The sequence below is a fragment of the Saimiri boliviensis genome, chromosome 2, assembly GCF_048565385.1.
Source record: "Saimiri boliviensis isolate mSaiBol1 chromosome 2, mSaiBol1.pri, whole genome shotgun sequence".
NCBI classification, from domain to species: domain Eukaryota; kingdom Metazoa; phylum Chordata; class Mammalia; order Primates; family Cebidae; genus Saimiri; species Saimiri boliviensis.
This window is the reverse complement of record NC_133450.1, coordinates 109,561,971-109,634,059: the sequence shown is the minus strand read 5'-3', so window position 1 is coordinate 109,634,059 and position 72,089 is coordinate 109,561,971. Positions and strand designations below refer to the sequence as shown.

Below are 72,089 nucleotides of genomic sequence, written 5' to 3'. Positions count from 1 at the left end.
AAATTTTCTTGGTGATGAGTGAGAGGTTGGTGACCAAAACCAGCTCATTTCCCATTGACCACTGAGGTCACATCTCTCAGGTGAGAAACAAAGTGAGAATTTGAACCAGGCACATTCTCCTTAGAGACAATGGGCCAAAGACAGGTCCGATGGAATCGAATGTCTTTTCATGTTGACATCCATCCCGTCAAGCCCTCGTTAAGCCATTGAAGTGTCACATTGGGCCTGGGGGAGGAGGTGCACCCTGTGAAATTACACGTCCGAAGATTTGGATTTGATTTCCAGCCCTCTGCCAGTCAGTCTGCCAGGCACTTTCATGTGACAAGCCTTAGGCGAGTCCCTTTCTGTCTCTGATTCCCGATTCCTTCACAGGTTTTTATGTGGGCCTTAACGCCCACTGGGAAAAGATCCCTCTGCCAGCTCAGTGCCTGCTTTCTTGGTTTGACTTGTCAATCTGGACTTGAATACACCTCTGGTTTTGGATTGACTCTATTACCTCTCCTAGAAATTAACACACAAAACTGACAGCTGATTGACAAGATGAGAAGCAGTTTTCCAAAATTCAAATTGAACTTAATCCTTTCTTACTAAAAGAATGCTCAAATCAAGGGGACACAGCTCACTCGTTTTGACTTCATGAGCTATGGCAGGTAGAGACAACTTTTTGAAAATACACAGCTAAAACTGTCCGTGCTTTGAATGCTAGACATGTTTTTCAGAATACACAGCTAAAACGGTCCCCGCTTTAAGTGCTAAAGCACTTAAAGTTGTGTGCTCTTCAAAGAGAAAGCTACTTTTGCTGTGTCTTTGGGTTCGAGGGGAAATGGGAGTCCTCTTCAGTCAGCAGGGACGACACCTGAGTCCTCTGCATTCCTCTTGTCTGCCTCTGAGGGTGAAATGAGAGTGGTCCCTGTCATCATGAGCCATGTCTGAAAGAATTACTCACATTCCCTACGAGAATAGACGGGTGAAATAGCAAAAGGTGTGTCTTCCTTTGGAGCATGGACGGGTTCAAAGCCCACCTCATACCACTAAGTATTTCGCTGAACACGAGCAGTTGTGTGTGCGGCCTGTGTTTGGGTGATTTTTGTGTCGTGTGTGTATGTGTGTGTGTGTGTGTGTGTGTGTCTGTGTGTGTGTGTCTGTATTTCTGTCTCCATTCCTGAGCAGCAAATCTCTTTTCCTCTTTTAGCATGTTACTCACAACTGTGGATGAAGCCCAGCACTCCCGAAAACACAATCCATGTATGGTTGAAGGAAATTTTCTTGGTGATGAGTGAGAGGTTCGTGACTGAAACCAGCTCATTTCCCATTGACCACTGAGGTCACATCTCTCAGGTGAGAAGCAAAGTGAGAATTTGAACCAGGCACATTCTCCTTAGAGACAATGGGCCAAAGACAGGTCCGATGGAATCGAATGTCTTTTCATGTTGACATCCATCCCGTCAAGCCCTCGTTAAGCCATTGAAGTGTCACATTGGGCCTGGGGGAGGCGGTGCACCCTGTGAAATTACACGTCCGAAGATTTGGATTTGATTTCCAGCCCTCTGCCAGTCAGTCTGCCAGGCACTTTCATGTGACAAGCCTTAGGCGAGTCCCTTTCTGTCTCTGATTCCCGATTCCTTCACAGGGATTTATGTGGGCCTTAACGCCCACTGGGAAAAGATCCCTCTGCCAGCTCAGTGCCTGCTTTCTTGGTTTGACTTGTCAATCTGGACTTGAATACACCTTTGGTTTTGGATTGACTCTATTACCTCTCCTAGAAATTAACACACAAAACTGACAGCTGATTGACAAGATGAGAAGCAGTTTTCCAAAATTCAAATTGACCTTAATCTTTTCTTACTAAAAGAATGCTCAAATCAAGGGGACACAGCTCACTCGTTTTGACTTCATGACCTATGGCAGGTAGAGACAACTTTTTGAAAATACACAGCTAAAACTGTCCGTGCTTTGAATGCTAGACATGTTTTTCAGAATACACAGCTAAAACGGTCCCCGCTTTAAGTGCTAAAGCACTTAAAGTTGTGTGCTCTTCAAAGAGAAAGCTACTTTTGCTGTGTCTTTGGGTTCGAGGGGAAATGGGAGTCCTCTTCAGTCAGCAGGGACGAAACCTGAGTCCTTTGCAGTCCTCCTGTCTGCCTCTGAGGGTGAAATGAGAGTGGTCCCTGTCATCATGAGCCATGTCTGAAAGAATTATTCACATTCCCTACGAGAATAGACGGGTGAAATAGCAAAAGGTGTGTCTTCCTTTGGAGCATGGACGGGTTCAAAGCCCACCTCATACCACTAAGTATTTTGCTGAACACGAGCAGTTGTGTGTGCGGCCTGTGTTTGGGTGATTTTTGTGTCATGGGTGTGTGTGTGTGTGTGTGTGTGTCTGTGTGTGTGTGTCTGTATTTCTGTCTCCATTCCTGAGCAGCAAATCTTTTTTCCTCTTTTAGCATGTTACTCACAACTGTGGATGAAGCCCAGCACTCCCGAAAACACAATCCATGTATGGTTGAAGGAAATTTTCTTGGTGATGAGTGAGAGGTTGGTGACCGAAACCAGCTCATTTCCCATTGACCACTGAGGTCACATCTCTCAGGTGAGAAGCAAAGTGAGAATTTGAACCAGGCACATTCTCCTTAGAGACAATGGGCCAAAGACAGGTCCGATGGAATCGAATGTCTTTTCATGTTGACATCCATCCCGTCAAGCCCTCGTTAAGCCATAGAAGTGTCACACTGGGCCTGGGGGAGGCGGTGCCCCCTGTGAAATTACAAGTCCGAAGATTTGGATTTGATTTCCAGCCCTCTGCCAGTCAGTCTGCCAGGCACTCTCATGTGACAAGCCTTAGGCGAGTCCCCCTCTGTCTCTGATTCCCGATTCCTTCACAGGGATTTATGTGGGCCTTAACGCCCACTGGGAAAAGATCCCTCTGCCAGCTCAGTGCCTGCTTTCTTGGTTTGACTTGTCAATCTGGACTTGAATGCACCTTTGGTTTTGGATTGACTCTATTAACTCTCCTAGAAATTAACACACAAATCTGACAGCTGATTGACAAGATGAGAAGCAGTTTTCCAAAATTCAAATTGAACTTAATCTTTTCTTACTAAAAGAATGCTCAAATCAAGGGGAAACTGCTCACTAGTTTTGACATCGTGAGCTATGGAAGGTAGAGACAACTTTTTGAAAATACACAGCTAAAACTGTCCGTGCTTTGAATGCTAGACATGTTTTTCAGAATACACAGCTAAAACGATCCCCGCTTTAAGTGCTAAAGCACTTAAAGTTGTGTGCTCTTCAAAGAGAAAGCTACTTTTGCTGTGTCTTTGGGTTCGAGGGGAAATGGGAGTCCTCTTCAGTCAGCAGGGACGACAGCTGAGTCCTTTGCAGTCCTCTTGTCTGCCTCTGAGGGTGAAATGAGAGTGGTCCCTGTCATCATGAGCCATGTCTGAAAGAATTATTCACATTCCCTACGAGAATAGACGGGTGAAATAGCAAAAGGTGTGTCTTCCTTTGGAGCATGGACGGGTTCAAAGCCCACCTCATACCACTAAGTATTTCACTGAACACGAGCAGTTGTGTGTGCGGCCTGTGTTTGGGTGATTTTTGTGTCGTGTGCGTATGTGTGTGTGTGTGTGTGTGTGTGTGTGTGTGTGTGTGTGTGTCTGTGTGTGTGTGTCTGTATTTCTGTCTCCATTCCTGAGCAGCAAATCTCTTTTCCTCTTTTAGCATGTTACTCACAACTGTGGATGAAGCCCAGCACTCCCGAAAACACAATCCATGTATGGTTGAAGGAAATTTTCTTGGTGATGAGTGAGAGGTTCGTGACTGAAACCAGCTCATTTCCCATTGACCACTGAGGTCACATCTCTCAGGTGAGAAGCAAAGTGAGAATTTGAACCAGGCACATTCTCCTTAGAGACAATGGGCCAAAGACAGGTCCGATGGAATCGAATGTCTTTTCATGTTGACATCCATCCCGTCAAGCCCTCGTTAAGCCATTGAAGTGTCACATTGGGCCTGGGGGAGGCGGTGCACCCTGTGAAATTACACGTCCGAAGATTTGGATTTGATTTCCAGCCCTCTGCCAGTCAGTCTGCCAGGCACTTTCATGTGACAAGCCTTAGGCGAGTCCCTTTCTGTCTCTGATTCCCGATTCCTTCACAGGGATTTATGTGGGCCTTAACGCCCACTGGGAAAAGATCCCTCTGCCAGCTCAGTGCCTGCTTTCTTGGTTTGACTTGTCAATCTGGACTTGAATGCACCTTTGGTTTTGGATTGACTCTATTAACTCTCCTAGAAATTAACACACAAAACTGACAGCTGATTGACAAGATGAGAAGCAGTTTTCCAAAATTCAAATTGAACTTAATCTTTTCTTACTAAAAGAATGCTCAAATCAAGGGGACACAGCTCACTACTTTTGACTTCATGAGCTATGGCAGGTAGAGACAACTTTTTGAAAATACACAGCTAAAACTGTCCGTGCTTTGAATGCTAGACATGTTTTTCAGAATACACAGCTAAAACGGTCCCCGCTTTAAGTGCTAAAGCACTTAAAGTTGTGTGCTCTTCAAAGAGAAAGCTACTTTTGCTGTGTCTTTGGGTTCGAGGGGAAATGGGAGTCCTCTTCAGTCAGCAGGGACGACACCTGAGTCCTCTGCAGTCCTCTTGTCTGCCTCTGAGGGTGAAATGAGAGTGGTCCCTGTCATCATGAGCCATGTCTGAAAGAATTATTCACATTCCCTACGAGAATAGACGGGTGAAATAGCAAAAGGTGTGTCTTCCTTTGGACCATGGACGGGTTCAAAGCCCACCTCATACCACTAAGTATTTTGCTGAAGATGAGCAGTTGTGTGCGCGGCCTGTGTTTGGGTGATTTTTGTGTCATGTGTGTGTGTGTGTGTGTGTGTGTGTGTGTGTGTGTGTGTGTGTGTCTGTGTGTGTGTGTCTGTATTTCTGTCTCCATTCCTGAGCAGCAAATCTTTTTTCCTCTTTTAGCATGTTACTCACAACTGTGGATGAAGCCCAGCACTCCTGAAAACACAATCCATGTGTGGTTGAAGGAAATTTTCTTGGTGATGAGTGAGAGGTTGGTGACCAAAACCAGCTCATTTCCCATTGACCACTGAGGTCACATCTCTCAGGTGAGAAACAAAGTGAGAATTTGAACCAGGCACATTCTCCTTAGAGACAATGGGCCAAAGACAGGTCCGATGGAATCGAATGTCTTTTCATGTTGACATCCATCCCGTCAAGCCCTCGTTAAGCCATTGAAGTGTCACATTGGGCCTGGGGGAGGCGGTGCACCCTGTGAAATTACACGTCCGAAGATTTGGATTTGATTTCCATCCCTCTGCCAGTCAGTCTGCCAGGCACTTTCATGTGACAAGCCTTAGGCGAGTCCCTTTCTGTCTCTGATTCCCGATTCCTTCACAGGGATTTATGTGGGCCTTAACGCCCACTGGGAAAAGATCCCTCTGCCAGCTCAGTGCCTGCTTTCTTGGTTTGACTTGTCAATCTGGACTTGAATACACCTTTGGTTTTGGATTGACTCTATTACCTCTCCTAGAAATGAACACACAAAACTGACAGCTGATTGACAAGATGAGACGCAGTTTTCCAAAATTCAAATTGAACTTAATCCTTTCTTCCTAAAAGAATGCTCAAATCAAGGGGACACAGCTCACTCGTTTTGACTTCATGAGCTATGGCAGGTAGAGACAACTTTTTGAAAATACACAGCTAAATCTGTCCGTGCTTTGAATGCTAGACATGTTTTTCAGAATACACAGCTAAAACGGTCCCCGCTTTAAGTGCTTTATTAGCTGTGTATTTTGAAAAAGTTGTGTGCTCTTCAAAGAGAAAGCTACTTTTGCTGTGTCTTTGGGTTCGAGGGGAAATGGGAGTCCTCTTCAGTCAGCAGGGACGACACCTGAGTCCTTTGCAGTCCTCTTGTCTGCCTCTGAGGGTGAAATGAGAGTGGTCCCTGTCATCATGAGCCATGTCTGAAAGAATTATTCACATTCCCTACGAGAATAGACGGGTGAAATAGCAAAAGGTGTGTCTTCCTTTGGAGCATGGACGGGTTCAAAGCCCACCTCATACCACTAAGTATTTTGCTGAACACGAGCAGTTGTGTGTGCGGCCTGTGTTTGGGTGATTTTTGTGTCATGTGTGTGTGTGTGTGTGTGTGTGTGTCTGTGTGTGTGTGTCTGTATTTCTGTCTCCATTCCTGAGCAGCAAATCTTTTTTCCTCTTTTAGCATGTTACTCACAACTGTGGATGAAGCCCAGCACTCCTGAAAACACAATCCATGTATGGTTGAAGGAAATTTTCTTGGTGATGAGTGAGAGGTTGGTGACTGAAACCAGCTCATTTCCCATTGACCACTTAGGTCACATCTCTGTGGTCAGAAGCAAAGTGAGAATTTGAACAGGCACATTCTCCATAGAGACAATGGGCCAAAGACAGGTCCGATGGAATCGAATGTCTTTTCATGTTGACGTCCATCCCGTCAAGCCCTCGTTAAGCCATTGAAGTGTCACATTGGGCCTGGGGGAGGCGGTGCACCCTGTGAAATTACACGTCCGAATATTTGGATTTGATTTCCAGCCCTCTGCCAGTCAGTCTGCCAGGCACTCTCATGTGACAAGCCTTAGGCGAGTCCCTTTCTGTCTCTGATTCCCGATTCCTTCACAGGGATTTATGTGGGCCTTAACGCCCACTGGGAAAAGATCCCTCTGCCAGCTCAGTGCCTGCTTTCTTGGTTTGACTTGTCAATCTGGACTTGAATACACCTTTGGTTTTGGATTGACTCTATTACCTCTCCTAGAAATTAACACACAAAACTGACAGCTGATTGACAAGATGAGAAGCAGTTTTCCAAAATTCAAATTGAACTTAATCCTTTCTTACTAAAAGAATGCTCAAATCAAGGGGACACAGCTCACTCGTTTTGACTTCATGAGCTATGGCAAGTAGAGACAACTTTTTGAAAATACACAGCTAAATCTGTCCGTGCTTTGAATGCTAGACATGTTTTTCAGAATACACAGCTAAAACGGTCCCCGCTTTAAGTGCTTTATTAGCTGTGTATTTTGAAAAAGTTGTGTGCTCTTCAAAGAGAAAGCTACTTTTGCTGTGTCTTTGGGTTCGAGGGGAAATGGGAGTCCTCTTCAGTCAGCAGGGACGACACCTGAGTCCTTTGCAGTCCTCTTGTCTGCCTCTGAGGGTGAAATGAGAGTGGTCCCTGTCATCATGAGCCATGTCTGAAAGAATTATTCACATTCCCTACGAGAATAGACGGGTGAAATAGCAAAAGGTGTGTCTTCCTTTGGAGCATGGACGGGTTCAAAGCCCACCTCATACAACTAAGTATTTTGCTGAACACGAGCAGTTGTGTGTGCGGCCTGTGTTTGGGTGATTTTTGTGTCATGTGTGTGTGTTTGTGTGTGTGTCTGTGTGTGTGTGTCTGTATTTCTGTCTCCATTCCTGAGCAGCAAATCTTTTTTCCTCTTTTAGCATGTTACTCACAACTGTGGATGAAGCCCAGCACTCCTGAAAACACAATCCATGTATGGTTGAAGGAAATTTTCTTGGTGATGAGTGAGAGGTTGGTGACTGAAACCAGCCCATTTCCCATTGACCACTGAGGTCACATCTCTCAGGTGAGAAGCAAAGTGAGAATTTGAACCAGGCACATTCTCCTTACAGACAATGGGCCAAAGACAGGTCCGATGGAATCGAATGTCTTTTCATGTTGACATCCATCCCGTCAAGGCCTCGTTAAGCCATTGAAGTGTCACATTGGGCCTGGGGGAGGGGGTACACCCTGTGAAATTACACGTCCGAAGATTTGGATTTGATTTCCATCCCTCTGCCAGTCAGTCTGCCAGGCACTTTCATGTGACAAGCCTTAGGCGAGTCCCTTTCTGTCTCTGATTCCCGATTCCTTCACAGGGATTTATGTGGGCCTTAACGCCCACTGGGAAAAGATCCCTCTGCCAGCTCAGTGCCTGCTTTCTTGGTTTGACTTGTCAATCTGGACTTGAATACACCTTTGGTTTTGGATTGACTCTATTACGTCTCCTAGAAATGAACACACAAAACTGACAGCTGATTGACAAGATGAGAAGCAGTTTTCCAAAATTCAAATTGAACTTAATCCTTTCTTCCTAAAAGAATGCTCAAATCAAGGGGACACAGCTCACTCGTTTTGACTTCATGAGCTATGGCAGGTAGAGACAACTTTTTGAAAATACACAGCTAAAACTGTCCGTGCTTTGAATGCTAGACATGTTTTTCAGAATACACAGCTAAAACGGTCCCCGCTTTAAGTGCTTTATTAGCTGTGTATTTTGAAAAAGTTGTGTGCTCTTCAAAGAGAAAGCTACTTTTGCTCTGTCTTTGGGTTCGAGGGGAAATGGGAGTCCTCTTCAGTCAGCAGGGACGACACCTGAGTCCTTTGCAGTCCTCTTGTCTGCCTCTGAGGGTGAAATGAGAATGGTCCCTGTCATCATGAGCCATGTCTGAAAGAATTATTCACATTCCCTACGAGAATAGACGGGTGAAATAGCAAAAGTTGTGTCTTCCTTTGGAGCATGGACGGGTTCAAGGCCCACCTCATACCACTAAGTATTTTGCTGAACACGAGCAGTTGTGTGTGCGGCCTGTGTTTGGGTGATTTTTGTGTCATGTGCGTGTGTGTGTGTGTGTGTTTGTGTGTGTGTGTGTCTGTGTGTGTGTGTCTGTATTTCTGTCTCCATTCCTGAGCAGCAAATCTTTTTTCCTCTTTTAGCATGTTACTCACAACTGTGGATGAATCCCAGCACTCCTGAAAACACAATCCATGTATGGTTGAAGGAAATTTTCTTGGTGATGACTGAGAGGTTGGTGACTGAAACCAGCTCATTTCCCATTGACCACTGAGGTCACTTCTCTCAGGTCAGAAGCAAAGTGAGAATTTGAACCAGGCACATTCTCCTTAGAGACAATGGGCCAAAGACAGGTCCGATGGAATCGAATGTCTTTTCATGTTGACATCCATCCCGTCAAGCCCTCGTTAAGCCATTGAAGTGTCACATTGGGCCTGGGGGAGGCGGTGCACCCTGTGAAATTACACGTCCGAAGATTTGGATTTGATTTCCAGCTCTCTGCCAGTCAGTCTGCCAGGCACTTTCATGTGACAAGCCTTAGGCGAGTCCCTTTCTGTCTCTGATTCCCGATTCCTTCACAGGGATTTATGTGGGCCTTAACGCCCACTGGGAAAAGATCCCTCTGCCAGCTCAGTGCCTGCTTTCTTGGTTTGACTTGTCAATCTGGACTTGAATACACCTTTGGATTTGGATTGACTCTATTACCTCTCCTAGAAATTAACACACAAAACTGACAGCTGATTGACAAGATGAGAAGCAGTTTTCCAAAGTTCAAATTGAACTTAATCCTTTCTTACTAAAAGAATGCTCAACTCAAGTGGACACAGCTCACTCGTTTTGACTTCATGAGCTATGGCAGGTAGAGACAACTTTTTGAAAATACACAGCTAAAACTGTCCGTGCTTTGAATGCTAGATATGTTTTTCAGAATACACAGCTAAAACGGTCCCCGCTTTACGTGGTTTAGGACTTAAAGCGGAGACGTTTTAGCTGTGTATTTTGAAAAATTTGTTTGCTCTTCAAAGAGAAAGCTACTTTTGCTGTGTCTTTGGGTTCGAGGGGAAATGGGTGTCCTCTTCAGTCAGCAGGGATGACACCTTAGTCCTTTGCAGTCCTCTTTTTTGCCTCTGAGGGTGAAATGAGAGTGGTCCCTGGCATCATGAGCCATGTCTGAAAGAATTATTCACATTCCCTACGAGAATAGACGGGTGAAATAGCCAAAGGTGTGTCTTCCTTTGGAGCATGGACGGGTTCAAAGCCCACCTCATACCACTAAGTATTTTGCTGAACACGAGCAGTTGTGTGTGCGGCCTGTGTTTGGGTGTTTTTTGTGTTAGGTGTTCGTGTGTGTGTGTGTATGTGGTGTGTGTGGGTGTGTCTGTGTGTGTGTGTCTGTATTTCTGTCTCCATTCCTGAGCAGCAAATATTTTTTCCTCTTTTAGCATGTTACTCACAACTGTGGATGAAGCCCAGCACTCCTGAAAACACAATCCATGTATGGTTGAAGGAATTTTTCTTGGTGATGAGTGACAGGTTGGTGACTGAAACCAGCTCATTTCCCATTGACCACTGAGGTCACATCTCTCAGGTCAGAAGCAAAGTGAGAATTTGAACCAGGCACATTCTCCTTAGAGACAATGGGCCAAAGACAGGTCCGATGGAATCGAATGTCTTTTCATGTTGACATCCATCCAGTCAAGCCCTCGTTAAGCCATTGAAGTGTCACATTGGGCCTGGGGGAGGCGGTGCACCCTGTGAAATTACACGTCCGAAGATTTGGATTTGATTTCCAGCCCTCTGCCAGTCAGTCTGCCAGGCACTTTCATGTGACAAGCCTTAGGCGAGTCCCTTTCTGTCTCTGATTCCCGATTCCTTCACAGCGATTTATGTGGGCCTTAACACCCACTGGGAAAAGATCCCTCTGCCAGCTCAGTGCCTGCTTTCTTGGTTTGACTTGTCAATCTGGACTTGAATACACCTTTGGTTTTGGATTGACTCTATTACCTCTCCTAGAAATTAACACACAAAACTGACAGCTGATTGACAAGATGAGAAGCAGTTTTCCAAAATTCAAATTGAACTTAATCCTTTCTTACTAAAAGAATGCTCAAATCAAGGGGACACAGCTCACTCGTATTGACTTCGTGAGCTATGGCAGGTAGAGACAACTTTTTGAAAATACACAGCTAAAACTGTCCGTGCTTTGAATGCTAGACATTTTTTTTCAGAATACATAGCTAAAACGGTCCCCGCTTTAAGTGCTAAAGCGGGTACCGTTTTAGCTGTGTATTTAGCACTTAAAGCGGGGACCGTTTTAGCTGTGTATTTTGAAAAAGTTGTGTGCTCTTCAAAGAGAAAGCTACTTTTGCTGTGTCTTAAGGGTTCGAGGGGAAATGGGAGTCCTCTTCAGTCAGCAGGGACGACACCTGAGTCCTTTGCAGTCCTCTTGTCTGCCTCTGAGGGTGAAATGAGAATGGTCCCTGTCATCATGAGCCATGTCTGAAAGAATTATTCACATTCCCTACGAGAATAGACGGGTGAAATAGCAAAAGGTGTGTCTTCCTTTGGAGCATGGACGGGTTCAAAGCCCACTTCATACCACTAAGTATTTTGCTGAACACGAGCAGTTGTGTGTGAGGCCTGTGTTTGGGTGATTTTTGTGTCATGTGTGTGTGTGTGTGTGTGTGTGTGTGTGTGTGTCTGTGTATGTGTGTCTGTATTTCTGTCTCCATTCCTGAGCAGCAAATATTTTTTCCTCTTTTAGCATGTTACTCACAACTGTGGATGAAGCCCAGCACTCCTGAAAACACAATCCATGTATGGTTGAAGGAAATTTTCTTGGTGATGAGTGAGAGGTTGGTGACTGAAACCAGCTCATTTCCCATTGACCACTGAGGACACATCTCTCAGTTGAGAAGCAAAGTGAGAATTTGAACCAGGCACATTCTCCTTAGAGACAATGGGCCAAAGACAGGTCCGATGGAATCGAATGTCTTTTCATGTTGACATCCATCCCGTCAAACCCTCGTTAAGCCATTGAAGTGTCACATTGGGCCTGGGGGAGGCGGTGCACCCTGTGAAATTACACGTCCGAAGATTTGGATTTGATTTCCAGCCCTCTGCCAGTCAGTCTGCCAGGCACTTTCATGTGACAAGCCTTAGGCGAGTCCCTTTCTGTCTCTGATTCCCGATTCCTTCACAGGGATTTATGTGGGCCTTAACGCCCACTGGGAAAAGATCCCTCTGCCAGCTCAGTGCCTGCTTTCTTGGTTTGACTTGTCAATCTGGACTTGAATACACCTTTGGTTTTGGATTGACTCTATTACCTCTCCTAGAAATTAACACACAAAACTGACAGCTGATTGACAAGATGAGAAGCAGTTTTCCAAAATTCAAATTGAACTTAATCCTTTATTCCTAAAAGAATGCTCAAATCAAGGGGACACAGCTCACTTGTTTTGACTTCATGAGCTATGGCAGGTAGAGACAAATTTTGAAAATACACAGCTAAAACTGTCCGTGCTTTGAATGCTAGACATGTTTTTCAAAATACACAGCCAAAACGGTTCCCGCTTTAAGTGCTAAAGCAATTAAAGCGGGGACCGTTTTGGCTGTGTATTTTGAAAAAGTTGTGTGCTCTTCAAAGAGAAAGCTACTTTTGCTGTGTCTTTGGGTTCGAGGGGAAATGGGAGTCCTCTTCAGTCAGCAGGGACGACACCTGAGTCCTCTGCAGTCCTCTTGTCTGCCTCTGAGGGTGAAATGAGAGTGGTCCCTGTCATCATGAGCCATGTCTGAAAGAATTATTCACATTCCCTACGAGAATAGACGGGTGAAATAGCAAAAGTTGTGTCTTCCTTTGCAGCATGGACGGGTTCAAAGCCCACCTCATACCACTAAGTATTTTGCTGAACACGAGCAGTTGTGTGTGCGGCCTGTGTTTGGGTGATTTTTGTGTCGTGTGTGTGTGTGTGTGTGTGTGTGTGTGTGTGTGTGTGTCTGTGTGTGTGTGTCTGTATTTCTGTCTCCATTCCTGAGCAGCAAATCTTTTTTCCTCTTTTAGCATGTTACTCACAACTGTGGATGAAGCCCAGCACTCCTGAAAACACAATCCATGTATGGTTGAAGAAAATTTTCTTGGTGATGAGTGAGAGGTTGGTGACTGAAACCAGCTCATTTCCCATTGACCACTGAGGTCACATCTCTCAGGTGAGAAGCAAAGTGAGAATTTGAACCAGGCACATTCTCCTTAGAGACAATGGGCCAAAGACAGGTCCGATGGAATCGAATGTCTTTTCATGTTGACATCCATCCCTTCAAGCCCTCGTTAAGCCATTGAAGTGTCACATTGGGCCTGGGGGAGGCGGTGCACCATGTGAAATTACACGTCCGAAGATTTGGATTTGATTTCCAGCCCTCTGCCAGTCAGTCTGCCAGGCACTTTCATGTGACAAGCCTTAGGCGAGTCCCTTTCTGTCTCTGATACCCGATTCCTTCACAGGGATTTAGTTGGGCCTTAACGCCCACTGGGAAAAGATCCCTCTGCCAGCTCAGTGCCTGCTTTCTTGGTTTGACTTGTCAATCTTGACTTGAATACACCTTTGGTTTTGGATTGACTCTATTACCTCTCCTAGAAATTAACACACAAAACTGACAGCTGATTGACAAGATGAGAAGCAGTTTTCCAAAATTCAAATTGAACTTAATCCTTTCTTCCTAAAAGAATGCTCAAATCAAGGGGACACAGCTCACTCGTTTTGACTTCATGATCTATGGCAGGTAGAGACAACTTTTTGAAAATACACAGCTAAAACTGTCCGTGCTTTGAATGGTAGACATGTTTTTCAGAATACACAGCTAAAACGATCCCCGCTTTAAGTGCTAAAGCACTTAAAGTTGTGTGCTCTTCAAAGAGAAAGCTACTTTTGCTGTGTCTTTGAGTTCGAGGGGAAATGGGAGTCCTCTTCAGTCAGCAGGGACGACACCTGAGTCCTTTGCAGTCCTCTTGTCTGCCTCTGAGGGTGAAATGAGAGTGGTCCCTGTCATCATGAGCCATGTCTGAAAGAATTATTCACATTCCCTACGAGAATAGACGGGTGAAATAGCAAAAGGTGTGTCTTCCTTTGGAGCATGGACGGGTTCAAAGCCCACCTCATACCACTAAGTATTTTGCTGAACACGAGCAGTTGTGTGTGCGGCCTGTGTTTGGGTGATTTTTGAGTCATGTGTGTGTGTGTGTGTGTGTGTGTCTGTGTGTCTGTGTGTGTGTGAGTGTGTGTCTGTATTTCTGTCTCCATTCCTGAGCAGCAAATCTCTTTTCCTCTTTTAGCATGTTACTCACAACTGTGGATGAAGCCCAGCACTCCTGAAAACACAATCCATGTATGGTTGAAGGAAATTTTCTTGGTGATGAGTGAGAGGTTGGTGACCGAAACCAGCTCATTTCCCATTGACCACTGAGGTCACATCTCTCAGGTCAGAAGCAAAGTGAGAATTTGAACCAGGCACATTCTCCTTAGAGACAATGGGCCAAAGACAGGTCCGATGGAATCGAATGTCTTTTCATGTTGACATCCATCCCGTCAAGCCCTCGTTAAGCCATTGAAGTGTCACATTGGGCCTGGGGGAGGCGGTGCACCCTGTGAAATTACACGTCCGAAGATTTGGATTTGATTTCCAGCCCTCTGCCAGTCAGTCTGCCAGGCACTTTCATGTGACAAGCCTTAGGCGAGTCCCTTTCTGTCTCTGATTCCCGATTCCTTCACAGGTTTTTATGTGGGCCTTAACGCCCACTGGGAAAAGATCCCTCTGCCAGCTCAGTGCCTGCTTTCTTGGTTTGACTTGTCAATCTGGACTTGAATACACCTCTGGTTTTGGATTGACTCTATTACCTCTCCTAGAAATTAACACACAAAACTGACAGCTGATTGACAAGATGAGAAGCAGTTTTCCAAAATTCAAATTGAACTTAATCCTTTCTTACTAAAAGAATGCTCAAATCAAGGGGACACAGCTCACTCGTTTTGACTTCATGAGCTATGGCAGGTAGAGACAACTTTTTGAAAATACACAGCTAAAACTGTCCGTGCTTTGAATGCTAGACATGTTTTTCAGAATACACAGCTAAAACGGTCCCCGCTTTAAGTGCTAAAGCACTTAAAGTTGTGTGCTCTTCAAAGAGAAAGCTACTTTTGCTGTGTCTTTGGGTTCGAGGGGAAATGGGAGTCCTCTTCAGTCAGCAGGGACGACACCTGAGTCCTCTGCATTCCTCTTGTGTGCCTCTGAGGGTGAAATGAGAGTCGTCCCTGTCATCATGAGCCATGTCTGAAAGAATTACTCACATTCCCTACGAGAATAGACGGGTGAAATAGCAAAAGGTGTGTCTTCCTTTGGAGCATGGACGGGTTCAAAGCCCACCTCATACCACTAAGTATTTCGCTGAACATGAGCAGTTGTGTGTGCGGCCTGTGTTTGGGTGATTTTTGTGTCGTGTGTGTATGTGTGTGTGTGTGTGTGTGTGTGTGTCTGTGTGTGTGTGTCTGTATTTCTGTCTCCATTCCTGAGCAGCAAATCTCTTTTCCTCTTTTAGCATGTTACTCACAACTGTGGATGAAGCCCAGCACTCCCGAAAACACAATCCATGTATGGTTGAAGGAAATTTTCTTGGTGATGAGTGAGAGGTTCGTGACTGAAACCAGCTCATTTCCCATTGACCACTGAGGTCACATCTCTCAGGTGAGAAGCAAAGTGAGAATTTGAACCAGGCACATTCTCCTTAGAGACAATGGGCCAAAGACAGGTCCGATGGAATCGAATGTCTTTTCATGTTGACATCCATCCCGTCAAGCCCTCGTTAAGCCATTGAAGTGTCACATTGGGCCTGGGGGAGGCGGTGCACCCTGTGAAATTACACGTCCGAAGATTTGGATTTGATTTCCAGCCCTCTGCCAGTCAGTCTGCCAGGCACTTTCATGTGACAAGCCTTAGGCGAGTCCCTTTCTGTCTCTGATTCCCGATTCCTTCACAGGGATTTATGTGGGCCTTAACGCCCACTGGGAAAAGTTCCCTCTGCCAGCTCAGTGCCTGCTTTCTTGGTTTGACTAGTCAATCTGGACTTGAATACACCTTTGGTTTTGGATTGACTCTATTACCTCTCCTAGAAATTAACACACAAAACTGACAGCTGATTGACAAGATGAGAAGCAGTTTTCCAAAATTCAAATTGAACTTAATCTTTTCTTACTAAAAGAATGCTCAAATCAAGGGGACACAGCTCACTCGTTTTGACTTCATGATCTATGGCAGGTAGAGACAACTTTTTCAAAATACACAGCTAAAACTGTCCGTGCTTTGAATGCTAGACATGTTTTTCAGAATACACAGCTAAAACGGTCCCCGCTTTAAGTGCTAAAGCACTTAAAGTTGTGTGCTCTTCAAAGAGAAAGCTACTGTTGCTGTGTCTTTGGGTTCGAGGGAAAATGGGAGTCCTCTTCAGTCAGCAGGGACGAAACCTGAGTCCTTTGCAGTCCTCCTGTCTGCCTCTGAGGGTGAAATGAGAGTGGTCCCTGTCATCATGAGCCATGTCTGAAAGAATTATTCACATTCCCTACGAGAATAGACGGGTGAAATAGCAAAAGGTGTGTCTTCCTTTGGAGCATGGACGGGTTCAAAGCCCACCTCATACCAATAAGTATTTTGCTGAACACGAGCAGTTGTGTGTGCGGCCTGTGTTTGGGTGATTTTTGTGTCATGGGTGTGTGTGTGTGTGTGTGTGTGTGTGTCTGTGTGTGTGTGTCTGTATTTCTGTCTCCATTCCTGAGCAGCAAATCTTTTTTCCTCTTTTAGCATGTTACTCACAACTGTGGATGAAGCCCAGCACTCCTGAAAACACAATCCATGTATGGTTGAAGGAAATTTTCTTGGTGATGAGTGAGAGGTTGGTGACCGAAACCAGCTCATTTCCCATTGACCACTGAGGTCACATCTCTCAGGTGAGAAGCAAAGTGAGATTTTGAACCAGGCACATTCTCCTTAGAGACAATGGGCCAAAGACAGGTCCGATGGAATCGAATGTCTTTTCATGTTGACATCCATCCCGTCAAGCCCTCGTTAAGCCATAGAAGTGTCACACTGGGCCTGTGGGAGGCGGTGCCCCCTGTGAAATTACAAGTCCGAAGATTTGGATTTGATTTCCAGCCCTCTGCCAGTCAGTCTGCCAGGCACTCTCATGTGACAAGCCTTAGGCGAGTCCCTTTCTGTCTCTGATTCCCGATTCCTTCACAGGGATTTATGTGGGCCTTAACGCCCACTGGGAAAAGATCCCTCTGCCAGCTCAGTGCCTGCTTTCTTGGTTTGACTTGTCAATCTGGACTTGAATACACCTTTGGTTTTGGATTGACTCTATTAACTCTCCTAGAAATTAACACACAAAACTGACAGCTGATTGACAAGATGAGAAGCAGTTTTCCAAAATTCAAATTGAACTTAATCTTTTCTTACTAAAAGAATGCTCAAATCAAGGGGACACAGCTCACTAGTTTTGACTTCATGAGCTATGGCAGGTAGAGACAACTTTTTGAAAATACACAGCTAAAACTGTGCGTGCTTTGAATGCTAGACATGTTTTTCAGAATACACAGCTAAAACGATCCCCGCTTTAAGTGCTAAAGCACTTAAAGTTGTGTGCTCTTCAAAGAGAAAGCTACTTTTGCTGTGTCTTTGGGTTCGAGGGGAAATGGGAGTCCTCTTCAGTCAGCAGGGACGACAGCTGAGTCCTTTGCAGTCCTCTTGTCTGCCTCTGAGGGTGAAATGAGAGTGGTCCCTGTCATCATGAGCCATGTCTGAAAGAATTATTCACATTCCCTACGAGAATAGACGGGTGAAATAGCAAAAGGTGTGTCTTCCTTTGGAGCATGGACGGGTTCAAAGCCCACCTCATACCACTAAGTATTTCGCTGAACACGAGCAGTTGTGTGTGCGGCCTGTGTTTGGGTGATTTTTGTGTCGTGTGCGTATGTGTGTGTGTGTGTGTGTGTGTGTGTGTGTCTGTGTGTGTGTGTCTGTATTTCTGTCTCCATTCCTGAGCAGCAAATCTCTTTTCCTCTTTTAGCATGTTACTCACAACTGTGGATGAAGCCCAGCACTCCCGAAAACACAATCCATGTATGGTTGAAGGAAATTTTCTTGGTGATGAGTGAGAGGTTCGTGACTGAAACCAGCTCATTTCCCATTGACCACTGAGGTCACATCTCTCAGGTGAGAAGCAAAGTGAGAATTTGAACCAGGCACATTCTCCTTAGAGACAATGGGCCAAAGACAGGTCCGATGGAATCGAATGTCTTTTCATGTTGACATCCATCCCGTCAAGCCCTCGTTAAGCCATTGAAGTGTCACATTGGGCCTGGGGGAGGCGGTGCACCCTGTGAAATTACACGTCCGAAGATTTGGATTTGATTTCCAGCCCTCTGCCAGTCAGTCTGCCAGGCACTTTCATGTGACAAGCCTTAGGCGAGTCCCTTTCTGTCTCTGATTCCCGATTCCTTCACAGGGATTTATGTGGGCCTTAACGCCCACTGGGAAAAGATCCCTCTGCCAGCTCAGTGCCTGCTTTCTTGGTTTGACTTGTCAATCTGGACTTGAATGCACCTTTGGTTTTGGATTGACTCTATTAACTCTCCTAGAAATTAACACACAAAACTGACAGCTGATTGACAAGATGAGAAGCAGTTTTCCAAAATTCAAATTGAACTTAATCTTTTCTTACTAAAAGAATGCTCAAATCAAGGGGACACAGCTCACTAGTTTTGACTTCATGAGCTATGGCAGGTAGAGACAACTTTTTGAAAATACACAGCTAAAACTGTCCGTGCTTTGAATGCTAGACATGTTTTTCAGAATACACAGCTAAAACGGTCCCCGCTTTAAGGGCTAAAGCCCTTAAAGTGGGGACCGTTTTAGTTGTGTATTTTGAAAAAGTTGTGTGCTCTTCAAAGAGAAAGCTGCTTTTGCTGTGCCTTTGGGTTTGAGGGGAAATGGGAGTCCTCTTCAGTCAGCAGGGACCACACCTGAGTCCTTTGCAGTCCTCTTGTCTTCCTCTGATGGTGAAATGATAGTGGTCCCTGTCATCATGAGCCATGTCTGAAAGAATTATTCACATTCCCTACGAGAATAGACGGGTGAAATAGCGAAAGGTGTGTCTTCCTTTGGAGCATGGACGGGTTCAAAGCCCACCTCATACCACTAAGTATTTTGCTGAACATGAGCAGTTGTGTGTGCGGCCTGTGTTTGGGTGTTTTTTGTGTCACGTGTTCGTGTGTGTGTGTGTGTGTGTGTGTGGGTGTGTCTGTGTGTGTGTGTCTGTATTTCTGTCTCCATTCCTGATCAGCAAATCTTTTTTCCTCTTTTTGCATGTTACTGAGAACTGTGGATGAAGCCCAGCACTCCTGAAAACACAATCTATGTATGGTTGAAGTAATTTTTCTTGGTGATGAGTGAGAGGTTGGTGACTGAAACCAGCTCATTTCCCATTGACCACTGAGGCCACATCTCTCAGGTGAGAAGCAAAGTGAGAATTTGAACCAGGCACATTCTCCTTAGAGACAATGGGCCAAAGACAGGTCCGATGGAATCGAATGTCTTTTCATGTTGACATCCATCCCGTGAAGCTCTCGCTAAACCATTGAAGTGTCACATTGTGCCTGGGGGAGGCGGTGCACCCTGTGAAATTTCACGTCCGAAGATTTGGATTTGATTTCCAGCCCTCTGCCAGTCAGTCTGCCAGGCACTTTCATGTGACAAGCGTTAGGCGAGTCCCTTTCTGTCTCTGTTTCCCGATTCCTTCACAGGGATTTATGTGGGCCTTAACGCCCACTGGGAAAAGATCCCTCTGCCAGCTCAGTGCCTGCTTTCTTGGTTTGACTTGTCAATCTGGACTTGAATACACCTTTGGTTTTGGATTGACTCTATTACCTCTCCTAGAAATTAACGCACAAAACTGACAGCTGATTGAGAAGATGAGAAGCCGTTTTCCAGAATTCAAATTGAACTTAATCCTTTCTTACTAAAAGAATGCTCCACTCAAAGGGACACAGATCACTCGTTTTAACATCATGAGCTATGGCAGTAGAGAGAACTTTTTGAAAATACACAGCTAAAACTGTCCGTGCTTTGAATGCTAGACAATTTTTCAGAATACTCAGCTAAAACGGTCTTTTTTTTTTATATATATATATATACTGAATCTTGCTCTGTCACCTAGGCTAGAGTGCAGTGGCATGATAGCTCGCTGCAACCTCTGCCTCATTGGTTCAAGGGATTCTCCTGCCTCAGCCACCCAAGTATCTGTGATTACAGGCACCTGCCACCACACCCAGCTAATATTTGTATTTTTCATAGAGATTGGGTTTCTTTTTTTCTTTTTCCTTGAGACGGAGTTTCTCTCTTGTTACCCAGGCTTGAGTGCAGTGTCACGATCTCAGCTCACCACAACCTCTGCCTTCTGGGTTCAGGCAATTGTCCTTCCTCTGCCTCCCATGTAGCTGGGATTACAGGCATGCGCCACCATGCTTAGCTAATTTTTTGTATTTTTCGTAGAGACGGGATTTCACCATGTTGTCCAGGATGGCCTCGATCTCTTGACTTTGTGATCCGCCCACCTCTGCCTCCCAAAGTGCTGGGATTACAGGCTTGAGCCACCGTGCCCGGCCCAGAGATGGTGTTTCACCATATTGGCCTGTCTGGTCTTGAACTGACCTAGTGATCTGCCCACCTTGGCCTCTGATAGTGCTCGGATTGCAGGCATGAGCCACCACGCCTTGTACCTAATTCCTATTCACTGGTCGTGGATGGGAGCTATGGAATCTCTTCCTACAAAACATCCTGGCCGCATCAGAATGTGAGAGTTAAGTTTTCTAAGAGATGGTTCCTCTGTTTGTGCTCCACACCCAAATAATCGATCTTACTTCACTGTCAGACAACTTCCAGTTATTACAGTGGCTGTAGTCTAGCTGGAAAAACGCTAAGTAGACCCCCGGGACTCTCTTGACTCAGCCACTAACAACTTAGTGTGGCTCTGGGAAACAAAGAAGCTGGAGCAACCACGCCTGCAATCCCAGCACTTTGGGAGGTCGACGTGGGAGGATTGCTTGAGCCCAGGAGTTTGACAGCAGCCTGGGCAACATAGCAAGACCCCATCTCTACAAAAAAAAAATCAAAAAAATTATTGCGGTGTGGTGGTGTCACCCTGTAGTCCCAGCTATTCAGGAGGCTAAAGTGGGAGGATCACTTGAGTCCCAGAGGTCAAGACTGCAGTGAGCCAAGATCATGCCACTGCCCTCAAGCTTGGGCTTCAAAGTGAGACACTGTCTCAGGAGGGAAAAAAAACAAAACAAAACAAAACAAAAAAACTGGAGCTTTTGTTTTCTCATTTGTTAAAGGTGGATGATATTATCTCCTTCATGGAATTACTGTGAGGATGGAAGTACAATTTTTTTCCCCTTTCCTTTTAGAAATACAATGAGATAGGCATAGTGGCCAGGTGAGGTGGCTCATGCCTGTAATCCCAGCACTTTGGGAGCCTGAAGCAGGTGGATCACCTGAGGTCAGGAGTTCAAGACCATCCTGGCCACCATGGTGAAACCCTGACTCCACTAAAATTACAAAAATTAGCCTAGCGTGGTGGCACGTGCCTACAATCGCAGCTACTCAGGAAGCTGAGGCAGGAGAATGGCTTGAACCTGGGAGGTGGAGGGTGTAGTGAGCAGAGATCATCCCATGGCACTCCAGTCTGGACGACAGAGTGAGACTCCATCTCAAAAAAATAAAATGCCAGATGTGGTGGCTCATGCCTGTAAACCCAGCACTTTGGGAGGCAGAGGAAGGTGGATCACCTGAGGTCAGGAGTTCAAGACCAGCCTGACCAACATGCAGAAACCCCATCTCTAATAAACATATAAAATTCGCCAAGCATGGTGGCACATGCCTGTAATCCCAACTATTTGGGAGGCTGAGGCAGGAGAATCGCTTGAACCTGGGAAGTGGAGGTTGCAGTGAGCCAAGATTGCACTCCTGCATGGACGAGAAGAAGGAAACTGTGTCTCAAAAACAATAATTAGATAGGCATAGTGCACAAGATAATGTCAGGTGACACGTGCACTACCACTTAGTACCACTGTGAGTCCGGACAGATGACATAGGTCTCCGTGCCTCAGTTTTTCCACCTGTCAAATAGGAACCATATGAGGATGTACTCGTAAGATGATGCTCAAGGCTAAATAATGTAATCCATGAACGTGCTTAGACCAGCACCTCCTGCATTTTAAATACTCTTCCCTTTTGGCTGCTGTTGCTACTATTTTACTAACTGGGTTGATTTCTAGCCTGCAAAAAAAAAGGATCACAAGTTTGTGAACAAGACCATTATTCCTTACCAAATGATTCATAACCCCAATTTTTCTTTTGCTTTTTTGTTTGTTTGTTTGTTTGTGTTTTTGGAAACAGAGTCTCACTCCCACTCCCAGGCTCAAGTGATTCTCCTGCTCAGTCTCATGAGTAACTGGGATTAAAGGTACCCACAACTAGGCCCAGCTAATTTTTGTATTTTTAGTACAGATGGGGTTTCACCATGTTGGCCAGGCTGATCTCAGACTCCTGACCTCACGTAATCCATCCACCTCGGCCTCCCAAAGTGCTGGGATTATAGGCGTGTGCCACCCCACCAGCCTATAACCCCAGTTTCTTTTTACCAACTTAGATTATGGAACTTGGCATGATGCCCAGATTCCCATAATGCAAATTGTCCTCCCCAATTATAACTACCAGTTTTTTTCATCTAAGAAAAACAAAACAAAAATTGAAATGCTGGTCATTTTTGTGGACAAAAAGATAAGTATGGCCAGGGGTAGTGGCTCAGGCCTGTAATTCCAGCACTTTGAGAGGCTGAGGCGGGAACATCACTGGAAGCCAGAAGTTCGAGACCAGCCTGACCAACACGGTGAATCCCCCTCTCTACTAAAACTACAAAAATGAGCCACGTGGGCTGGTGTGCGCCTGCAGTCCCAGCTACTCAGGAGGCTGAGGCAGGAGAATCACTTAACCCAGGAGGCAGAGGTTGCAGTGAAAAGAGATCATGCCACTGCAGTCCAGCTTGGGCAACAAGATCAGAACTCCATCTCAAAAAACAAACAAAAACAAGTAATGTGACTGCTATTTTCTGGTTATAATCACAGAGTTCATGTAGAAAAGCTAAGCAATATGAAAAAATACAGAGTTAAAGTTTTTAAAAATTACCCCAAATTGGATCAGCAAACTTTTTTTTTTTTTTTTCCCTCTTGAGACAGACTAGGTCTTGCTGCTGCCCAAGCTGGTGTACAGTGACACAATCACAGATGACTGCAGCCTCGACCTCCTGGACTGGCTCTGTGCTCCTGCCTCCCAAGGAGCTGGGACTACAGGTGCATATTCCTATACCCAGCTAATTTTTTTTTTAATTGGTTTTGTAGAGGTGAAGTCTCACTATGTTGCCCAGGCTGGTCTCGAACTCTGGCCTCAAGTAATCCTCCCGCTTCAGCCTTCCAAAGTGCTGGAATTACAAGCATGACCTTATTTGGAGACTGGGTCATTACAGAGGTCATCAAGTTAAAATGGGTCATGAAGGTGGGGCCCTGATGCTATATAACTGTTGTCCTTACTAAAAGAAAAATTTGTTGCCTGTGAAAGAAAAAGAAAGAATAAAATATTTTTTCCTTGAGACAGGGTCTTGTTCTGTCACCCAGGCTGGAGTGAAGTGGTGTGATCTCAGCTCACTGCAGCCTCATCCTCCCTGACTCAAGCAATCCTCCAACCTCAGCCTCCTGAGTAGCTTGGGAACACAGGTACATGCAACCATACCTGGCTTTTTTTTTTTTTTCCCGAGATGGATTCTTGCTCTTTCCTCCAGTCTGGAGTGCAGTGGTACAATCTCAGCTCACTGCAACCTCCACCTCTGGGTTCAAGCAGTTCTCCTGCCTCAGCCTCCTGAGTAGCTAGGATTGCAGGCGTGCACCACCACAGCCAGCTAATTTTTATATTTTTAGTAGAGATGGGGTTTCACCATGTTGGCTATGCTGGTCTCAAACTCCTGACCTCTTGATCTGCCAACCTCAGCCTCCCAAAGTGCTAGGATTACAGGTGTGAGCCACCACTCCCGGCTGTATTGTTTTTAGTACAGGTGGGGTTTCATCCTGTTGGCCTGGCTGGTATTGAACTCCTGACCTGAAGTTATCCTCTCACTCATGCTCCCAAAGTACAGGGATTACAGACATGAGCCACTGCATCTGGCCTGAGACAATAAATTTGTCTTATTCTAAGCCACTTAGTTGGTGGCACTTTGTTACAGCATCCCCAGCAAAGTTATATCCAACGAATAATCAATTTCATTGTTGTTGTTGTTGTTGTTGTTGTGGTGGTGGTGGTGGTTGTGGTTGTTGTTGTTTTTGAGACGGAGTTTCGCTCTTGTTACCCAGGCTGGAGTGCAATGGCACGATCTCGGCTCACCGCAACCTCTGCCTCCTGGGTTCAGGCAATTATCCTGCCTCAGCCTCCTCAGTAGCTGGGATTACAGGCACGCACCACCATGCCCAGCTAATTTTTTGTATTTTTAGTAGAGAGGGGATTTCACCATGTTGACCAGGATGGTCTCGATCTCTTGACCTCGTGATCCACCCGCCTCAGCCTCCCAAAGTGCTGAGATTACAGGCTTGAGACACCACGCCCGGCCGTTGTTGTTGTTTTTAAGGAAAAAAAAAAGGAAAGAAAGAAAGAAAAAAGAATAATTAAAAAGAATGAAGGAGAGGAAGAAAGAGGAAGAGGGAGAGAGAACGGGAGTGTTGCTTTATTGCCCAGGCTACAATGCAGTCTAAAAACGGGTATTGAAAACGTCTTTTATGCCAGTAGTTTTGCTTAATAATGGAGACAGGAAAAAAATGAGGAAAGAAAATAACAAACAAGCAGCCAACCAATAATTCATTTAAACCTGTAAGTAGGTATGATGTGGTACTGATAAGAGTGTATATTTTTGTGTATTTAAAATGGAGAGTTCTATAAATGTTTATTAAGTTTACTTGTTCCGGATGTGAGTTCAAGTCCTGGATATCCTTGTTAATTTTCTGTCTCGTTGATCTGTCTAATATTGATGTTGAAGTCTCCCCCTATTATTGTGTGGGAGTCTGTCTCTTTATAAGTCTTACGTAATCTGGGTGTTCCTGTATTGGGTGCGTATATATTTAGGATCGTTAGCTCTTCTCGTTGCATTGATCCTTTGACCATTATGTAATGTCCTTCTTTGCCTCTTTTGATCTTTGTTGCTTTAAAGTTTATTTTATCAGAGGCGAGATTTGCAACTCCTGCTTTTTATTAATTAACTTATTTTTGCTCTCAAGTTGGTTGGTAAATCTTTCTCCATCCATTTATGTTGAGTCTTTGTGTATCCCTGCATGTGAGATGGGTCTGGATGCAGCATACCGATGGATTTTGCATTTCATTGTTAAAGGACACAGAAGCTCATGCTCTCTGTCATTCCCGAATGTGTAATTAGGTTTTGGCCAGGAGCAGAGGCTCATACCTGTAATCCCAGGACTTTGGAAGGCTGAGATGGGAGGATCACTTGAAGCTCAGAGTTTGAGGCCAGCCTGGCCAACATGGTGAGACCCCATCTCCACACACACACACACAAATATTAGTTGGGCATGGTAGCATTCACCTGTAATCCCAGCTACTCAGGAGGCTAAGGTGGGAGGACTGCTTGATCCTGGGAGTAAGAGGCTGCAGTGGGCTATGATTATACCACTGCACTGTAGGCTGAACAACACAGGAAGTCCCTATCTATCTCTTAAAAAAGAAAAGAAAAAAAAAAAAAGGGCTGGAGTTTGAGTTTGTGTTTTTGTTGTTGTTACTGTTGTTGTTGTTGTCGTCTTTTTTTTAGTCGGAGTTTCGCTCTTGTTACCCAGGCTGTAGTGCAATGGCACGATCTCGGCTCACCGCAACGTCCGCCTCCTGGGTTCAGGCAATTGTCCTGCCTCAGCCTCCTGAGTAGCTGGGATTACAGGCATGTGCCACCATGCCAGCTATTTTTTTATATTTTTTAGTAGAGACGGGGTTTCACCATGTTGACCAGGATGGTCTCAATCTCTTGACCTCGTGATCCACCCGCCTTGGCTTCCCAAAGTGCTGGGGTTACAGGCGTGAGCCACCGGGCCCAGCCTCGTTACTGTTGTTTTTTGAGATGGAGTGTCATGCTCTGCCCGGGCTGGAGTGCGGTGGTTCAATCTCAGCTCATTGCAACTCCACCTCCTGTGTTCAAGTGATTCTCCCACCTCAGCCTCCCAAGTAGCTGGGATTACAGGTCTGCACCCCCACACCTGGCTCATTTTTATATTTTCAGTAGAGATGGGATTTCACCATGTTGGCCAGGCTGGTCTCAAACTCCTGACCTCAGGAGATCCACCGGCCTCGGCCTCCCAAAGTGATGGGATTACAGGTGTGGGTCACTGCGTTCAGTCGATTTAGTGTTTTGGCTGGGTTGGGTCTGGCAGGTGTATGGTTAATAAACCAGGTCTAAATATTTCCAGGAAACTGGTGGGTCAGGCATGCACTGACAGCAATGTTGTGGATGGTGATACTGGCTGTGAACATGGAAGAAAACAAGGTCTGGTCTCCTTTTTTCACCCAGACGGTGTCGATGAGCTGACCTAGGAGATAACAGGACAGGTACATGAGACCCCGTGTACATCCTGGGAAAGGCGGTGGCAACTGCTTGGGACCCCAGCCCACCTGGCTAGTGGCTCTTCCATGTTCCTTACAGCTTTTGAGAGGTTCGCTATTCAAAGGAGGATGAATCAAGGAAAGTACAGGGCTGGGGCACAATTTTGTTAAACATGACAAGGAATATGCCTTGGTTCAAGAAAACCCATGGCTCAGCACGGTGGTTTACACCTGTAATCTCAGCACTTTAGAAGGTGGAGGTGAGAAGATCACCAGAGGTCAGGAGTTCGAGGCCATCACGGCCAACATAGAAACCCCATCTCTACTAAAAATACAGAAATTAGCCAGGTGTGGTGGCACATGCCTGTAGTCCCAGCTACTCAAGAGGCTGAGGCCTGAGAATCCCGGGAGGTGGAGGTTGCAGTGAGCCGAGACCACACCATTGTACTCCAGCCTGGGTGACAGAGTGAGACTCCATCTAAGAAATAAAATGAGAAAATCCGATCCTTCTGCCACGCATGGGGGTGCATGCCTGTAATCCCAGCACTTTGGGAGGCTGAGGTGGGCACATCACTTGAGGTCAGGAGTTCAAGATCAGCCTGGCTAACATGGCAAAACCTTGGCTCTACTAAAAATACAAAAATGAACCGGGTATGGTTGCATGTGCCTGTAATCCCAGCTAATTGGGAGACCGAGGCAGGAGAATCACTTGAACCCTGAAGGTGGAGCTAGCAGTGAGCTTAGATCACGCCACTGCACTTAAGCCTGGGGCCAGAGAAGACTCCATCTCAAAAGAAAAAAGAAAAGGCAATGCAACCCCTACTAGTCTTCTCTATAAGCAGGCTCAGAGTGATGGCCGTGGAGTTTTTGGTCAGCCAGGGGATTGAACACAATGGAATGTCTTCTTTTTTTTTTTTTTTTTTTTTTTTTGAGACGGAGTTTTCGCTCTTGTTTACCCAGGCTGGAGTGCAATGGCGCCATCTCAGCTCACCGCAACCTCTGCCTCCTGGGTTCAGGCAATTCTCCTGCCTCAGCCGCCTGAGTAGCTGGGATTACAGGCACGTGCCACCATGCCCAGCTAATTTTTTGTATCTTTTAGTAGAGACGGGGTTTCACCATGCTGACCAGAATGGTCTCGATCTCTTGACCTCGTGATCCACCCGCCTCAGCCTCCCAAAGTGCTGGGATTACAGGCTTGAGCCACTGCGCCCGGCTTGGAATGTCTTCTAATACAGGTAACTATTATAAGCAATAAAACAGGTTGGGTTTGGCAGCTCTCATCTGTAATCCCAGCACTTTGGGAGGCTGAGGCTGGAGGATCGTTTGAGTCCAGCTGTTTGAGATCAGCCCAGGCAGGAGGGTAAAAGCCCATCTCTACAAAAAATAAGTTAGTCTTACATGGTGGTGCACCTGTGGTCCCAGCTACTGGGAGACTGAAGCAGGAGGACTGCTTGAGCCTGAGAGGTGGAGGCTGCAGTGAGCCACAATTGCACCTGGATGCAGTGAGCCTGGATGACAGACTGAGACCCTGTCTTCAAAAAAGAAAAAAAAAAATTCGTTTGTAAGGATAATACAGACTGAGTACAGTGGCTCACCGCTGTAATATCCAGACTTCCAGACTTTGGGAGGCTAAGGCAGGGGGACTGCTTGAAGCCAGGTGTTTGAGACCAGCGTGCATAACATAGAGGGACCCAGTCTCTACAAAAAACACAAAAAAATTAGCCAGGCATGTTGGCATGGTCTTGTAGCCAGCTACTCACGAGGCTGAAGGGGGAGGATCGTTTGAATCCAGGGAAGGTGGAGGCTGCAGTGAGCCATTATGTCACTTCTGCACTCCAGCCTGGGTGCAGTAGTACAGTCAGAACTCAGCACAGCCTGCACCTCCACAGAGCGAGACCCTCTCTCAAAAAAAAAAAAAAAAAAAAAAAAAAAAGCTGGGGCTCATGCCTGTAATCCCATCACTTTGGGAGGCTGTGGTGGGCAGATCATGAGGTCAGGAGATCGAGACCATCCTCCCCAACATGGTGAAACTCCATCTCTACTAATAATACAAAAAAAAAAAAAAATGGTGGGCATGGTGGTACACACCTGTAGTCCTAGCTACTTGGGAGGCTGAGGCAGGAGAACTACTTGAACCCAGGAGGCAGAGATTGCAGTGAGCCAAGACTGAACCACTGCACTATAGTCTGGGATTACAGGTGTGTGCCACCAGGCCTGGCTAATTTTTGTATTTTAGTAGAGATGGGGTTTCACCATGTTAACCAGGCTGGTCTCCAACTCCTGATCTCAGGTGATCCTCCCACTTTAGCCTCCCAAAGTGCTGGGATTGCAGGTGTGAGCCACTGTGCCCAGTCTGATTTTTTTCAAGTATTTAAAAATATAAAACCAATAAACATTCTTGGGCAGCTCATGAGCTGTATAAAAACAGATGGTGAGCTGGGCGCAGTGGCTCAAGCCTGTAATCCCAGCACTTTGGGAGGCCGAGGTGGGTGGATCACGAGGTTGAGAGATCGAGACCATCCTGGTCAACATGGTGAAACCCTGTCTCTACTAAAAATACAAAAAATTAGCTGGGCATGGTGGCACATGCCTGTAATCCCAGCTACTGAGGAGGCTGAAGCAGGAGAATTGCCTGAACCCAGGAGGCGGAGGTTGCGGTGAGCCGAGACAGCGCCATTGCACTCCAGCCTGGGTAACAAGAGCGAAACTCCATCTCAAAAAAAAAAAAAAAAAAAAAAAACAGATGGTGGGATCTCTATGTCTCCTGTGTAGATACTATATGCCATGGTTTCCAGAGCCCTGGCTAGATGTTTGTTTGTTTGAGACAGGGTCTCCCTCTGTTGGCCAGGCTGATGCAATGGTGTGATCTCAGCTCACTGCAACCTCCACCTCCAACGTTCAAGCAATTCATGTGCCTCAGCCTCCCTAGCAGCTGGGATTACAGGCACTACCACACCCAGATAATTTTTTTGTATTTTTAGTAGAGATGTGGTTTCAGTACGTTGGGCAGGTGCTCTCAAGCTCCTGGCCTCAGGTGATCATCCTACCTTGGCTTCCCAAAGTACTGGGATCACAGGTATAGGTGATTCTGGCTAAGTACATTTAAATACTAAGTACATTTAAGTACTAAGCCCTGGCTAGGTACCATTAAGGTATAATGGCATATGGAGGCTGAGGTGGGAGGATCACTGGATGCCAGGAGATCAAGGCTAGTCTGAGTAACATACCAACCAGAGAGATCTTATCTTTACAAAAAAAAAAAATTATATTAACTGGGCATGTTGGTTATAGTGTGCACCTATAGTACTAACTACTTGGGAGGCTGAGGCAGGAGGATCCCTTGAGCCCAGCAGTTCAAGGTTTCAGTGAACTGTGATCACGCCACTGAATTCCAGCTCTGAGACAGAGCAAGACACTCTTTCTAAAAATAGTAAAAAATGTTTTATTTTCTTGAGACAGAGTCTGGCTACATCACCCAGGCTGGAGTGCAGTGGTACAATCTCAGTTCACTGCAACCTCTGCCTCTTGGGTTCAAACAGTTCTCCAGTCTCGGCCCCCTGAGGAGCTGGGATTATAGGCGTGTGCCACTGGGTTTGGCTCATTTTTGTATTTTTAGTAGACACCAGGTTTCACCAGGTCAGCCAGGCTGGCCTCCAACTCCTGACCTCAAATGATACATCCATCTTGGCCTCTCAAAGTGCTGAGATTACAGGTGTGAGCCACTGCGCCTGACCTTGTGAAAATGTTAGTGGCATTTTGATTATAATTGAATACTTTTTAAAAAATCAAATGCGCATACATATGATTGTTTTTGGCAGGACTAGGGGCCAGGACTTTTTTCTAATTCCTTCACCTTGTATTCTAGGGCCTTGCAAACATTAGGTGCTTAGCAAATGCAATAGAAGGCACTCAGACAGTGATTGATGTGTAGTGCATACTTGTCTTCATTAGGAAGAAAGAGACAGACAGGAAGAACAAGGGAAAATTCAGGGCAATTGATCAGGTCGACACCATCATTGCTAAAATCAGAGGAGACCAGGCTGTGTGTGGTTGCTCATGCCTGTAATTTCAGCACTTTAAGAGTCTGAGGCAGGTGGATCACTTGATGTCAGGAGTTCAAGACCAGCCTGGACAACATGGCAAAACCTCATCTCTACTGAAAATACAAAACTTAGCCAGGCATGGTGTGGCAGTCCCCTGTAATCCCAGCTACTAAGGAGGCTGAGGCAGGAGAATCAGTTGAACCCGGGAGGTGTAAGTTGCAGTTAGATGAGATTACACCACTGCACTCCAGCCTGAGGGACATTGCAAGACTCCACCAAAAAAAAAAAAAAAAAAAAAAAAAAAAAAAAAAAAATCAGAGAAGACCAAGATACCTGCAGATAATGCACTGTGTCACTTTCCCTGTGCATTTTTCCTGCCTCTTGGTAGACAGCTCCTAACATCACCATGAGATCCTGGTGAAGGAGGTGTGGATACTGGGGTTGCTACAGTTTATTGAACCATTTTTTCTCCCAGAGATGCTAATCTTCTGTCAGATTCCTTTGAGTGTTTTTCCGATCCCTGCTGCGGGCAGTTTACCCTCAGGGCACTTCTCCATGGAGCCACCAGCTGGCTCCATTGCTGCATAAGTGAAACTGACTCAAGATTAGAAAGTAGTGTTCCATTGTCTTTGAGCTGGGTGGGGTGGGTCAAACCTGTAATCCCAGTACTTAGGGAGGCTGAAACGGGTAGTTCACTTGAGGCCAGTAGTTCGAGACCAGCCTGGCAACATGGTGAAACCCTATATGGTGAAACCCTAATTTTTATACTAAAAATATAAAAAATAGCCAGGCATAATGATTCACGCCTATAATCCCAGCTACTCGGGAGGCTGAGACAGCATTGGTTGGGAAGCAGAGGTTGCAGTGAGCCAAGATCGGGACACTGCCCTTTAGCCTGGGTAACAAAGCGAGACTCCAGTTTTTTTTAAAAAAAAACAGTATTCCTAAGGACTGAGAGGGGAAACTGAGGCATGCAGACTGGAGTTGGGGTGGGGCTTGGGCTTGGCAAGAGAATGGGTTCAAGTAACATGTGAAGGACTCTCAGAAAGTCACAGCAACTTCAAAATCATTTATTCTACCTCCCACTTCCACATTTTCCAGATATAGAAACCAAAGCTGAGAGCGGGAGATAACTATCCCAAAAGCACCACGTCGGTGGGGAGCCGGGTTGCCAGAGAAAACACAGGACATCCAGTGAAGTGTGAGTTTTGGACTCTTCGTGTATGTCTCAAATAATGCACGAGACTTAAACTAAAACCTTATTTACTCTTTGTCTTCGAAGGTAACTGTGCATCTGTATGATGCTTTGCTAAGTCTGACAACCCTCATGAGGGTAAAATGAAGATTAGGGAAATAATTAAATATAATAAGCAAACATGCAAAATAAAGACAACTCTGTTCCCATTGTACAGACAAGAGAATTGCACATTAGGGAGGTGGCTTGCCCCAAGGCCACACTCACAAGCGTCAGAGTCAGGATTTGAACCTGGTCCTGATTCCAGAGGTCCCAATTTCACTGTTGTGGCCAGGAACATCTCATAGTCCGCCATGTGCGTGCATGTTCTGTCTTGAATATAACCCTCTCCCCATCGTGTAAGTGGACCATTCCCCTCCCTGACATTGAAGAACCCCATATTCAGCAGGTGCCTCCTGACCCAGCAGACCCCCATGAGCCCAGATCCCTGAGACCTGGTGGCTGCCATTATGACATTCCCCGACTGCATCTTAGGACCCAAGTCTGACCCCCTGCAGGATCTGCAGCTGTGTTACAGGAAAGGGGACCCGATCCAGACCCCAAGGGAGGGTTCTTGAATCTCGTGCAAGAAACAACTCGGGGTGAGTACATAAAGTGAAAACACATTTTTTTTTTTTTTTTGTTTGGTTGGTGGTTTTTGTTTGTTTGTTTGTTTTTCAGATGGAGTCTCACTCTGTTGCCCAGGCTAGATAGAGGGCAGTGGTGTGATCTTGGCTCACTACAACCTACTCCTCTGGGGTTCAAGTGATTTTTCTGCTTCAGTCTCCTAAGTAGCTGGGATCACAGGTGCTTGCCACCACACCTGGCTAATTTTTATATTTTTAGTAGAGATGGGGTTTCACCATGTTGGCCAGGCTGCTCTCAAACTCTTGACCTCAGGTGATCCGCCTCCCTCAGCCTTCCAAAGTGCTGGGGTTACAGGTGTGAGCCACAGAGCAAGTTTATGCTTTCCTAGACAAGCAAGTTTTTTAGGAAAGTAAAGATAGAATGGTTACTCCATAGAGCAGCCCAGAGGGCACTGGTGCCCATCTTTAGGGTTATTTCTTCATGACATGCTGAATGGGGGGGTAGATTATTCATGACTCCCCTTTTTTAGATCATACAGGGCAACTTTCTGATGTTGCCATGGCATTTATAAACTGTCAAGGCACTGGTGGCAATGTGGCAGCAAGGACGACCAGAGGTCACTCTCCTGGCCATCTTGGTTTTGATGGGTTTTGGATTGGCTTCTTTACTGCAGCCTGTTTTATCGACAATGTCTCTGTGACCTGTATCTTGTGCTGACCTCCTATGTCATCCTGTGACTTAGAATGCCTTCCCCGCCTGGGAACGCAGCCCAGTAGGTCTCAGCCTCCTTTTACCCATCTCCTATTCAAGATGCAGTTGCTGTGGTTCACACACCTCTGGCAGCTGGGCTCCTTGGGATCTCCTGACATTCTGTGCCCTCTGTGCCCTCCTCCCTCACTGCCATCGCTGTCTTCCTGAGCCTCCTCCTTCTGAATTTCTTCATCACCAAGAAGAGGAATCGCTGTTAGGTTTGGCTTTTGGGAAAGGGATGGACCAGGCAGGCAGTAGGGAGGGAGACACAGGCCCTGGCATGGGCGATGGGGAGGGGAGAGCTGAGTGGGAGCCGGTGGGTCTGTCTTTGTTCTTGTCTCTGTGAGTTGCCCATTGTGCAGATCTGCCCCGCTCCTTCCCCATCGCAATGGATGGGGACTCCTCTCTCTAGTGTTCAGGCCCCGGGCCCTGGGTCAGATCAATGCCTTTTTCTCCTGCACTCCGTTAGTCAGAAGATGTGCTTGGCATCACCTTGAAAATGCATCCAGAAGCAAGGCCCTGGCTCACTCCCTACTTCTGTCCCAGCCTCTCTGCCCTTCCAGCCACAGGAGACCTGTGTGAGCTGAATCCATTGCACCCTCCTCTGCTCAGACCCACAGCGGCCCCATTTTTCTCGGTCTGAGCCAAAGGCCCCAGAGTGGCCCACCAGGCTCACCCTGGGCTGCCTCATTGCCTCCAGCCTCACCTTCCACCAGTCTCCCTCCGTTTTCCACCTACCATTCTTCCCCATCCTCACACCTGCCTGATGTTCACACATCCCTCCAGGCATCTGCTTTAGCTGTTCCCTCCACCTGGACCACCCTCCTTCCAGAAGACCATTGTCCCCTCCAGCACCCCCTGCAGTCAGGGCTGCCTCCCTCACCACCATCCAGCAAGGACATGGCCTGCCCATCCCTCTCCTCCCAGCAGCTCCCTTCCTTGGCCTGTCCTGGGTTTGTTTTTGCTTTTCCCCAGCACTTCGCACTTCCTAAAGGGCCCTGCAGGAGGCTCCTGGCAGGGGCCGATGGCCTCGCTCTCCTTAGACTGGAAGCTCCACAGCAGCACGGGCCACTCCCTGTGGCAGACTCAGTATCTAGTTAGTGCTCCTCATGCAGAAGGTGCTGGATCAGTGTTTGAGAACTACAGAAGATAGGAGGGTGGAGAGAAGGGAGGGAGAGATGAAGGGAAGAAAGGAGGGAGGGGAGAAAGGAGAGGAGGGGAGGAGTGAAGAGGAGGGAGGCAAGGACACATAGGAAAGGGGAGGACAGATGGAGGGAAGGAAAGAGTTGAAGGAGGAAGAGAAGGAATGAGGGAGAGAAGGAAGAGAGGGGGGAGGGAGGAAAGGAAAAAAGGGAAGAAAGAAAGGGCGGGAGAGCAGAAGAAAGTAGTAGGGAAGAAAGGAAAGAAAGGCGGGAGAGAGGGAGGGAGGCAAGGGGCATGAAGGGAAGGAGTTTATTTCCTCTCTATGCCCAGCTGTCCCAATGTCCATCTGTCACTTGGACTGTTTCTCCAGCCTCCTGCGTGGCCTCCTTCAGGCATGGTGGCTCACACCTGTAATCCCAGCACTTTGGGAGGTGGAGGCAGGCGGATCACCTGAGATCAGGAGTTCAAAAGCAGCCTGGCCAACATGGCAAAATGCTATTTCTATTAAAAACTACAAAGATTATCTAAGCATGGTGGCAGGCACCTATCATCTCAGCTACTCCAGAATCTCAGGCAGGAGAACCGCTTGAACACAGGAGGCGGAGGTTGCAGTGAGCTGAGATTGCATCACTACACTCCAGCCTGGTAAGAGCAAGACTCCATCTCAAAAAATAAAAATTCTTCTCCAGGCAGCTGCCTTCTGATGATGCCCCCCTCACCCAGTGATGCACAGGAGACCCCAAATTCCTGCCTGACCCGAAAGTGCCAAGTGACCCTTCCCACACACTCCTCTGGCCGCACTGTGTCCTCTGAGTCATGCTGTTCCCTGTCTCAAAGCCTCCCCTCCCTCTTCCCAGCCCCATCCTCTGCCTTCCTGGTGTCCACCTCCTGGTCATTTTATGTGTAGCTCAGGCTGTAATCCCAGCACTTTAGGAGGCCTAGGGCAGAGGATCACTTGAGCTCAAGAGCTTGAGGCCAGCCAGAGCAACATAGTGAGATCTCCCCCCTCCCCAAACCCCACCAAAAATGTGAAAGGAAGAAAAAAAGATGTAGCTCAGGCATTACTCACCTCCAGGTAGCCTTTCTGATAGTGCCATCCACAGGTGGGCTCAGGGGCAGCCTCTGTTCTCTGGGCATCAGAAGCTGCCTCCCTGGGGAAACGCTCCTGGGTCAGCTCCTGCAGGAGTCCAGACACAGGATAACGGTGGATGGATCAGGACTGAGGGTCAGAGATGCGGAGAGGCAGGCAGCTTTGGGACACACTTGGTGAGATCAGTGGGATTTGCTGCAGGGTGACTGTCAGGGTGCAGGGGATAATTCTGGACCAGCCGTGTCTTCATCTCTCTCTCCCCTCCAATCCCAGGAGAGCAAATGAGGCAGAAGGACTTGAGGGCCCGGCTCAGCAGCTCCATCCTCAGGAACTTGAGGACTATCAAGTTCCATGGCTGGTGAGGTCTGCTGTTCTGAGAGTTCCAGGCTTTTACCGATGTGGGGAGGAGGGTTCAGGTGCAGGTGGGCTGCAGAGGTAGAATCCAGGGTCTGAGTGGCCATATTGGCCAAGCTGGTCTTGAACTCCGAATGTTAAATGATTTGTCCGTCTCAGCCTACCAAAGTGCTGGGATTACAGGTGTGTGTCACCATGAACTGGCTAATTTGGGCATTTTCAGTAGAGAGGTGGTTTTGCTATGTCGTCCTTGCTGGTCTTGAACTCCTGGAGTCACATGATGCACCTGCATCAGCTTCCCCTTGTGCTGGGATTACAGGCATGAACCACCATGGCCATGCTTTCTTTTTTGAGACAGGATCTTATGCTGGCACCCAAGCTGGACTGAAGGTGTGTGCCACTATGAACTGGCTAATTTTTGTATTTCCAGTAGAGAGGTGGTTTTGCTTTGTCATCCTTGCTGGTCTTGAACTCCTGGAGTCACGCAATGCACCTGCCTCAGCTTCCCCTTGTGCTGGGATTACAGGCATCAACTGACGTGCCCAGCTAGTTTTTTTTTTCTTTTTGAGGAATTACCGAACTATGTGAAACACAGGATGCACCGATTTTGTTCCCTGTACAGTATTTAAAGATTGTGGTTTCTCTCTCACCTTGCCAACACTTGTTAATTAACATTTGTTGGATTATATCCTTTCTAGTGTGTGTGCGGGAGTATGTCATAGTTTCAGTTTAGATGGCCATAGTCATGATAGTGATCATCTTTTTATGTGCTTGTTTTCCATTAACATGTATTTTTGGCAAAGCGTGTGTATGTCATTGTGTATGACATTGAGTATGTCATACAGTTAAGATGGCCCTAATGATAATGATATTACCCATCTCTTATGTGCCTGTTTTACATTTCAGTGTTTTATTGGCGGAGTGTGGGTTCAGCTGTTTCTCCATTTAGTAATTTGGTTGTTTTTGTTGTTGATTTATACAAATAACACATTGTGGCTAACAGACTGTTAGACATGTAATGCACAAATATTTTCTTCCTTTCTGTGGGTTGTGTTCCCCCTATCTTTTTTTTTTTTTTCATGAGATGGACAGAGTCTAGCTCTGTTTCCCTGGCTGGAGTGCAGTAGTGTGATCTCGGCTCATGGCAACCTCTACCTCCTGGTTTCAGATGATTCTCCTGCCTCAGCCTGCCAAGTAGCTGACATTACATACTCCCAGTACCATGCCCAGCCAATTTTCTGTATTTATTTATTGATTTTTGAGATGGTGTATTACTGTTGCTGTGTCACCCAGGCAGGAGTGCATTAGTGCAATATCGGCTCACTGCAACTTCCACCTCCAGGGTTCATGCGATTCTTCTCCCTGAGCCTTCTGACTAGCTGGGATTACAGACCTGTGCCACCACGCCCGGCAAATTTTTTGTATTTTTTATAGAGATGTTGTTTCTCCACAATGGTCAGGCTGGTCTCAAACTCTCAACCTCAGTTGATTTGCTTGCCTCAACTCCCCATAGTGCTGGGATTACAGGCGTGAGCCACTGCACCTGCCACTCCTAGGTATTTTGGTTTTCTTTCTTTTTTATTTTGAGATAGGTCTTGCTCTGTCTGCCGGGCTGGAGTGCAGTGGCCTGACAACTACTCACTGGAACCTCTGCCTCCTGGGTTCAAGCAATTCTTGTGCCTCAGCCTCCCAAGTAACTGAGATTACAGGTACCGGGGTTTCACCATGTTGGGCAAGCTGGTATCGAACTCCTGACCTCAAGCGATCTTTCTGCTTCGGCCTACCAAAATGCTGGGATTACAGGCATGAGCTGCCATGCCCGGCCTTTCTTTTTTGAGACAGGGTCTTGTGCTGTCTCCCAGGCTGGAGTGCAGTGGTGTAATCTCGGCTTACTGCAACCTCCACATTCTGGGCTCAAGCAATCCTCCTGTGTCAGCCTCTCCAGTAGCTGTGACTACAGGTGTGTGCCACCATGCCTGGCTAATTTTTGTATTTTTAGTTGAGATGGGGTTTTGCTAAGTCGTCCTGGGTTATCGTCAACTGCTGGACTCAACGTGATTTACCTGTCTCGGCCTCCCAATGTGCTGTGGTTGCAGGCATCAGCTATTGTGCCCAGACTATTTTTCACTTGTGAGTAAATACGAAACTATGTTAAAAATAGGCTGCACCATTTTATATTCACATGTGGTATTTAAGTATGGTGATTTCTCTCTGACCTTGCTAACACTTGTTATTTTCTATTTATTTGGATTATAGCCTTTTGAGTGTGTGTTAAAGGAGTTTATCATTGTGGTTTCCATGTAGATTGCCATCATGAGAGTTATATTGATCATCCTGTTATGTGCTTGTTTTCCATTTGCATGTCATATTGTTGAAGTGTGTGTTCAGCTGTTTTTAGATTTTGTAATTTGGTTGCTTTTGTTGTTGAGTCAGACAAATTATACACTGTGGTTAACAGACTGTTGTTAGATATATAATGCACTGTGTGCTGTCTTTTCACTTTCTTTTTTTAATTTGAGATGGAGTCTTGCACTTTTACCCAGGCTAAAGTGCAGTGGTGCGATCTCGGCTCACTGCAACCTCCCACTCTTGGGTTCACATGACTCTTGTGTCTCACCTTTCGAGTAGCTGAGATTACAGGCTCCTGTTAACATGCCCAGCTAAGTTTTTGTATTTTTTTTTTCTTTTGGAGATGGAGTCTCGCTCTGACACCCAGGCCTGGAGTGTAGTAGCACAATCGGCTTACTGCAACTTCCACCTCCCAAGTTCAAGTGATTCCTCAGGTGAGCACCACCACGCCCAGTTAATTTTTGTATTTTCAGTAGAGACGAGGTTTCTCTATGTTGGTAAGGCTGGTCTCAAACTCCCAACCTGAGGTACATGCTCGTCTCAGTCTGCCAAAGTGCTGGATTATAGGCGTGAGCCACTACACTCCTCCAGTCCCAGGCATTATGGTTTTCTTTTCTTTTCTTTCTTTTTCTTTCTTTCTTTCTTTTTTTTTTTTTTTTTTTTTTTTTTTTTTTTTTTTGGTGCGATCTTGCCTCTCTGTTGGCCAGGCTGGAGTGCAGTGGCCTGATATCAGCTCACTGGAACCTCAGTCTCTTGGGTTCAAGCAATTCTCCTGCCTCAGCCTCCAAAGTAGCTGGGATTACAGGTGCATACCACCACACCCGGATAATTTTCATATTTTTAGTAGAGACCGGGTTTTGCCATGCTGGCCAAGGTGGTTTTTAACTGCTGACTCCAAGAGATCCTTCTGCCTCCACCCCTCAAAGTGCTGGGATTACAGGTGTGAGTCACCATGTTTGGCCTTTCCATTTTGAGATGAGGTCTTGTGCTGTCTCCTAGGCTGCAGTGCAGTGATGCAATCTCAGCTTACTGCAGCCTCCACATTCTGGGCTCACGCAATCCTCCTGTCTCAGCCTCCCATGTAGCTGGGACTACAGGTGTGTGCCACCATGCCTGGTTAATTTTTGTATTTCTAGTAGAGGTTGGGTTTTGCTGTGTCATCCTGGCTAGCTTTTAACTCCCGGGCTCATGTAATCCACCTGTCTCTGTCTCCCAGTGTGCTGTGATTATAGGCATTAGCTATCATGCCCGGCGTATTTTTAACTTTTTGAGGAATCAGCAAACTGTGTTAAAAATAGGCTGCAGTAGAAAAATGCAAATCAACACTACATTGAGATACCATCTCCTGCCAGTTAGAATGGCCATCGTTAAAAAATCTAGAGACGACAGATGCTGGAGAGGATGTGGAGAAATAGGAACACTTTTACACTGTTGGTGGGAGTGCAAATTAGTTCAACCATTGTGGAAGACAGTGTGCCAATTCCTCAAGGACCTAGAAATAGAAATTCCATTTGACCTAGCAATCCCATTACTGAGTATATATCCAAAGGATTATAAATGGTTCTATTACAAGGACACGTGCACACGAATGTTCATTGCAGCATGGTTTACAATAGCAAAGACTTGGAACCAACCCAAATGCCCAACGATGATAGACTGGACAGGGAAAATGTGGCACATATACATAGAAAACGACGAGTTCGTGTCCTTTGTACGGACACGGATGAACCTGGAAAGCATCAATCTCAGCAAACTGACAGAGGAACAGAAAATCAAACACTGCATGTTCTCACTCATAGGCGGGTGTTAAACAGTGAGAACACATGGACAAAGGGAGGTGAGCATCACACACTGGGGTCTGTGGAGGGCATGTAGTGGGAGTTGGGGAGGGATATCATGGGGACAAATGCCAGATATAGGCGATAGGGAGAAAGGCAGCAAACCACATTGCCAAGTATGTACCTATGCGACAATCTTGAATATTCTTCAAATGTACCCCAAAACCTAAATCGCAGTAACATACATGTTTAAACAAAAAAGGCTGCACTATTTTATATTCCCCATATGGTATTTAAGGATGGTCATTTCTCTCAGACCTTGCTAACACTTGTTATTTTACATTTCTTTAGATTATAGCCTTTCTAATGTGTGTCAAAGGTATATGCCATTGTGGTTTCGGTGTAGATGGTCGTAATGGTAATGATACTGATCATCTTGTTATGTGCCTGATGTCTGTTTGCATGTCTTATTAGTGCAGTGTGTGTTTAACTGTGTCTCTATTTTCCTTTGCAGATGAAGTCTTGCACTGTTGTCCAGGTTCGAGTGTAGTGGGGCGATCTCAGTTCACTGTAACCTTCATTACCTGGGTTCAAAAAAGTCCCCTGCCTCAGCCCCCTAAAGTAGTTGAGATTAGTCTCCTACTACCATGCCTAGCTATTTTTTTGTATTTTTCCTTTTTGAGACAGAGTGTAGCTCTGTTGCCAAAGGTGGAGAGCATTAGCACAATCTGTGCTCATTGCAACCTATACTTAACGTGGTTAGGCTCAGGGTTAGGGTTAGGGGTTAGGGATTAGGGGTGGGTTGGGGTTAGGGGCATGTGGTGCATCGTCCCAGCGCCGGCTTGCGTGGTGTGGCATCCAGGCCCTGGCGTGCATCACGCGGCATCCTGCCGGTCTGCGGGGTTGCAGTCTTCTCAGTATATGTCTGTTGGGAACCGTGAGTGTGGAGCTGCATGCTCCATGGCATAGGCCTAGCGGGCATAGCCTCGCTACAACTCTGGGCCACGTCTACAGTGAGTAAATTCCTTCCTGTTCGCAGCCCTTCAATGCTTAGGGTCAGAGACTGGTAAGATCTCGGTATGGAAAACTGGACACCGAAAGCTCCTCTGAATCCTTCGCACCTAGGTTCTCCCCGCCCGAGGCCCGGTGGCTGCAGTGCAAGTTTTAATAATCAACACTGACATATCAGTGCAAACGTAGAAACTAACGTATCGTTAGAGTTTAGGGTGAGGATTAGGGATAAGGGTTACGGTTAAAAGTTAGAATTTAGGGGTTAGAAGAATTTTAGGCAAATTTGAAGGAAGGAATGATGCTTGAATCGTGCCTGAAGCACCAGAGTGAGAAACAGGGCTTGGGTCTTCCAGCTCTCAGCGGTGGCTGCTGAGTGAGGTTTCTCATTGGCTCCAGTTGGGCGACCGCCGGTTGTGGGGATGGTTCCCTCAGCGTCAATAGTCATACAGCCAGCTGGCAGCTGGGTATTTTGTCATTGACTGGTTGGTTGGTTAACGTTTTTAAGTCAGTTCGCATGCCTCGAAGTTCGGTTTCGTTTGCTTAGGGAAGACCTCAGGCTAACAGCTTTCCCCTTTTTTGCTTTAACATGTCAAAACCATGATTCATATTCATTTTACTTTCCTGGCATTAATAGAAGAAAGTTTACATTTTTGTTGTCATTCATAAAGTTGGTTTAATTGGCAGCCTATTTGTGATGTTGCATAAAATAATGTGTGTTAATTATTAGCATCTTAGATTAGGTGAAATATGTTAACTATATTAAGCTTTGTTATTAAACCATAACAGGAGTTCATTGCTTTTTTTTTTTTTTTTCCTCCTAGGCTTTAACCATTTAAAATACACTCAAGCGTCTCCTAACAATGTGGATACTTTCTAAGAAATGTGTCCTTAGTGATTTCATCTTTGTGCACACACCATCAAGTGTCCTTGTAAAACCTGGATGGTGTAAGTGATATGGTATAGCTTCTTGCTTTCAGGCTACATACCATACCTGTATAGCTCATCTCTGTACTGAATGCTGTAGTCAAATGTCACACCATGGTGATTGTGGATTGTGATCCCTAAATATCTGAGTCAGGTCTCAGTCAAGTAGAAAGCTTATTTTGCCAAGGTTATGGACATACCCATGACACAGCCTCAGGAGGTACTGACAACATGGGCCCAAGGTGGTCAGGGTAGAGCTTGCTTTTATATATTTTAGAGAGACATGAGACACCAATCAATATGTGCAAGATGTAAAGTCATTCGGTTCAGTGAGGTGGAACAACTGGAGGTAGGAAGGCGGGGTGGGGGGTGGTTCTAGGTAAGAAGTAGATAAAACAAAAGTTACATTCTTTTGAATTTTTTGATCAGCCTTCCACTGAATACAATTTAGTCTGGTTCAGTGAATTTGCATTTTTACACATACAGTAGGGCAGAGGAATGGTGTGATCTTGGCCCAGCACACCCACCTCCTCCCTGGTTTAAGCGATTGTCTTGCCGCATCCTCCCCAGTAGCTGGGATTACAGGCATGCACCACCAAGCCTGGGTAATTTTTGTATTTTTAGTAGAGATGGGGTTTCTCCGTGTTTGTCAGGCGGGTCTCGATCTCCCTACCTCAGATTATCCACCTGCTTTGGCCCCTCAAAGTGTTGGGATTATAGTCATGAGCCACCGTGCCTGGTCAGGAAGCTTATTTTGATTCTGATATTGTCAACTGTATTTCAGGTATAACTTATTTTCCTTGGAGCGTTAAATACTGCATTGGTATTGTATTACAGAAATAAAACACAGATCCCTTTTTATCACCTTCATTGCTAGTGATATTGACAACTAAATTTAGATGCATTCCAGAGTCTGGGTTTCCAGTCATTCTTAGCAATCCTCTAAAGGTAAATTACTTTTTCTCACGAGACACAGTGACATCTAAAGTCGTATTGATTGTCCTGCCACTTTTGTTTCTCTAGTTTCATCGATTACTTCAAAGCATCTTTGGGGGGATAACTTTGAGTAACCCTTTTAACTTTTCAGTATTAGAAAGCATCATCATGAAACATTGAATAATTGTGCTCACAAATTCCCTTTACAGTCTTTCTTTGAATATTTTTTTCCAGTGGCAAATATTTGCTTTTGTTGTATTGTAGCTAAAAGGAATGCTGGGAAACAAAACAAAGACAGGCATTCATTATAATAAGTGATTCAGTCACTATCAATTGCTATTTTAATTTTTTTTAAGTTATACTTTTGAAAACGTCCTGCTGTAAATTGAAATAGTGTCCAAAATCTGAAGTCTTTCCTTGGTTCTAAGGTGACCAGATTTCCTAGAAAGTGAACCACACCACAAGAAAAAATATATGATAAATATGTTTACATGGATGTGTTATTTTAACATAAATCTTGTAAAATAGGCATTTCTTTGAAATTACATATGTTTGCATAAATTACTTTGCAGCATCATGAATGCCCTTGTTTTGAAAAGTGGGAGTAGTTAGTGTCAATTACTGCTTCTTATTAGTACAAATAAGTAAGGAGATATTTTTAAAAATTACAATTTTTAAATAAACGGAGGAAAATGCAGATTTCCTGTGTAGACCCGAACTAGTTTCCCCTCGTATAAACATATCAACATGTATGAGATGTGTTGTTAACGGTATATATATATATATATATATATATATATATATATATATACATATATATATTTTTGAGATGGAGTCTTTCTTGCTCTGTAACCCAGGTTGGAGTGCAATGACACGATACTGGCTCATTGCACCCTCCACCTCCCATGTTTAAGCGATTCTCCTGCTTCAGCCTCCCAAGCAGCTGGGATTACAGGTGCCCACCAGCACACGTGGCTAATTTTTTGTATTTTTAGTAGAGACGGGTTTCGCCATGTTGGCCAGGCTGGTCTGGAACTCTGACCTCAGAATATTTACCCGTCTAAGCCTTCGAAAGATGTGGGGTGACAGGCATGAGCCACCATGTCCTGCCTGCTATCAGTATATTTGCTTCGGTTAGGTATCTGTTCAGATATTTACCCAGTTTTAAAATCACGTATGTGTTTTGTCATTATCTTCTCACATCTCTCTTTTCTTTTTGTTCTCTGCATACAGTTTTGCACAGTAGAATACTTAGTTTTATGAAGTCCATTATCAATATTTTCATGAATTGGCATTTGATGTTTTGTGTTACAAGTCAACACCAAACTCAACGTCATATAGATTTTCTTTTAGATTTTTTATAGTTTTGCATTTAAAATTACAGTCTCTGGACTATTTTGAGTAGGTTTTTGTTTTTCTTAATTTGTGTATATATTCATTTGATTCTACATGGCTTCCAAAGTCTTCCATCACCGTCTTTGGGAAGGAATGGCTACAGTGGGCTTCATTTTGGTTTGAATTTCTAAAATTATTACATTGAGTAAACTCAATATTGAATTTTATAGGTATTTCAGGACAGCCAGGCGGGGGTGCACGTCTGCTGAGAAACTGAGCAAGAGTATCTGTGCTGAGCTCTGGTGCCACCAGAGGGCGCACGAACCCACCCCTGACCAACTTCCCTCTGAGGTGCCCGAAGACTTCCTCGGGGCAGCACGACGGTGGTGTCAACTAAGTCTTGTTCATTGGTGAGTAAAAAGCTTCCTTTCCACGGCCTTGAGTGCAGAGAAGAGAGTCTTTAGAGTACTCAGCAAAGGAAGAAATTCATCTAGAAAAATGAAATCCCCAAATCCCATCATTACGACTACATCCTGATATCATTGTCAATATCCAGACACAGTGGCTGCTAAGATATGTTCTCACAGTGGCCTCTAATATAATAATCACACCGTGCCCTAACATTACTATGATATCCATACCGTACCCTAACACCAACATAATATCCACACCAATATAATATTCTAACGCTAATCTGACATCCACACTGTTGCTTCCAATGCTAATGTAATACTATCCGTATGGTTCCCTGATGTTAATGTAATATCTGCACTGTTCTACAACACCAATATAATATGTACACTATGCCCTAACACTAATATCCACACTGTGCAGTAAAACTAATGTGTCCACACAGCAGCCTCTAATACTAGTAAGTATAATAATATCTACTAAGTGGAGTTGGTTGACATTGAGGCTTTTATAAGGGTTCACAGCTTTGGATGAAGAGTAGCCTCTGTAGTGGATTTTGGTGACGTCTCTGCTTTTCTGGCATAGTATTGATATGGTTGTTTTAAAAAGTAATTTACTTTTTAATAATGTCATACTTCTAGGAAACTTCCAGTAGCAGTGCAAAATATAACCTGTTTCTTTTCTTAGAGTCCCCACCAGTTATTGCTGTGCCAGATTTACAACATCCCACAAAATACTCCGGTATATTTTATCCAAAGTGTGGAAACTCTCCTAGGTTACCACCGCATAACCCCTAGATCAAGAAATCAGCATGGTTCCTACATGATAATTCAGTTCACAAACTCATTTACCTTTTACCTCTTGCCCCGCTTGGGAGTAAAATATGTTTTTTCATTCTGATCCAGATTTCCTGACACTGTTTCCAAGACTTTCCTGCATATTTATGATCTTGACACATTTAAAGAGCATACAAGTTTTTGTTTGAACACCTGTTTTCAGGTCTTTGGGGCATATAGCTAGCAATGGAATCACTGAGTCATACGGTAAATCTACTTGCAACCATTTGAAGAAACTTCAAATTAGTTCCCAGGGCTCATCCCTCACTTCTATCACATTCACAGAGAAGGCTTCCCTGATTATCTTATCCGCCACCAACACCGCACCCCTGCTCATGCTAGTGTGCATTACACCCACATCTGATTTTGCTTTCCTTTCCTTTCCTTTCATTTTCTTTCTTCTTTCCTTTCGTTTCCTTTCTCCTTTCCTTTCCTTTCCTTTTTCTGGTGTTTTATTTTATAAGAACACCTTATTTTATAAGGACACTAATCTCATCAGGCCAGGGCCCAACCCTATGACTTCATTTAACTTGACTGACTTCCTTAGAGACCCCATCTCTAAATACAGACACACTGTGGGGTTAGGACTTGGACATATGAATTTGTGGGAGATACCAACATTCTATCTGTAGCACATGAAAACTTTTCAGAAATGTTAAATCTTGGGATTTACCATGAAACTACTGTGTCAGAAACCCTAGGATTTGGTCTCAAATATCTCTTTCAATCAGGCTTTTCGGTGTGTCTGAGTTTGAGACCCAATAAGAGTCAATACAGGAAGTGGATGGAGGGGAGATGAAAGAAGTAGATTGTCAGCAGAACGTGGAGAACTTTGAGGCTCAAGAATGCAAAGGCTGCTCTTAGTCAGTGGGACACCTAGAAGGAGAGGAGCTAAATCATTTCTTTTGCCATCTGTTTGTGGAAGGAAGGGGAGGAAAGAAAGGAGGAGAGAAGGAAAAAAGGACGGAATTAAGAGAAAGGGAAGAAAGAGAGGGAGGGAATAAGAAAGGGACAGAAGAAGGCCTTTTGGAAAACAGTTTCCCATTTCCGGTGTTTACATTCTAAATACAGTAATGGAGAAATGGATAAATATGATATATATTATGAAAATCTATAGCTCATTCCAGGGTCAAGCCAGCAAAGGAGAAAGGGGAATCAGGGTAACTTGTAGATCTGTGCAACCTCCCACTGACAAAAATGTGGACGCTCAGATAGGAAGCTGATGTGAGGCACACATTCAGTTTTATTTATTTGTGCTGATGTTAACAGGAGGACATGTAAGTGACTGTGTTTACTAAGATAGAGATATAGCTAAGAGAGCAGTCAGTTCTGAAACTACCTTCAGAAGGTGATTACTGAATCTTGTGGATTCTCTGCAAGTTTGAGGAAGGGCACACAGTGAGAGAGGATAAATAAGGTCACAGAGAAAGCGACTGTTTCAAGGAAAGCAAAGACCCAGAATGAGGGTGAAGATGAGGGCAGGGTAAATCGCAACGACATTTAACTTATTTTGCCAGTTAGCACCTCAAAAGGCATCCCGGTCTGAGCTCTGCAGAAGGGACGTGTTTGCAACTCATTGTGAGTCCTCTGGGTGAATCACTGACTGTGTCTATGAACAGGACCAACTGGCCAAAACTGTGAATTGTGATGACCACCACTGTTGTTAGGCTGAACCCTTGTTAAACAGGATGGTGGTTTTCAGTACCAGCTAAAAGAATTTTAAAATGTTGACCATTTATATTATTTAAGTAATGTGCTACCATTTATAGTCATTTATATGACATTAATATACCATTTATATCACATATGCCATTAAGTAAAATAAAGTCAACATTTATATTACTGAAGCAATGTGCTACAGAAACCCTAAAGGGGTTTCTGTAACATTAAATTGATGGCTCTCTAGTGCAGTCCAGAATCACCTGTAGGGCATGTTGGGCCACAGATTGCTGGTTTCCACTCAGAGTCTCTTATTCAGTAGGTCTGGGTGGGGTCTGAGAATCTGCATTTATAATAAGTTCTCAGACACAACTGATGCTGCTGGTTCGGGAACCACAATATGAGAACTATGGTTAAGCCTCACGCCACAGCATTCCTATAGCAAGAGCCACCTGTGCTAATTCAGGGTAACTTGTTGGCTGCAAACTGTAACCATAGGCAACTTCTTTAGCAATATAAACCTCTAGATAAAAGAAACACTCGACAGTCATAGTAGAAACATATATGGTCAATGAAATATCTTTTTTCCAAATGGGAACATGTGTCTTACAGCCTCAAAAGAATATTTTCACCTAGACTGCACTAAAGTAACAAGATCAATCTGAAAGTAAAACTTAAAACGGCCTTTATGAACAGAAACACTTTGACACCTCAGGTAAAGGGCTACATATTTCCCTCTCTATTTTCATATCTTAGCTTTAAGATGAAATGACATTGTCATTTTACTTATAATAGGAGAACCTACGAATAGGAGAACTTAAATAACATTGTCATTTGACTTAAAACAGGACAACCTAGAAACTTGATTCCCGCTTATTAGTGCAAACCAAAGGGGTTACTTCCAAATATTTTCAGTTTAGTTTTTGTTCATGTGTAATATAAATGATTTAAAAGCCAGGTTTCGGGGAAAGCTGCCATAAATGTGTTTAATAGTTGCTGCCTCAGCATCCATTTTCAGACCTGACCTAAGTTGTCTGAAGCCCAGTCTCACTGTATCCCCTCCGATCTGGGTAACCCTCCCCCTCCCTGAGTGGTCGTGATGCGGCCCATCCCGCTGAGTCAGAACCCACCCATCACACAGCTGCTGGTCATGATAAAACCTAATGGTCGACACCAGAGCCCTGTAAATAAGCCCAGCTCCACGTGTTCTCTTAAATCAGCAAAGCCACACCCTCACGGGAAAGCCCGAGAAGAAAGCTTCAGGCCCTCCCTCTGCTCTCTGGTTCCTCACGGCCTTCAGACTGCCCCTCGTCCTCCAGACGCTCCCCGACCTTCTCCAGGATGTGTAAGTTAGAGATTTCTTCTGTTCCTGTGTTTTGGTGTTGCCTCCTCCTTGTGCCTTACCTGACTGACACCCCAGAGCCTTCCTTTCCTCCTGGCCAGGGCTCTCCTGGAGATGGGCTGGCTTCTGGCCTCCTTTAAAGAGAGACCTCAACCAAATTAGAGAGAAACCTAAATAAATAAATCACAACAGAAAGCTTGGTTTTTTACTTAAAATCCATATTTATAACATAAAATGTGTTTATGCTAGATTTAGAACACACTAGGCCTGTTCTAGCTCTAAATTGCACTGCTATCTTGTAGTATGCAGTTATTCTTCATTTTATTTTCCACTTGAAGTCATTGTATTTCCTCAGTTTATAAACACCTTGAATTCTTGAGCTGAAAAGACAGGGTAACTTGATAGGGCATCTCCCTTAGGAACCATAACCCCCAATGCAGAACAAATTAAATGTGCAAAACTGTGAGCACCATGTCCTATGTTATTAAAGATAGAATATAATGCTGAAAGGCAAGAAAGTCTTTATGAAGAAGTTTAAAGGAGTAGAAGAATGGACAGATGAACTGGAAATGGAAAGATCAGTTTTCCTTTCCTTTAGGAGTAAGCCCCTTTGGAAACTAGCTGGTAAATGTCACAGTCCCTTTAGATGGCAAGGTTAGTGAATACTAAGAAAACACTAGGGTACAAGTGTTCATCACGCAAAGCACACCTGTAATATTTCATCTGGTCTCTCAGTGACCCTAGAAGAAACAAGAGATGTTTTCAGATGAGGAGATTGGGCTTCAGGGTGAAATTAGGAGACTGGTAAGACTCACAGAGAGAGTCAGTGGTGGAACGGAGTTCAGATCCACATTCTTCCAACTGCAAGCACAGGGCATTTTCCACTAATCAGTGCACTAACCCAAGAAATCTAATTTTTCCAAACATTTAAAATGATGCTATGGCCATCTGAGTAAAACCACTTTTGGCCTCTACTTCTGATTCCTCATTACCAGCCTACCATTGTTTATCTGATATGGGCAGCAGAATTAAGATGTAATGAAGTCTAACAGAACCCCTCATTACCTGTGTAGATACAGTAGTAACAGAGATGGTGATATCGTTTGAATGTTTGGGCCCTTCAAGTCTCATGTTGAAATGTGATCCCCAGTGTTGGAGGTAGGGCCTGCTGGGAGGGAGGTGTTGGCTCATCGGGCAGATCCTTCCTGAATGGCTTGGTGCCCTCCTCACAGTAATGGCTGAATTCCTGCTCTCTTCACTCACTGAGATCTGGTTGTTAAAGTGTGATACTGCCCCTGTCTCTCTCTTGCTTCCTCTCTCACTATGTTAGATGCCAGCTCCCCTTTGCCTTCTGCCATGGTTGTAAGCTCCCTGAGGTCTCACAAGAAGCAGATGCTGGTGCCATGCTTCTTGGACAGTCTGCACAACCATGAGTCTAATCACCCTCATTTCCCTATAAATTACCCAGCCTCAGGTATCCCTTTATTACAGCAATGCAAATTGGACTAATACAGATGAAGAGATAAAGTATTAATTTAGAAGATGTTTATATACATATATATATAAATATATATATATATATACATATACATATGCATATATATGTATATATGTATATATGTTTAACATTCTCACTGAGACTGGGAGGTGTTAGAGACACATAATTGAAAACGAAATCTCCCCCCAACCAAGAAAACTTCTCCACGAAGGTAGAAGAGAAAGAAATACTATTATTACACTTTAATTTCCGGGGTACATGTGCAGAACGTGCATTTTGTTACATAGGTATCCACACGTCTTGGTGCTTTGCTGCATCTGATCCTCCCATCAACTACACTAGGTATTTCTCGTGTTATCCCTTCCCAATCCCCCTACCCCTGCCTGTTCCTCCCCACCCCTCCCCCACCACCCACAAGCCCCAGTGTGTGATGTTCCCCTCCCTGTGTCCATGTGGTCTCATTGTTCACCATCCACTTATATTTTAGAAAAAAATATTATGTTTTAAGTTCTGCAATACATATGGAGATCATGTAGGCTTGTTCAATAGGTATACACATGCCATGGTGGTTGTTACTTCATCCATTGCCCCGTCATCTACATTAGGTATTTCTCCTAATGCTATCCCTCCCCAATTCGCCCACACCCTGCTATTCCTCCCCTCGCCCCTCAGCCCCTGGGCCCCAGTGTGTGATGTTCCCCTACCTGTGTCTGTGTGTTCTCATTATTCAGCACCCACTTATGAGTGAGAACATGCAATGTTGGGTTTTCTGTTCTTGTGTCAGTTTGCTGAGAATGATGGTTTTCAGCTTCATCCATGTTCCAGCAAAGGACATGAAGTTATTTTTTATGGCTGCACAGTATTCCATGGTGTATGTGTGACATATTTTCCTTGTCCAGTCTATCTATGATGGGCATTTGGGTTAGTTCAGAGTCCTTGCTATGGTAAACAGTGCCACAATAAACATATGTGTACACGTGTCTTTATAATTGAAAGTGTTATAATCCCTTGGGTACATATCTAATAATGGGATTCCTGGGTCCAACAATATTTCTATTTCTAGATCCTGAAGGAATCACCACACTGTCTTCCACAATGGTTGAACAATTTACACTCTCAACAGCAGTGTAAAAGCATTCCTGTTTCTCCACATTGTCTCCAACATCTGTTGTCTCCAGATTTTTTAATGATTGCCATTCTAATTGGCATGAGATGGTACCTCAAAGTGGTTTTGATATGCATTTCTCTAGTTATCAGTGATGATGAGCTTTTTTTTTCATGTTTGTTGGCTGCATGAATGTCTTCTTTTGAAAAGTGTCTCTTCATCTCTGTCACAAAATTTTTTGCCCATTCTTTTGGTTGCCAGTTCACTCTAATGCTAATTTCTTTTGCTGTGCAGAAGTTCTTAAGTTTAGATCTCATTTGTCTGTTTTGGCTTCTGTTGCCATTGCTTTTGCTGTTTTAGTCATGAAGTCCTTGCCTATGCTTATGTCCAGAATGGTACTGCCTAGGTTTTTTACGGTGTTAGGTCTTATCTTTAAATCTTGAATCCATCCGGAGTTGATTTTTATATAAGGTGCAAGGAAGGGATCCAGTTTCAGCTTTCTGCATGTGGCTAGCCAGTTTTCCAACACCATTTGTTACCTAGGGTATCCTTTCCCCATGGCTTGTTTTTGTCAGGTTTGTCAAAGATCAGACAGTTGTAGCTGTGTGGTGTTACTTTCGAGGCCTCTGTTCTGTCCCGTATGGTCTACATTGGTACCAGTACCACGGTGTTTTTATTACTGTGGTCTTGTAGTACAGTTTGAAGTCAGGTAGTATGATGTCTCCATAATTGTGTGCTTAGGATTGTCTTGGCTATGTAGGTTCTCTTTTGGTTCCGTATAAAGCTGAAGGTGTTTATTTTCCAATTCTGTGAAGAAAGTCATTGGTAGCTTATGGGGATAGCATTGAATATGTAAATTATTTTGGGCAGTATGGTCATTTTCACAATATCGATTCCTCCTGACCATGCGTATGAAATGTTTTTATATCTGTTTCTGTCCTCTCTTATTTTCTTAAGCAGTGGTTTGTCCTTCTTTTGGAAGAGGTCCTTCACATGTTTTGTTAGTTGTATTTCTAGGTATTTTATTCTCTTTGTAGCAACTGTGAATGGGAGGTCACTCATGATTTGGCTCTCTGTGTGTCTGTTGCTGATGTACAGGAATGCTCATAATTTTTGCACATTGTTTTTGTATCCTGAGACTTTGCTGAAGTTGCTTATCAACTTAAGGAGATTTGGGCTGAGACAATGGGGTCTTTTAAATATACCATCATGTCATCTGCAAATAGAGACAATTTGACTTCCTCTTTTTCTAATTGAATAACCTTTATTTCTTTTAGCATGAAACCAAAGTGAGATGCACTTCTCAGGAAATCAGCTCAGCAGTTGCAAAGACAGAAAAAAAAAAAAAAAACAACTCTCACCTTTTTATATAAAAAGCAGATACAACCTTTAACATACAAATTCTCAAGGTAAGCAATAACTTGTCCTCAAGGGGACTTTACAGTCCCATTTGTCACACACCTTTCATTTTAAACGTTCTTAGCAATTGGGGTAACCGTCTCTGTTAGACAATTGGCTTTTCCAAAGAAAAAAATAAACTTCTTATGTCTTTATAAAAGGAGGTTGTCTTGCAACTTGGAGTAAGATACCTGCGGAACATACCCTCCCAGCCTCCTACTGAACCTGAGAAATGGAGGTGTTATCTTCCTTGATAATTTTCAAAGTGATGATTCCCAGGCTTTCAGAACAGCATCTTTGGGTCTTAAAATTAATGAGACTAAGTTATCTTTTAAGAATATTTACATACATTTCAATATGACAAAGATGTACAAGCTTTCTAAAATAAACGCCCTAAGCAAAAGGTGCTTCTTTTCTTATTTTTAACATGGAGAATATATGAGTCAGTTAGTAATTATAGGCTTCTAACAAAATACTACAGATTGGGTAAGTTAAACAACAGATATTTATTTCCTCACTGTTCTTGAGGCCGAAAGTCTAAGACGAAGGTGCCAGTGGGGTTGGCTTTTGGTGAGACTGCTCTTCCTATCTTGGAGACAGTTACCTTTTCACTCCCTCCCATGTGGCCTTTTCCCCATGCACAGGGAGAGAGATCTCTTGTGTCTCTTTCTCCTCTTAGAAGAACACCAGTCTTATCACACTGAAGCCCAATCCTTGTCATCTCATCTAACCTTAATTAACTCTTTAAAGGCCCTCTCTTCCAATAAAGTCACACTGGAGGGTAGGACTTCCACATGCAAATTTAGTGTGGGGCACAATTCAGTCCTTTACATAGAGTCGAGCTTCTTATTTTTAGTTGGCCTTTGTCCTTATGGGAATAACAAGCCAGGCTGAGTCCTTCTCATCATGGGGCATGTATTGGAAGAAGAGATGATGAAAAGCAAGTACATTTATCACTTGCAAGTAATAATCAAGGAAAGAAACAGTGATGAGTGAAGGCCCTTGGCTCAAGGATGAGAAGATACCTGTGAGCTCCTGGTTAGCCAGGTAGTAAATCAAGCATTCCTGATGATTTGGAAAGAATGGAGCTAGAAAAACCAATTCAGGAAAGCAGAATCATCTAGATAGTCAGTGATATAACTAAGTCGTATGTACTATTTAGGCCATCGATCAATAATTTATCAACATTCCACTTACATATTAGCTCATTTGTTTATGCACTTAACATTTAATCACCCCTAGATTCATTGTACACATCAGTATGGCTGAAAACTACCCAGATAATTTTTTCCTTCCTGCAATCACTTACTACCACTGTAGATTTTATGAAACTATTAATCAGGTTTGAACTTAGATTTCAATTTCAAGCTGTTGTCATGTTGATTTTACACAAAGAATTATGAGGTGACATGTCAGAATTCTCTTCCTACCAGTACAGTTCACAAAACCCATGAAACATTTATATGGCTTGAAGCATCATATGTGCTCAGTTTATGGTGAGAAAACAGTTATCTGCATTTCTTCCCAGTTTTAAAAAAACAACCATCAACTAATTGAAAAAGCATAACTCACTCAAAATAACGGAAAGATGGTCTAAATAAATTTACAAGATTATGTAGTCTGATAACATCCACAGATAGATAGTAAACTTACATCGAAGGAGTTTGGGATGAGTCTTCACTCATGAAGTACTGAGTTTCAGAACTCAGTACTTCCCTATTCTCAATGTATGGCCATTCTGTTGGTAGGGTGGATTTTCATCACTGGAAGCAGATGTTACACTGCTCCTCCCCTCAGGCAATCTGGCTTAGAGGAAGGCAAGTGAAGGCCAGATGAGACTGAGCCTGCACCCAGCTCCCCATGCCCATCCAACCCTCTGATTCTCTACCCTGCGCATCTTGAAGTCAAGTTAGGTATGTTTTAATGACTGTGTCATAGTTTAAAGAGATGAAAGCGATGATGATTCATTGTGCATTTGTTAAACCAAGTTTCAGACATGATTAACGTGGGCCCTGGACACCAAGCATGGGTGAATTATTTTAGTCTCAGGAAGACAGGTTTTGTAATGTATTTTGTATTAGGCAGAATGAGAAAGTAGAGAGATTGGAGAGTCCTAGATAAGCTCATAGAGAATGGGTAGGACCCCACTGGCACCTTCTCACCCTTCTCCTGACCAGCAGACTGCTGGTTAATCACGGCTTTGTTCTCGCCTAGCTTCCTACGTGGTTCATCAGTGGCAGTGAGGCACAATGCATTATCTGCTGAAACACAAAGAAAATGCTGATGCATTTCACATTTATTTCCTCAAGTCAATTGAACTTTCCCCTAAAATACGGTCACATTATTAATTACTTTAAATCTTGTCTTTGCCACATATTATGTGTAACATTGAGTAAGCAATTTAACTTTTCTACGTCTCATTCCCTCATCTGTAAAATGAGGTTGACAATAGTGTCCCCTGAGGGTGGTTGGTGAGAATATTAAATAAATCAATATATGTAAACCTCTTAGAACCATGCCTAGTGCATAACAAATACTTCATAGAAAGATTCTTTGTTATTTTATTTTATTTTCCACAAGTTATTGGGGTGTGCAGGTGGTATTTGGTTACATGAGTAAATTCTTTAGTAATGTGTGAGATCCTAGTGCACCCATCGCCTGAGCAGTATACACGGCATTGTATTTGTTGCTTTTGTCCCTTGTGCCTCCCCCCCTCCACCAAGTCATCGAAGTCCACTGTGTCATTCTTAAGCCTTTGTGTACTCATAGCTTAGTTCCCGCATATCAGTGAGAACATACAATATTTGGTTTTCCATTCTCGAGTCGCTTCACTAGAATAAGTCACTAATCTCATCTAGGTTATGGCAAATGCTGCTAATTTATTCCTTTTTTGGCCGAGTAGTATTCCATCATGTATATGTATGCCAGGTTCTTTATCCACTCATTTATTGATGGGTATTTGGGTTGGTCCCATGATTTTGCAGTCGTGAATTGTGTTGCTATAAACATGCATGTGCAAGTATCTTTTCTCAAATAATGACTTTTTTTCTGAGTAGATATCCAGTAGTGGTATTGCTTGATCAAATGGTAATTCTACTTTTAGTTCTTTAAGGAACTCCACCCTGTTTTCCGTAGTGGCCGTACTAGTTTATATTTCTTCTAGCAGTGTAGAAGTGTTCCCTAATTGCCACAACCGTGCCAACATCTACTGTTGTTGTTGTTGTTGTTGTTGTTTTTACATTCTTTGATTATGACCATTCTTGCAGGAGTAAGGTGGTATTGCATTGTTGTTTTGATTTACATTTCCCACATCATTAGTGATGTTGAGCATTTATTAAATTATTTGCTAGCCATTTGTATGTCTTCTTTGGAGAATTGTCTATTCATGTCTTAGCCCACTTTTGGATGGGGTTGATTGAATTTTTCTTACTGATTTGTTTGAGTTTGTTGTGGATTCTGGATATGAGTCCTTTGTCAGAAGTATATATTGTGAACATTTTCTCTCACTCTGTGAGTTTACTGTTTATTCTGCTGAATGTTATTTTTGCCATGCAAAAGCTCTTTAGTTATCTCTCAGCTATTTATCTTTGTTTATGTTGCAATTGCTTTTGGGTTTTTAGTCATAAAATCTTTGCCTAAGCCAATGCCTAAAAGGTTTCTTCCAGTGTTATCTTCTGGAATTTTTATAGTTTCAGGTTTTAGGTTTAAGTCTTTAATCTGTCCTGAGTTCATTTTTGTATAAGGTGAGAGATGAGGATTCAGCTTTATTCTCCTACATGTGGCTGGCCAGTTATCTCAGCACCATTTGTTGAAAAGGGTGTCCTTTCTCCACTTGATGTTTTTGCTTGCTTTACTGAAGATCAGTTGGCTGTAAGTATTTGGTTTTATTTCTGGATTTTCTATTCTGTTCCCATTGATCTACGTGCCTGTTTTTATACCAGTACCATGCTGTTTTGGTATTGTACATTGCAGTATGCTCATTTTTACAATATTGATTCTACCCATCCAGGGACATGTGATGTGTTTTCATTTCTTTGTGTCATCTATGTTTTCTTTCATCCGTGTTATGTAGTTTTCCTACTAGAGGTCTGTCCACCCTTTTGTTAGATATATTCCTAAGTATTTTTTTTTTTCTGTAACACTTAAAGCGGGGACCGTTTTAGCTGTGTGTTTTGAAAAAGATGTGTGCTCTTCAAAGAGAAAGCTACTTTTGCTGTGACTTTGGGTTCGAGGGGAAATGGGAGTCCTCTTCAGTCAGCAGGGATGACACCTGAGTCCTTTGCAGTCCTCTTGTCTGCCTCTGAGGGTGAAATGAGAGTGGTCCCTGTCATCATGAGCCATGTCTGAAAGAATTATTCACATTCCCTACGAGAATAGACGGGTGAAATAGCGAAAGGTGTGTCTTCCTTTGCAGCATGGACGGGTTCAAAGCCCACCTCATACCACTAAGTATTTTGCTGAACACGAGCAGTTGTGTGTGCGGCCTGTGTTTGGGTGATTTTTGTGTCACTCTGTGTGTGTGTGTGTGTTTGTCTGTGTTTCTGTCTCCATTCCTAAGCAGCAAATCATTTTTCCTCTTTTAGCATGTTACTCAGAACCGTGGGTGTAGCCCAGCACTCCAGAAAACACAATCCATGTATGGTTGAAGGAATTTTTCTTGATGATGAGTGAGAGGGTGGTGACTGAAATCAGTTCATTTCCCATTGACCACTGAGGCCACATCTCTCAGGTGAGAAGCAAAGTGAGAATTTGAACCACGCACATTCTCCTTAGAGACAATGGGCCCAAGACACGTCCGATGGAATCTAATGTCTTTTCATGTTGACATCAATCCTTTCAAGCTCTCGTTAAGCCATTGAAGTGTCACATTGGGCCTGGGGGAGGCAGTGCACCCTGTGGAATTACACGTCTTAAGATTTGGATTTGATTTCCAGCCCTCTGCCAGTCAGTCTGCCAGGCACTTTCAAGTGACAAGACTTAGGCGAGTCCCTTTCTGTCTCTGTTTCCCAAATCCTTCACAGGGATTTATGTGGGCCTTGAGGCCCACTGGGAAAAGATCCCTCTTCCAGCTCAGTGCCGGCTTTCTTGATTTGACTTGTCAATCTGGACTTGAATACACCTTTGGTTTTGGATCGACTCTATTACCTCTCCTAGAAATGGACACAAAAAACTGACCGTTGATTGACAAAAGGAGAAGCAGTTTTCCAGAATTCAAATAGAACTTAATCCTTTCTTACTCAAAGAATGCTCAACTCAAGGGGACACAGATCACTCGTTTTGACTTCATGACATATGGCAGGTAGAGACAACTTTTTCAAAACACACAGCTAAAACTGTCCGTGCTTTGAATGCTAGACAAGTTTTTCAGAATACACAGCTAAAACGGTCCCCCTTTAAGTGCTTTAGTACTTAAATCAGGGACCGTTTTAGCTGCGTATTTTGAAAAAGTTGTGTGCTCTTCAAAGAGAAAGCTACTTTTGCTGTGACTTTGGGTTCGAGGGGAAATGGGAGTCCTCTTCAGTCAGCAGGGACGACACCTGAGTCCTTTGCAGTCCTCTTGTCTACCTCTGAGGGTGAAATGAGAGTGGTCCCTGGCATCATGAGCCATGCCTGAAAGAATTATTCACATTTCCTACAAGAATAGTCGGGTGAAATAGCGAAAGGTGTGTCTTCCTTTGGAGCATGGACAGGTTCAAAGCCCACCTCATACCACTAAGCATTTTGCTGAACACGAGCAGTAGTTTGTGCGGCCTGTGTTTGGGTTTTTTTTTGTGTCACTTTGTGTGTGTGTGTGTGTGTGTGTGTGTGTGTGTGTGTGTGTGTGTGTCTGTGTTTCTGTTTCCATTCCTGAGCAGCAAATCTTTTTTCCTCTTTTAGCATGTTACTCAGAACCGTGGATGAAGCCCAGCACTCCTGAAAATACAATCCATGTATGGTTGAAGGAAATTTTCTTGATGATGAGTGAGAGGGTGGTGACTGAAACCAGCTCATTTCCCATTGACCACTGAGGCCACACCTCTCAGGTGAGAAGCAAAGTGAGAATTTGAACCAGGCACATTCTCCTTAGAGACAATGGGCCCAAGACACGTCCGATGGAATCTAATGTCTTTTCATGCTGACATCAATCCCGTCAAGCTCTCGTTAAGCCATTGAAGTGTCACTTTGGGCCTGGGGGAGGCGGCGCACCCTGTGAAATTACATGTCCGAAGATTTGGATTTGATTTCCAGCCCTCTGCCAGTCAGTATGCCAGGCACCTTCAAGTGACAAGCCTTAGGCCAGTCCCTTTCTGTCTCTGTTTCCCGATTCCTTCACAGGGATTTATGTGGGCCTTAAGGCCCACAGGGAAAAGATCCTTCTTCCAGCTCAGTGCCTGCTTTCTTGATTTGACTTGTCAATCTGGAGTTGAATACAAATTTGGTTTTGGATTGACTCTATTACCTCTCCTAGAAATTAACACAAAAAATGACAGTTGATTGACAATATGAGAAGCAGTTTTCCAGAATTCAAATAGAACTTAATCCTTTCTTACTAAAAGAATGCTCAACTCAAGGGGACACAGATCACTCGTTTTGACTTCATGAGCTATGGGAGGTAGAGACAACTTTTTAAAAATACACAGCTAAAACTGTCTGTGCTTTGAATGCTAGACAAGTTTCTCAGAATAAACAGGTAAAGTGGTCCCCGCTTTAAGTGCTTAAGTATTTGTATTTTTGAAAATAACACAGCTTGGTGATGTATTTGTATTATTTTCAAAGATACAGCTAAGGGTTGTATTTGTATTTTGGAAAATAACACAGCTTGGGTGGTGTATTTGTATTATTTTCAAAGAAACAGCTAAGGGATGTATTTGTATTTTTGAAAATAACACAGGGAGGGGGTGGATTTGTATTATTTTCTAAGATACAGCTAAGGGTTGTATTTGTATTTTTGAAAATAACACAGCTTGGGGGTGTATTTGTATTATTTTCCAAGATACAGCTAAGGGATGTATTTGTATTTTTGAAAATAACACAGCTAGGGGGTGTATTTGTACTATTTTCCGAGATACAGCTAAGGTTTGTATTTGTATTTTTGAAAATAACACAGCTTCGGGGTGTATTTGTATTATTTTCCAAGATACAGCTAAGGGTTGTATTTGTAATTTTGAAAATAACACAGATTCGTGGTGTATTTGAATTATTTTCCAAGATAGAGCTAAGCGTTGCATTTGTATGTTTGAAAATAATGCAGATTGGGGGTGTATTTGTATTATTTTCCAAGATACAGCTAAGGGTTGTATTTGTATTTTTGAAAATAACACAGCCTGGGGGGGTACGTGTATTATTTTCAAAGATACAGCTAAGGGTTGTATTTGTATTTTTGAAAATAACACAGCCAGGGGGTGTATTTGTATTATTTTCCAAGATACAGCTAAGGGATGTATTTGTATTTTTGAAAAAAAACACAACCTGGGGGTGTATTTGTATTATTTTCCAAGACACAGCTAAGGGTTGTATTTGTATTTTTGAAAATAACACAGCCTGGGGGTGTATTTGTATTATTTTCCAAAATACAGCTAAGGGTTGTATTTGTATTTTTGAAAATAACACAGCCTGGAGGTGTATTTGTATTATTTTCCAAGATACAGCTAACGGTTGTATTTGTATTTCTGAAAATACCACAGATTGGGGGTGTATTTGTATTATTTTCCAACATACAGCTGAGGGTTTTATTTGTATTTTTGAAAATAACACAGCTTGGGGGTGTATTTGTATTATTTTCCAAGATAAAGCTAAGGGTTGTATTTGTATTTTTGAAAATAACACAGCTTGAAGGTGTATCTGTATTATTTTCCAAGATACAGCTAAGGGTTGTATTTGTATTTTTGAAAATAACACAGCTTGGGGGTGTATTTGTATTATTTCCAAGATACAGCTAAGGGTTGTATTTGTATTTTTGACAATAAAACAGCTTGGGGGTGTATTTGTATTATTTTCCAAGATACAGCTGAGGGTTGTATTTGTATTTTTGAAAATAACACAGCTTGGGGGTGTATTTGTATTATTTTCCAAGATACAGCTGAGGGTTGTATTTGTATTTTTGAAAATAACACAGCTTGGGGGTGTATTTGTATTATTTTCCAAGATACAGCTAAGAGATGTATTTGTATTTTTGAAAATAACACAGCTTGGGGCTGTATTTGTATTATTTTCAAAGATACAGCTAAGGGTTTTATTTGCATTTTTGGAAATAACACAGCTTGAAGGTGTATCTGTATTATTTTCCAAGATACAGCTAAGGGTTGTATTTGTATTTTTGAAAATAACACAGCTTGGGTGTGTATCTGTATTATTTTCCAAGATACGGCTAAGGGTTGTATTTGTATTTTTGAAAATAACACAGCTTGGGAATGTATCTGTATTATTTTTCAAGATACGGCTAAGGGTTTTATTTGTATTTTTGAAAATAACACAGTTTGGAGGTGTATTTGTATTATTTTCCGAGATACAGATAAGGGTTGTATTTGAATTTTTGAAAATAACGCAGTTTGGGGGTGTATTTGTTTTATTTTCTGAGATACAGGTAAGGGTTGTATTTGTATTTTTGAAAATAACACACATTGGGGGTGTTTTTCTATTATTTTCTGATATATAGCTCAGGGTTGTATTTGTATTTTTGAAAATAACACAGCTTGGGGGTGTATTTGTATTATTTTCCGAGATACGGGTAAGGGCTTTATTTGTATTTTTGAAAATAACCGAGCTTGTCGGAGTATTTGTATTATTTTCAGAACACAGCTAAGGGCTGTATTTGTATTTTTGAATATAACACAGCTTGGGGTTGTTTTTGTATTATTTTCCGATATAAAGCTCAGGGTTGTATTTGTATTTTTGAAAATAACGCAGCTTGGGGGTGTATTTGTATTATTTTCAGAGGTACAGCTAAGGGTTTTATTTGTATTTTTGAAAATAACCGAGCTTGGGGGTGTATTTGTATTATTTTCCGAGATACAGCTCAGGGTTGTATTTGTATTTTTGAAAATAACACTGCTTGGGTGTGTATTTGTATTATTTTCCGAGATACAGGTAAGGGCTGTATTTGTATTTTTCAAAATAACCGAGCTTGTGGGTGTATTTGTATTATTTTCCGAGACACAGCTAAGGGCTGTATTTGTATTTTTGAAAATAACACAGCTTGGGGATGTATTTGTATTTTTTTCCGAGATACAGCTCATGGTTATATTTGTATTTTTGAAAATAACAAAGCTTGGGTGTATATTTGTATTATTTTCCGAGTTAAAGCTCAGGGTTGTATTTGCATTTTTGAAACTAACGGAGCTTGGCGTTTTATTTGTATTATTTTCCATGATACAGCTAAGGGTTGTGTTTGTATTTTTTTAAGGTAACACAGCTTGGGGGTGTATTTGTATTATTTTCCGAGATACAGCTCAGGGTTCGATTTGAATTTTTGAAAATAACACAGCTTGGAAGTGTATTTGTATTATTTTCCGAGATACAGCTAAGAGTTGTATTTGTATTTTTGAAAATAACACAGCTTGGGCGTGTATTTGTGTTATTTTCCAAGATAAAGCTAAGGTTTGTATTTGTATTTTGGAAAATAACACATCTTGCGAGTGTATTTGTATTATTTTCCGAGATACAGCTAAGGGATGTATTTGTATTTTTGAAAATAACACAACTTGGGGGTGTATTTGTATTATTTTCCGAGATACTGCTAAGGGTTTTATTTGTATTTTTGAAAATAACAGAGCTTGGGGGTGTATTTGTATTATTTTCCGAGATACAGCTCACGGTTGTATTTGTATTTTTGAAAATAACACAGTTTTTGGGTGTATTTGTATTATTTTCCGAGATACAGCTAAGGGTTGTATATGTATTTTTGAAAATAACACAGCTTTGGGGTGTATTTGTATTATTTTCCGAGATACAGCTAACGGTTGTATTTGTATTTTTGAAAATAACACAACTTGGGGGTGTATTTGTATTATTTTCCGAGATACAGCTAAGGGTTGTATTTGCATTTTTGAAAATAACACAGCTTTGGCGTGTATATGTACTATTTTCTGAGATACAGCTAAGGGTTTTATTTGTATTTTTGAAAATAACAGAGCTTGTAGGTGTATTTGTATTATTTTCCGAGATACAGCTAAGGGTAGTATTTGTATTTTTGAAAATAACACAGCTTGGGGGTGTTTTTGTATTATTTTCCGAGATACAGCTCATGGTTGTATTTGTATTTTTGAAAATAACACAGCTTGTGTTTGTATTTGTATTATTTTCCAAGTTACAGCTCAGGGTTGTATTGCATTTTTGAAAAAAACACAGCTTGGGGGTGAATTTGTATTATTTTCCGAGATACCGCTAAAGTTTTATTTGTATTTTTGAAAATAACACAGCTTGTGGGTGTATTTGTATTATTTTCCGAGATACAGCTATGGGTTGTATTTGTATTTTTGAAAACAACACAGCTTGGGGGTGTATTTGTATTATTATCCGAGATACAGCTCAGGGTTATATTTGTATTTTTGAAAATAACACAGCTTGGGGGTGTATTTGTATTATTTTCCAAGATATAGTTATGGATTGTATTTGTATTTTTGAAAATAACACAGCTTGTGTGTGTATTTGTATTATTTTCCGAGATACAGCTCAGGGTTTTATTTGTATTTTTCAAAATAACACTGCTTGCGGGTGTATTTGTATTATTTTCCAAGATTAAGCTAAGCTTTGTATTTGTATTTTGGAAAATAACACAGCTTGGGGGTGTATTTGTATTATTTTCAGAGATACAGCTAAGGGTTGTATTTGTGTTTTTGAAAATAACACAGCTTGGAGGTGTTTTTGTATTATTTTCCAAGATACAGCTAAGGTTTGTTTTTCCATTTTTCAAAATAACACAGAATGGGGGTGTATTTGTATTATTTTCTGAGATACAGCTAAGGGTTTTATTCGTATTTTTGAAAATAACAGAGCTTGTAGGTGTATTTGTATTATTTTCCGAGATACAGCTAAGGGTAGTATTTGTATTTTTGAAAATAACACAGCTTGGGGGTGTTATTGAATTATTTTCCGAGATATAGCTCAGGATTTTATTTGTATTCTTGAAAATAACACAGCTTGGAAGTATATTTGTATTATTTTCTGAGTTACAGCTCAGGGTTGTATTTGTATTTTTGAAAATAACACAGCTTGGTGGTGTATTTGTATTATTTTCCTAGATACAGCAAAGGATTGTATTTGTATTTTTGAAAATAACACAGCTTGGGGGTGTATTCGTATTATTTTCCGAGATACAGCTATGTGTTGTATTTGTATTTTTGAAAATAACACAGCTTGGGGGTGTATTTCTATTATTATCTGAGATAGAGCTCAGGGTTTTATTTGTATTTTGGAAAATAACACAGCATGGGGGTGTATTTGTATTATTTTCCGAGATACAGCTAAGAGTTGTATTTGTATTTTTTAAAATAACACAGCTTGGGGGTGTAATTGTATTATTTTCCGAGATACAGGTAAGGGTTGTATTTCTATTTTTAGAAATAACTCAGCTTGGGAGTCTATTTGTATTATTTTCCGAGATACAGCTAAGGGTTTTATTTGTATTTTTGAAAATAACAGAGCTTGGGGGTGTATTTGTATTATTTTCAGAGATACAACTATGGTTTGTATTTGTATTTTTGAAAATAACGCAGCTTGGGTGTGTCTTTGTATTATTTTCCGAGATACAGCTAAGGGTTGTATTTGTATTTTGGAAAATAACGCAGCTTCGGGGTGTTTTTTATTATTTTCCGAGATACACCTAAGGCTTGTATTTGTATTTTTGAAAATAACGCAGCTTGTGTGTGTATTTGTATTATTTTCCGAGATACAGCTAAGAGTTGTATTTGTATTTTTGAAAATAACAGTTCTTGGGGGTTTATTTGTAGTATTTTCCGAGATACAGCTAACGGTTGTATTTGTATTTTTGAAAATAACCCAACTTGGGGGTGTATTTGTATTATTTTCCGAGATACAGCTAAGGGTTGTATTTGTATTTTTGAAAATAACACAGCTTTGGGGTGTATTTGTATTGTTTTCTGAGATACAGCTAAGGGTTGTATTTGTATTTTGGAAAATAACACAGCTTGGGGGTGTATTTGTATTGTTTTCTAAGATACAGCTAAGGGTTGTATTTGTATTTTTGAAAGTAACACAGTTTGGGGGTGTGTTTGTATTATTTTCCAAGATACACCTGAGGGTTGTATTTGTAATTTTGAAAATAAAACAGCTTGGGGGTGTAATTAATTATTTTCCGAGAAACAGCTAAGGTTTGTATTTGTATTTTTGAAAATAACACATCTTGGGGGTGTATTTGTATTATTATCCAAGATATAGTTATGGATTGTATTTGTATTTTTGAAAATAACACAGCTTGTGTGTGTATTTGTATTATTTTCCGAGATACAGCTCAGGGTTTTATTTGTATTTTTCAAAATAACACTGCTTGCGGGTGTATTTGTATTATTTTCCAAGATTAAGCTAAGCTTTGTATTTGTATTTTGGAAAATAACACAGCTTGGGGGTGTATTTGTATTATTTTCAGAGATACAGCTAAGGGTTGTATTTGTGTTTTTGAAAATAACACAGCTTGGAGGTGTTTTTGTATTATTTTCCAAGATACAGCTAAGGTTTGTTTTTCCATTTTTCAAAATAACACAGAATGGGGGTGTATTTGTATTATTTTCTGAGATACAGCTAAGGGTTTTATTCGTATTTTTGAAAATAACAGAGCTTGTAGGTGTATTTGTATTATTTTCCGAGATACAGCTAAGGGTAGTATTTGTATTTTTGAAAATAACACAGCTTGGGGGTGTTATTGAATTATTTTCCGAGATATAGCTCAGGATTTTATTTGTATTCTTGAAAATAACACAGCTTGGAAGTATATTTGTATTATTTTCTGAGTTACAGCTCAGGGTTGTATTTGTATTTTTGAAAATAACACAGCTTGGTGGTGTATTTGTATTATTTTCCTAGATACAGCAAAGGATTGTATTTGTATTTTTGAAAATAACACAGCTTGGGGGTGTATTCGTATTATTTTCCGAGATACAGCTATGTGTTGTATTTGTATTTTTGAAAATAACACAGCTTGGGGGTGTATTTCTATTATTATCTGAGATAGAGCTCAGGGTTTTATTTGTATTTTGGAAAATAACACAGCATGGGGGTGTATATGTATTATTTTCCGAGATACAGCTAAGAGTTGTATTTGTATTTTTTAAAATAACACAGCTTGGGGGTGCAATTGTATTATTTTCCGAGATACAGGTAAGGGTTGTATTTCTATTTTTAGAAATAACTCAGCTTGGGAGTGTATTTGTATTATTTTCCGAGATACAGCTAAGGGTTTTATTTGTATTTTTGAAAATAACAGAGCTTGGGGGTGTATTTGTATTATTTTCAGAGATACAACTATGGTTTGTATTTGTATTTTTGAAAATAACGCAGCTTGGGTGTGTCTTTGTATTATTTTCCGAGATACAGCTAAGGGTTGTATTTGTATTTTGGAAAATAACGCAGCTTCGGGGTGTTTTTTATTATTTTCCGAGATACACCTAAGGCTTGTATTTGTATTTTTGAAAATAACGCAGCTTGTGTGTGTATTTGTATTATTTTCCGAGATACAGCTAAGAGTTGTATTTATATTTTTGAAAATAACAGTTCTTGGGGGTGTATTTGTAATATTTTCCGAGATACAGCTAACGGTTGTATTTGTATTTTTGAAAATAACACAACTTGGGGGTCTATTTGTATTATTTTCCGAGATACAGCTAAGGGTTGTATTTGTATTTTTGAAAATAACACAGCTTTGGGGTGTATTTGTATTGTTTTCTGAGATACAGCTAAGGGTTGTATTTGTATTTTGGAAAATAACACAGCTTGGGGGTGTATTTGTATTGTTTTCTAAGATACAGCTAAGGGTTGTATTTGTATTTTTGAAAGTAACACAGTTTGGGGGTGTGTTTGTATTATTTTCCAAGATACAGCTGAGGGTTGTATTTGTAATTTTGAAAATAAAAGAGCTTGGGGGTGTAATTAATTATTTTCCGAGAAACAGCTAAGGTTTGTATTTGTATTTTTGAAAATAACACAGCTTGGGGGTGTATTTGTATTATTTTCCAAGATACAGCTAAGGGATGTATTTGTATTTTTGAAAATAACACAGCTAGGGGGTGTATTTGTACTATTTTCCGAGATACAGCTAAGGTTTGTATTTGTATTTTTGAAAATAACACAGCTTCGGGGTGTATTTGTATTATTTTCCAAGATACAGCTAAGGGTTGTATTTGTAATTTTGAAAATAACACAGATTGGTGGTGTATTTGAATTATTTTCCAAGATAGAGCTAAGCGTTGCATTTGTATGTTTGAAAATAATGCAGATTGGGGGTGTATTTGTATTATTTTACAAGATAAAGCTAAGGGTTGTATTTGTATTTTTGAAAGTAACACAGCCTGGGGGGATATTTGTATTATTTTCAAAAATACAACTAAGGGTTGTATTTGTATTTTTGAAAATAACACAGCCAGTGGGGGTATTTGTATTATTTTCAAAGATACAGCTAAGGACTGTATTTGTATTTTTGAATATAACAGAGCCTGGGGGTATTTGTATTATTTTCAAATATACATCTAAGGGTTGTATTTGTATTTTTGAAAATAACACAGCCTGGGTGGGTATTTGTATTATTTTCAAAGATACAGCTAAGGGTTTTATTTGTATTTTTGAAAATAACACAGTCTGGGGGTGTATTTGTATTATTTTCCAAGATACAGCTTAGGGCTGTATTTGTATTTTTGAAAATAAGAGCCTGGGGGTGCATTTGATTTATTTTCCAAGATACAGCTCAGGTTTGTATTTGTATTTTTGAAAATAACACAGCCTGGGGGTGTATTTGCATTATTTTCCAAGATAGAGCTAAGGGTACTATTTGTATTTTTGAAAATAACACAGCCTGGGGATGTATTTGTATTATTTTCAAAGATACAGCTAAGGGTTGTATTTGTATTTTTGAAAATAACACAGCCAGGGGGTGTATTTGTATTATTTTCCAAGATACAGCTAAGGGATGTATTTGTATTTTTGAAAAAAAACACAACCTGGGGGTGTATTTGTATTATTTTCCAAGACACAGCTAAGGGTTGTATTTGTATTTCTGAAAATACCACAGATTGGTTGTGTATTTGTATTATTTTCCAACATACAGCTAAGGGTTTTATTTGTATTTTTGAAAATAACACAGCTTGGGGGTGTATTTGTATTATTTTCCAAGATACAGCTAAGGGTTGTATTTGTATTTTTGAAAATAACACAGCTTGAAGGTGTATCTGTATTATTTTCCAAGATACAGCTAAGGGTTGTATTTGTATTTTTGAAAATAACACAGCTTGGGGGTGTATTTGTATTATTTTCCAAGATACAGCTAAGGGTTGTATTTGTATTTTTGACAATAAAACAGCTTGGGGGTGTATTTGTATTATTTTCCAAGATACAGCTAAGGGTTGTATTTGTATTTTTGACAATTACACAGCTTGGGGTTGTATTTGTATTATTTTCCAAGATACAGCTGAGGGTTGTATTTGTATTTTTGAAAATAACACAGCTTGGGGGTGTATTTGTATTATTTTCCAAGATACAGCTGAGGGTTGTATTTGTATTTTTGAAAATAACACAGCTTGGGGGTGTATTTGTATTATTTTCCAAGATACAGCTAAGAGATGTATTTGTATTTTTGAAAATAACACAGCTTGGGGCTGTATTTGTATTATTTTCAAAGATACAGCTAAGGGTTTTATTTGCATTTTTGAAAATAACACAGCTTGAAGGTGTATCTGTATTATTTTCCAAGATACAGCTAAGGGTTGTATTTGTATTTTTGAAAATAACACAGCTTGGGTGTGTATCTGTATTATTTTCCAAGATACGGCTAAGGGTTGTATTTGTATTTTTGAAAATAACACAGCTTGGGAATGTATCTGTATTATTTTTCAAGATACGGCTAAGGGTTTTATTTGTATTTTTGAAAATAACACAGTTTGGAGGTGTATGTGTATTATTTTCCGAGATACAGATAAGGGTTGTATTTGTATTTTTGAAAATAACGCAGTTTGGGGGTGTATTTGTTTTATTTTCTGAGATACAGGTAAGGGTTGTATTTGTATTTTTGAAAATAACACAGATTGGGGGTGTTTTTGTATTATTTTCTGATATATAGCTCAGGGTTGTATTTGTATTTTTGAAAATAACACAGCTTGGGGGTGTATTTGTATTATTTTCCGAGATATGGGTAAGGGCTTTATTTTTATTTTTGAAAATAACCGAGCTTGTCGGTGTATTTGTATTATTTTCAGAACACAGCTAAGGGCTGTATTTGTATTTTTGAATATAACACAGCTTGGGGTTGTTGTTGTATTATTTTCCGATATAAAGCTCAGGGTTGTATTTGTATTTTTGAAAATAACGCAGCTTGGGGGTGTATTTGTATTATTTTCAGAGGTACAGCTAAGGGTTGTATTTTTATTTTTGAAAATAACCGAGCATGGGGGTGTATTTGTATTATTTTCTGAGATACAGCTAAGGGCTGTATTTGTATTTTTGAAAATAACACAGCATGGGGGTGTATTTGTATTATTTTCCGAGATACAGCTGAGGGTTGTATTTGCATTTTTGAAAATAACAGAGCTTGGGGCTGTATTTGTATTATTTTCCGAGATACAGCTAAGGGTTGTGTTTGTATTTTTGAAAATTACACACCTTTTTGGTGTATTTGTATTGTTTTCAGAGATACAGCTAAGGGTTTTTTTTGTATTTTTGAAAATAACTGAGCTTGGGGGAGTATCTGTATTATTTTCCGAGATAGAGCTAAGGGTTCTATTTGTATTTTTGTAAATAACAGAGCTTGGGGTTGTATTTGTATTATTTTCCAAGATACAGCTAAGGGTCGTATTTGTATTTTTGAAAATAACACAACTTTGGGGTGTATTTTTATTATTTTCCGAGATACAGCAAAGTGTTGTATTTGTATTTTTGAAAATAAAACAGCTTGGGGGTGTATTTGTATTATTTTCCGAGATACACCTAAGGGTTGTATTTCTATTTTGGAACATAACACAGGTTGTGGGTGTATTTGTATTATTTTCCGAGATACATCTCAGGGTTGTATTTGTATTTTTGAAAATAATACAGCTTGGGGGTGTATTTGTATTGTTTTCCGAGATACAGCTAAGGGTTTTATTTGTATATTTGAAAATAACCGAGATTGGGGGTGTATTTGTATTATTTTCCGACATACATCTCAGGGTTGTATTTGTATTTTTGAAAATAACACACCTTGGGGGTGTATTTGTGTTATTATCTGAGATACTGCTCAGGGATGTCTTTGTATTTTGGAAAATAACACATCTTGGGGATGTATTTATATTTTTTTCCAAGATACAGCTATGTGTTGTATTTGTATTTTTGAAAATAACACAGCTTGTCCGTGTATTTGTATTATTTTCCGAGATACAGCTAAGGGTTTTATTTGTATTTTTGAAAATAACGCAGCTTGGTGGTGTATTTGTATTATTTTCCGAGATACAGCTAAAGGATGTGTTTGTATTTTTGAAAATAACGCATCTTGGGGGTGTATTTGTATTATATTCCGAGATACAGCTAAGGGTTGTATTTGTATTTTGGAAAATAACACAGATTGGGGGTGTATTTGTATTATTTTCAAAATACAGCTAAGATTTGTATTTGTATTTTTGAAAATAACGCAGCTTGGGGGTGTATTTGTTTTATTTTCCGAGATACAGCTAAGGGCTGTATTTGTATGTTGGAAAATAACGCAGCTTGGGAGTGTTTTTGTATTATTTTTTAAGATACAGCTAAGGGTTGTATTTGTATATTTGAAAATAACGCAGCTTGGGGGTGTATTTGTATTATTTTCCGAGATAGAGCTAAGGGTTTTATTTGTATTTTTGAAAATCACGCAGCTTGGGGGTTTATTTGTATTATTTTCTTAGATACATCTAGGTGTTGTGTTTGTATTTTTGAAAATAACGCAGCTTGGGGCTGTATTTGTATTATTTTCCGAGATACAGTTAAGGGTTGTATTTGTATTTTTGAAAATTACACAATTTTGGGGTGTATTTGTATTATTTTCCGAGATACAGCTAAGGGTTGTATTTGAATTTTTGAAAATAACACAGCTTGGGGGGTGTATTTGTATTATTTTCAAAGATACAGCTAAGGGTTGTATTTGCATTTTTGAAAATAACATATCTTGTGGGTGTACTTGTATTATTTTCCGATATACAGCTTTGGGTTGTATTTGTATTTTTGAAAATAACACAGCTTGTGGGTGTACTTGTGTTATTTTCCAACATACAGCTAAGGGTTGTATATGTATTTTTAAAATTAACACAGCTTGGGGGTGTATTTGTATTATTTTCCGAGTTACAGCTAAGCGTTGTATTTGTGTTTTTGAAAGTAACACAGATTGGGGGTGTGTTCGTATTATTTTCCGAGATACACCTCAGGGTTATATTTGTATTTTTGAAAATAACGCAGCTTGGGGGTGTATTTGTATTATTTTCCGAGATACAGCTAAGGGTAGTATTTGTATTTTTGAAAATAACACAGCTTGCGGGTGTATTTGTATTTTTTTCAGAGATACAACTCAGGGTTGTATTTGTATTTTTGAAAATAACACAACTTGTGTGTGTATTTGTGTTATTTTCCAAGATACAGCTACGGGTTGAATTTGTAATTTTAAAAATAACACAGCTTGGGGTGTATTTGTATTATTTTCCGAGATACAGCTCAGGGTTGTATTTGTATTTTAGAAAATGACATAGCTTGGGCGTGTATTTGTATTATTTTCCGAGATACAGCTAAGGGTTGTATTTGTATTTTTGAAAATAACTCAGCTTGGTGGTGTATTTGTATTATTTTCTGAGATACAGCTAAGTGTTTTATTTGTATTTTGGAAAATAACGCCGCTTGGTGGTGTATTTGTATTATTTTCTGAGATACAGCTAAGGGTTATGTTTGTATTTTTGAAAATAACACAGCTTCAGGGTGTATTTGTAATATTTTCCGAAATAAAGCTCAGGGTTGTATTTGTATTTTTGAAAATAACACAGCTTCGGTGTGTATTTGTATTATTTTCCGAGATACAGCTTAGGTTTGTATTTGTATTTTGGAAAATAACACAGCTTCGTGGTTTATTTGTATTATTTTCCGAGATATAGCTATGGGTTGTATTTGTATTTTTGAAAATAACACAGCTTGTGGGTGTATTTATATTATTTTCCAAGATACAGCCATGTATTGTATTTTTATTTTTGAAATAAACACAGCTTGTTGGTGTATTTTTATTATTTTTTGAGATAAAGCTCAGGGTTGTATTTGTATTTTTGAAAATAACACAGCTTTTGGGTGTATTTGTATTATTTTCCGAGATGAAGCTAAGGGTTGTATTTGTATTTTTGAAAATAACACAGCTTGGGCTTGTATTTGTATTATTTTCAAAGATACAGCTAAGGGTTGTATTTGCATTTTTGAAAATAACATATACTGTGGGTTTTCTTGTATTATTTTCCGATATACAGCTATCGGTTGTATTTGTATTTTTTAAAATAACACAGCTAGGGGGTGTATTTGTATTATTTTACGAGATACAGCTAAGGGTTGTATTTCTATTTTTGAAAACAACACAGCTTGGGGGTGTATTTGTATTATTTTCCGAGATACAGCTAAGGGTTGTATTTTTATTTTTGAAAATAACAGAGTTTGGGGTTGTATTTGTGTTATTTTCCGAGATACAGCTAAGGGTTGTATTTGTATTTTTGAAAATAACACAGCTTGGCGGTGTTTTTGTATTATTTTCGGAGAT

The 72,089-nt window shown here is 42.1% G+C and overlaps 1 long non-coding RNA gene across 2 annotated transcripts; it reads left to right on the top strand.

The window, feature by feature from the left end:
• Positions 1 to 22,866: 22,866 nt before the first annotated feature.
• On the top strand, positions 22,867 to 52,143 carry LOC141582736 (uncharacterized). 2 transcript variants are annotated; one of them, XR_012515611.1, is made up of 3 exons: positions 22,867 to 23,095; positions 23,397 to 23,515; positions 52,045 to 52,143. It is a non-coding gene; the product is annotated as an uncharacterized LOC141582736 (long non-coding RNA). The 2 variants fall into 2 exon arrangements; XR_012515610.1 differs by lacking the exon at positions 22,867 to 23,095 and having other exon boundaries at positions 23,288 to 23,515.
• The last annotated feature ends 19,946 nt before the right edge of the window (positions 52,144 to 72,089 follow it).